The 71,555-nt window shown below is 48.3% G+C and overlaps 3 protein-coding genes across 3 annotated transcripts; all 3 read right to left on the bottom strand.

Annotated features, from left to right (window-relative positions):
• Positions 1 to 3,161: 3,161 nt before the first annotated feature.
• Positions 3,162 to 18,961, bottom strand: LOC311176623 (heterogeneous nuclear ribonucleoprotein A1-like; the record flags this gene model as incomplete). Its single annotated transcript, XM_084242276.1, has 2 exons — positions 3,162 to 3,174; positions 18,246 to 18,961. 2 exons carry the CDS (start codon positions 18,959 to 18,961, stop codon positions 3,162 to 3,164), a joined length of 729 nt encoding a protein of 242 aa, XP_084098402.1.
• A 288-nt stretch (positions 18,962 to 19,249) lies between these two features.
• Positions 19,250 to 26,692, bottom strand: LOC311176624 (heterogeneous nuclear ribonucleoprotein A1-like 3; the record flags this gene model as incomplete). Its single annotated transcript, XM_084242277.1, has 2 exons — positions 19,250 to 19,335; positions 26,017 to 26,692. The coding sequence occupies 2 exons, from the start codon at positions 26,690 to 26,692 to the stop codon at positions 19,250 to 19,252; spliced, it is 762 nt and encodes a 253-aa protein (XP_084098403.1).
• Positions 26,693 to 48,744: 22,052 nt separating this feature from the next.
• Positions 48,745 to 60,421, bottom strand: RIMS3 (regulating synaptic membrane exocytosis 3; the record flags this gene model as incomplete). The annotated part of the gene is made up of 6 exons (XM_084243584.1): positions 48,745 to 48,957; positions 50,429 to 50,568; positions 50,907 to 51,008; positions 53,018 to 53,130; positions 54,951 to 55,092; positions 60,205 to 60,421. The coding sequence occupies 6 exons, from the start codon at positions 60,419 to 60,421 to the stop codon at positions 48,745 to 48,747; spliced, it is 927 nt and encodes a 308-aa protein (XP_084099710.1).
• Positions 60,422 to 71,555: the final 11,134 nt, after the last annotated feature.

The following is a 71,555-nucleotide window of genomic DNA, read 5'->3' on the forward strand; positions in this document are numbered from 1 at the left end:
ATTAAGTCTTGTCTATTAACAAAGATTCTTTGCTTATCCAAACTTTGATCAGGTTCCTAAATCTTCTACACCTTTTGTACACTTGTAAAATGTTTCAGCAAGAACCCTGCCAATAGTTTAACCAAGCACCCCTACCTGTTACCTGATCACACTGGCCTGTCTTTAGCAAGGATCCTGTTAGGTCTATTTAGCCAGAATTCCGCTTGCCCACAACCTTTTGTTTTATTTAATTTTCCATCCATTGACTTGCCCTGCTCCTTGACTATAAATTCCCACTTGCCTATTCTGTATTCAGAGTTGAGCCCAATCTCTCCCCACACCCACATCAAAATTCCATTGCAGTGGTCCCTATACTTACTGTGATAGTCCTGAATAAAGTCTGCTTTGCTATCTATAATGACTGTCATTGAGTATCATCTTTAAATATCTTCTTTCTATAACATTTTCCAAGTTACTCTAGGAAGCCACATGCTAGTATCACTTTTGTAGTCATTCCAAACGTTCCCCGAACCTCCTTTCTTTTGGAATTGTCTTCAGGATCAGTTGGCTGCACACATTTCCTACTTAGGACTACAGGAAGAGGACACATTCTAGGAGTAGGGGCTCCACTGCTGTCAGCATGATGTGAGGAGAGCAACTATGAGGTCAAGGTGACAAGACATGCAATGCTGTGCTCTGGGAATAGGAAGGGGGAGGGGCTTTACTTGCTTTACAAGGTGCATGTAATCTGGGTTCCATAAATTCTTTTCCCTTAAGTAGAAGGAATACAGGGCCTCCCTGGTAGCATGAGGGGTTAAGTCTCAGAACTCTGAAGCCGTCAGCAGCCACTGCAGCAAGTTTGATTGCCAGCCAGGGAGCTACCCACATGGCGCAGCAGAACTCTCCTGTCTTGCCCGATGCTCCCCTCAGCAGCGTAATTCAGTAGATCTGCCTGTTTTTCTCCCCACTCTATCTCTGGTGAATCCACCCATTTCACTAGCCCCCCCCCTTACACCCCAGCTCTTGCATGCATAAATAAATGAAATAATTTTTTAAATTTATTTATACAAGCACTGGGTAAAATCAGAAGCATGGGAGGGTGAGAGAATTCACCAGAGCCAGAGCGGGGAACAGAACAGGCAGACTGTAGGGTAAGGAAAAATGTCAGGCTTTTCTGCCCTCCCGCCATCAGGATAGATGATGGATCCTTGTCCTGAATGCATGCCTGATGGCGGCCACCTGGAGTGGGGTGTGGGCATAGGTAGATGGGATTCACCTGGGCTGAGACTGGGCTTTTAAGCGCGGGGTGTGGGCATAGGTAGATGGGATTCACCTGGGCTGAGACTGGGCTTTTAAGCGCGGAGTCACGGGGACGCCAGCTGCAGCAGAAGCTGAAAGAGAAGCTGAAGAGAAGCCAAGAGAGAAGCAAAGAAGCAGAAGCAGAGAACGCCAGTGAGCCCAGATAGAATGAAGACTTGCTGGGGGCTGGGAGGCCTGCCAGCCTCCCGGCCCCCCAGCACCCCTGCCTGCCGTGTACCTGGTAATCCCAATAAAAACCTGCAAAACCACTGAGGACTCCGATTCCTCCTTTACCCGGTCTGCATGGGATCCTAGAAAACCTGCCCCGTGTCCAGTCCTGCCTCTACACTGATGAAGCACACTGCTGAGGGGAGCAGCAGGCGGCAGGAGAGGTCTGCCACTCCATGTGGGACCCTCGCCCGGTGGCCGGGGATTGAACCGGCGCTGCAGAGGCTGCGGACAGGTTTGCAACCCAGCGCTCAACCGCTGAGCCACAGGGAGGCCCTAAAATAATTTTTTTTTTTTAAACATTTTATTTTTTTTAATCTTTTTATTTATTTATTTATTTATACAAGCACTGGGTACAGTCAGAAGCAAGGGAGGGTGAGAGAATTCACCAGAGCCAGAGCAGAGAGCAGAACAGGCAGACTGACGAAGTACACTCCTGAGGGGAGCAGCAGGCGGCAGGAGAGGTCTGCGCGCCATGTGGGACCCTCGCCCAGCGCCAGGGATCGAACCAGTGCTGCAGAGGCTGTGGGCAGCTTCGCAACCCAGCGCTCAACCACTATGCCACCGGGGAGGCCCAATAATTTGCTTTTTAAAGTAGAAGGAATACAGTAGAATAAAATACATTTCCAGTACTGGTCAAATATGCTATCTATAGAGATTTTTGTCCTCTGGCATCCCTTTGGGGAAGAAACTATGCTCAACTCCGTCCAAATCTCTTGTATTCCCGTAACTCCCTACTTGTGTTCTGTGGCTGAAACAGCCACACACAATTTAAGTGAAAAATCCCTTGATTCCCCCCTCCCACCTTTCAGAGTTTGTCACCCCTTGATATAATCTCTTTTGTAACTCTACAAAAACAGACACCGGGCATCCCCGGTGGCGCAGCGGTTGAGCGCTGGGTTGCGAAGCTGCCGGCGACCTCTGCGGCGCCGGTTCGATCCCCGGCTGCTCCCCGGCCACCAGAGGAGGGTCCCACATGGCGCGCAGACCTCTCCTGCCGCCCGCTGCTCCCCTCAGCAGTGGACTTCGGTCCTTCTGCCTGCTCTGCTCCCCGCTCTGGCTCTGGTGAATTCTCTCACCCTCCCGCGCTTCTGACTGTACCCAGTGCTTGTATAAACAAAAACAAATAAATAAAACATGCCTCTATAAAAAAAAAAAAGCAGACGCCTATCTCTTTCATTTTGTACATAAGTGGTAGATGGGCGTTTTCTCCCAAAGAAACGTCATTTCCCCCCCTTGATTACATCATATATGCTAATTCTGAAGAATCATACACGAAAAGTACAATGAAAAGAAAAAACAAAGTGGAAAAGCGAGGTCAGAGGGGCATCGGCTCTCCCACGCGGCAGCCCTGACCCTCAGGGGCGCCGGGGCAGGGTCCGCGGGCGGCTGGCACCACGGAGGGCGCGCGAGACAGACTCCTGCCCAGACCCCTGCGCATCCCCCGTGCAGCCAACACCCAAGCAGCCTGGCCTGGAGGAGCTCGGCCTGGCCTGACCGCACGCCTTGGGCGCGCACGGAGGGAGGCGTCAGGACTCCCGGCACAGGGTTGCAGAAACTAAATTTTAGTGAGCGCAGTCAGGGCGGCTTCGTCCAGGTTCGGGCCGTGGGGCAGGTGAGCCCGGGCAGCTTCACTGCGCCTCGGCTGACTTGTGTCAGTACTCGGGCCTGGAAGGGGACCAGAGTCAGTGGGAGGATGGAGATCAGGGGGCCAGAGTGAGAGTGGGATTGAGGGACTTGAAGCCCCAGGAGCGATGGTCCCCACAAAAGTGGCGACCGAGATTTGGCTGTCGATCCTTTCGGCGTCCCCGAAGGGGTCACTTCACCCAGCTGTGAGCACTTCAGACCCGAGAATCTGCTACCCAAACGACTCCAGGATCCTTGTCTCCTTCAGATTTCATCCTTCGCTCAGACATCTTGCATCCCTCTGCACCCAGCTGTGAGCACCCCAGCTTGGGGCCATGGTCCCCGGATAGCGGTAGTAATCTGTGGCGCGTCTCCCCGTACATAGCAGTTGGTGTGAGCAGGGGGCTTGTAGGGTTAGGGAGAAAGTATCAGGCTTGTCTGCCCTCCCGCCACTAGGATAGATGAGGGAACCCTACGGTCCTGAATGCAGGTGTAGGGTAAAGAAAATGTCAGGCTTTTCTGCCCTTCCGCCATCAGGATAGATGATGGATCCTTGTCCTGAATGCATGCCTGATGGCGGGCACCTGGAGTGGGGTGTGGGCATAGGTAGATGGGATTCAGCTGAGCTAAGACTGTGCTTTTAAGGGCAGCGTCACGGGGACGCCAGCAGCAGCAGTAGAAGCCGCAGTAGAAGCCGAAGCAGAAGCCGAGAAGCAGCAGAACGAACGCCAGAGAGCCCAGATAGAGTGAAGACTTGCTGGGGGCTGGGAGGCCTGCCAGCCTCCCAGCCCCCCAGCCAGCACCCCTGCCTGCCATATGCCTGGTGAACCCCCAATAAAAAACCTGCAAAACTACTGAGGACTCTGAGTCCTCCTTTACCCGGTCTGCATGGGATCAGAAAACCTGCCCCGTGTCCAGTCCTGCCTTTACAGCATGCCTGATGGCGGGCACCTGGAGTGGGCACACCTGGGCTGAGAGACTGAGTTTATAAGGGCAGCATCACGGGGACGCCAGCAGAAGCCAAGAATGAACGGAAGCGAAGAGAAGAAGAGAAGCAGAGAGAAGGCCAGAGAGCCCAGATAGAGTGAGGATTTGCCAGGGACTGGGAGGCCTGCCAGCCTCCCGGCCCCCCAGCACCCCTGCCTGCCATGTGCCTGGTAAATCTAAATAAAAACCTGCAAAAGCCACTGAGGGTTCGAAGGATTCCTCCTTTACCCGGTCTGCTGGATGACCTGCTCGGTGTCATTCCTGCCCCTATATATAGTGCTTCATCTTTGGCGCCTCAGTTTTCTCTCGGAATTTTCCATCATGGATTTTACAGTACCAGTATCAGAAGCCCCTAACTTGAGTGTCTCCAGATGGTATTCTTGGAGGCTCTTAGTGTAACACTGAGCTCAGCTGGGTTTCCAACTGTGGGGCTCTCGCTGAGGGTACTGAGATTTGCAGCCTAGCAGAAAGATGCCAGCCAAGGAAAAGCTATTCGTGAGCCCTTAGAAGCAAGTCGTGCTCTAAGGAATGAAGGCTGCAGCTCTACAGGCAGCTGGAACCAATAATGAGGGGATACGTAGGTGATGAGAGGAGTTCAGGAGGAAAGAGCTGCTGGGCTGCAGGGGTTACTTAGCAAGACTTGGGTCAAGTGACCACTTGCAGAGGACAAGTAGAGACCATGGAGGTTTTGTCTCAGAACAAAGAGGCAACAGCTCAGCTGAGGTAGTGAAGTATCTGTTGTGTGGAAAAGAGAAAGCATCCTAGGGCAGGATGGTGGAAGGAAGGGTTCACGCGAGGCAAATGCCACTCTGGTTGCTAGAGGGTAAGCTTGGTCTCTCGTGGTTTCTTGCTCCATCTCTGCCTCCTTAACACCCTGACGTTGCCCAAGAGGAAGAAGCAGCCAATTCCCAGGTGAGATGAAGTTTTCTGTTGTCCAGAAAATATCTACCCTTGAAGATAAAGATGAATTCTTCTTTGGGTGTATCTCTTGTTAACAGCTTATTTATTTATACAAGAATATGATCATCTCTGCCTTTTTAATTGGCAACTTGTAGGGTAAGATAAAAAGTATCAGGCTTTTCTGCCCTCCCCCCATCAGGATAAATGACGGACCCCTGCGGTCCTGAATGCATGCCTGAGGGCGGGCACCTGGAGTAGGGTGTGGGCATAGGTAGATGGGATTCACCTGGGCTAAGACTGGGCTTATAAGGGTGGTGTCACAGAGACACCAGCAGAAGCGTTGAGAACGAGAGCTAAAGAGAGAAGGCTGGAGAGCCCAGAGAGAATGAAGACCTGCTGGGGGCTGGGAGGCCTGCCAGCCTCCCGGCCCCCCAGCACCCCTGCCTGCCCTGTACCTGGTAAATCCCAATAATAAGCCTGAAAAGCCACCGAGGGCTCCAGGACACTCTCTCCTCCTTACCCCATCTGCTCAGATCATAGAACCTGCTCTGGCCCTTCCTGCCCCTTACACAACTTTAGTCTGTTTGCATTTAATGTAGTTACTAATGTATGTGATGAATACTATTGTACATTTTAATTTTATTTGTCCATTTAAAATGTTTTAAAAAACCTTTTATTACATGGTCTTTTCATGGCACCACAGGAGTAACAGAAAATGTTAGTCCCAGTTCTTAAACACATTCTGAAAAATATATTTCTGGTCATTGGTGTTTTAGGAACCTGTTACATTCAAAGATGAAACCATGGACTTCACGAAGGAGGAGTGAAGGCAACTAGACCATGCACCAAAATCTTTGTACCAAGAGATGATGCGGGAGGTCTACAGCAACCTGGTCTTAATAGGTGAGGACAACTGCTCTTTGGAGAATTTTGGTTTACTTGGTTGTTAAAAGCTGTGGACTCTTACTGTTTAGCTAAGGGGTCTGTTTAGAACACAGCTCTCTCTCTGAGTTTACACAGGAGGAAGGCCTTCTATTTCAGTACAGACAGCATGCTCACTGGCGTCCACTCAGGATAGATATCCTCTGCAGGACAAAAGTGAGTTTAAATTTTTACATCCATCAGATTTCAAAATGAAAAAAAAAATCCTGCAAGTGTGGGGAGCATAGCAAGAACTTATGCTAGAGTGCATGTCGCCCCTTTACCAGTCTCTCTCCCACAGCTCTCAGAGCTCTGCAGCTGTACGTGCGTTGCTCACATTGTGTCCCCAGCATGGAGGACAGTGCCTGGCATGAGTGGATACTCAGTAAATAATTACTGAGTGAAAATACATGTGGAAGAGGACCCCTGTTTATGCGGTGTCTGTGGGAAGGGCATCAAGGTCCACATGTAAAACCTTTCCAAAACTATATTGTGGGTAAAGATTGCAGTCAGATCACAAGTTTGTTTCATTAAGAGTTAATCCCTGCAGGAGAGGAATCCTGTTAACCCAATGAATATAGTAATGGACTTAATCAGAATTAAGTATTCAAATTATTAAACTGGTGTAGAAAATTCTAAAACATATCTTCAACACAAGAATCCTCAGCCCCAGAATGTATCCATTGTAACTAATACTCATATTAAAATGTGTGTCTATTTTTGATTCCTGTGAATGCCCTAAATGAAATTATGTGTCAAGCTCTGGACTGATCACCTACCAGAATCTGGTGGCAGTAGCTAATTTTCTTTTATATTTAAATTCAAAGAAGGGTTTTATGAGACATAACCAATGAATTGTCCAGTACCAGTGGCTACAAGGTCTTCTATCTGGCAAAGTGCCCTTCTAGCCTGCAAGCCTCCTGGACTGACTTGGGAGCCTCGTCATTCATCATGTCCCCAGGCTGCTGGATGCCTCACCCCAGGACTGTAGAAATCGGATGAGGCATCTTCAGGGTCACTGTTTATAGAAGAGACACTGTTTAAAGAAAGGGGCAGGGCTAATGTAAGGGGGTTGGAGGAAGGAAAGGAAAGCAAGTATGAAAGGTTTGGGTTAGAAGGAAAAGGACAGTGTCTAGGAAGTAGGTTGTAGGATAGTGGGGTGGGCTTGTCTGGCAAGTGCATTGACTCCCAGCCCAGGGCTCTTCTTGGAGGTCTGTGCTGTCTAGAGAGTAGGCTGTAGCAGGTAGAGATGGACCTCATTAGCATCAGCCAGAGAAGCTGCTGTGAAGGGCCTGGAATTGCAACTCTGTGCCTCATTGTTTCCCCAAGAGACCCAAAGCAGGTGGGTTGTTATCCCTCCAGTGGAACGAAGGATATGAAGGAATGATAAGGCTGATCTCCCTCAGGAAGCATTACATGGTCAGAGGACAGAGCTTGGGGTCCTGGTAATGAAGAGGGGAGACCTGGGCCAGTAAAAGTTAGGAAGAGGTCGGTGACCCATTTCATCACTAAATCTGGGTGGGGAAGAAAGTGTCAACATTTCCATTAAATCCTTCGCCTAAGACAAGTGTGCTTTACCACGTCCCCACTAAGCAGCTCTTCCATGGGGGAAGGATGTCCATGATAGATAGGCTATGGGGCTCTTTAATATTGCCAGTTGGGCTGGCAGGGACCAGGGGCCATTGGCTCAAGAGGACTATAATGGTAAAAGGCACATGGGAGGCACTCACATGTTTTCATAAAATTGGGTTTCCTTATTTCTTTTCCTTCTTTCTCTGATTTTCCTCTTTCTCTTCCCTCATTATTTTCTGATTTTAGATCTAAAAACATTTTAAGTAAAAGATATTTCAGACATACAGAGATGTTCAGAAAATATAGCAACTCGGGCCTCCCCGGTGGTGCAGCAGATTGAGCGCAGCGCTGTGAATCAGCCTCTGCAGCGCGTGTTCAATTCCCGGCCGGCCAGGGAGATTCCCACATGGCATAGCAGACCTCTCCTGTCTTGCCTGCTGCTCCCCTCAGCAGTGCTTTCAGTCTGTCTGCCTGTTCTCCCCTCTGTCTCTGGTGAATCCTCTCACCCTCCCACACCTCTGGCCTGTACCCCAGCTATTATATAAATAAAAAAATCTTAAAAAAAAAAAAAGAAAATATAGCAACTCTGTTCTCACCTCTGAAATGTTAAAAATTATACCTTCTTAGCTTCAGATCATGGTTTGTTAATGAAAAAACTAAGTTGTCAGCCAAGCTGCATTCCTTCTAGAGGTTCCAGGGAGAATTGATTGCCTTTTCCAGGTTTTGAAACCCCTGACTTTCCTTATCTCATGCCCCCTGTGTACAGTTTTAATTTTTAAATGTTTTTAACATACTTCCAGATCTACCACTATTGTCTTCATCATCATCATCATTACTGCAAATAACCAATGCAAATTTGAATTAATCTGCACGTTTGCCAATTTCTTACTACTGATTCTGCATTCCCTCCTTCCTTGTGAGTTCTATTTCCTCAGCCTCCAAGAATAAGCAGCAAGTTGTATAATGGTTACAAGCACCAACTCTGCAGTCAAACCGAGTTTGATATATAGCTCTATTGATCTCTAGCTATGTAGCCTTAAGCAGATTGCTTAATTTCTTTGACCTTCAAAGAAGGCCTGTAAAATGGAGCTGGTAATACTGTTTCCTTCATGATGTTGTAATTAGGATCAAATGAGTTCATATTTGTAGAATGATTAAAATAATGCCCGACACATACTGTGTCTTATAACAGGCTTTCTTATTGAAATAAACAATAATCTTTTATTTCTCCCTTATGAATTACAGCATAGCTGGGTATAGAATCCTAAGTTCACATTTCCTTTTTCTCAGCGATTCTTAGCTTCTGACATTGCTATTGAAAATCTGTTCTCATTCTAATTTTATTTCCTTTGAGACAGTCTGTTTTTGACTTTTCTCTCTGGTGCTTTAAAGATTTAAGATTATCTCTTTGGGACCTCCCTGGTGGTGCAGGTGGTTGAGCGCCTCACTGTGAAGCTGTCCGCAGCCTCTGTAGAACGAGTTCAATCCTGGTCTGCTGGGGAGAAACCCATATGGCACGGTGGACTCTCCTGTTTCGCCTGCTGCTCCCCTCAGCAGTGTGTTTCTGTCAGTCTGCCCGTTCTGTTCCCTGTTCTGTCTCTGGTGAATCCTCTCAATCTCCTGCACATCTGGCCTGTGCCCTGGTTCTTGTATAAATAAATCTTTTAAAAAAAAAAAGATTATGTCTTTGTTTACTTATTTTTTTTAAAGATTTATCTCTTTATTTAAAGATACTTTATAAAATCCTGGAATGCAGAAAAGTGTTCTGCCCTTTGACTAATTGTATTTAGGTGTGGATTTGTTTATAATAAGGACACATTGTGTTTCTGATTGCTATTTTCTGATTTGTTAGTTTTCTTACATTTTCTACTTCTTTTAGGGTTATCTTTTCCCCCGTAATTTCTTGAGTTATGTGGTTAGAGAATATTTATGTTTAGCCTTTCTTGTTTTCTAATAAATGCATCTGAGTGAATTAAATTTCTCTAAATACTTTGTTAGCATCTCTTCCAGAACCACAGTTTGGCAATATATGAGTCAAATGTTTATGCCATTTGGCTCAGAACTTTCACGTCTAAGAATCTATGTTAAGGAAATAGTCAGATAAATTATGTGTAAAAGGTGTATGTTACCATGTTATTTCTACTGTTTTTTTTTTAAGATTAAAATTTTTTATTTATGCATACAAGAACTGGGGTGTGGGCCAGAGGTGAGGGCGGAGAGAATTCACTAGAGACAGAGTGGGGAGCAGGACAGGCAGATGTACTGAAATACACTGCTCTGGGGAGTAGTAGGTGAGACAGGAGAGGTCTGCTGTACTGTGTGGGTCACCTCCCTGGCTGGGAGTTGAACTCATGTTGCAGTGGCTGCTGATAGTCTGATAGTGCTGAGACTTAACCCTTTGTGCCACCAGGGAGGCCCCTCTACTGTTTTTAAAAAGATTAATATTTTAAAAATTAATGTTTTTTTCTAAATCATAATATATTTGCATAATTATTTTCCAGCAAGAAAAATTATGTGTTGGGATCTAGTAATTTAGGAAAATGTATAATGTAGTAGATGTAATGGCACATACACAGAGGAAAATAACTGGAAAGAAATACACTAATAATAATGTCAAAGGATGACTTTATTTTCCTATTTTATGAAACTGCCTGGGAGAGAAATCATGTCTATGTGATGAGTGTAGTAAGGGTCCCATTCTTCATTATACTCTCCAGTCAATTCAGAAAGAATACCAATATGTTAAGTGTGGCAGGAATTTTTCTGAGCACAAAACTTGGAATTCATCAGACAGTCTAAAAGGGAGCAAGACCTTTATAGATGCAATAAATGTAGTAAGTGCTCATTAACTTCAGGCTTCAGAACTTCACAGCCATCAGAGAATCCACACAAGATAAAACTGCTATTTATGGGTGATGTGGACTTCAGTTAGAAAGGGAGCACTCACCTTGGAGGAATCTACACAGAAGAGAATCCTATATCATTGTAATAATGAGGACTGTCAAAACTGCAGGTTACAAGCCAAAGGGATAAATGTTTTCCAAAAATATTTTAACAAAGAGTTTACTGAGAATCTTTAAAATCCAAAAAAAAAAAAAAAAAAATCTTTAAAATCCATAATAGGACTACACATAGGGAATAAACCATACCAATAGCCTAAGAGAAATTTGAATGAATATATTATTTGTCAGGTATTTTAATGTTAAAAAATGTAGGAGTTACTGAAAGTTTCCATTTGTGAGGAAGCAATAAAAGGAATTGAAAAGAATGATCACTGTGGGGACTCTCTGGTGGCACAGGCAATTGAGCCCAGTGCTGTGAATTTGCAGCCTCTGCAGTGCCTGTTCAATCCCTGCCAGCCGCAGAGCAACCCACATAGCGCAGCAGACTTCTCCTGTCTCTCCTTCTGCTCCCCTCAGCAGTGTATTTCGGTCATTCTGCCCGTTCTGCTCCCCTCTCTGTTTCTGGTGAATCCTCTTGTCCTCCCGTGCATCTAGCCTGTACCCCAGTTCTTGTATAAATAAATCTTTAAAAAATCAAAAAAAAATCACTGTGGGACATCCTGGACCCATAATGAGACTATGAGACTTTGAAAATATCACGGTTCATACCATGACTCATCTAGGGATATGAGATACTGCCAAGAACTCAAGTGATCTGGAGTAGGTCCACAGAACCACTTTTCCTGGGTAAGGTGTTCTGTGCATTGTGCGACGTTTATCTTGAGAAGTCTGAAAGTTTCTACTTTGTCATCTCTTACATGAGTAGTCTTAGTTCTCAGAGTCTGGTCTGAGAACACAGGAATTACTCCAAGAGAGTGTTAGGATGTAAATAATACTTGGGTATTTAGTATACAAAAACTTCAATATTCGCAATTGTCTGGGGGGACTTATAAAAAAATGCAGGTTCCCGAGCCTCTTCCCATATCTACTTAATCAGTCTGTAGTTGTGGGGACCTAGAATTTGTATTTGTAAAAGCTCTTCCTCCCCCATAGGTGGTTATTATGTACATTAAAGCCAGAGAACTACTGCTGAATGGGATGCTTGCAAAAGAAAAGGAAATAAAATCTTAGTTTGCACTTTTGCTGGTGTGATGAATCCATTGAATGTAGACATCACTGGCTCAAGGAAACGTCAACTAATAGCCCTCTGACGTCACCCTCTCTATGGGTGATGACTGCAAACTAAAGGGGACAAGTGGCCACAATTCAGCATCTACGTAATGTTACTTCTAAAGCCTCTAAATAACATTAAACTCGTATAGGACTTGGTGTAGGAATACAGAACTTGATAAGGGGAATTTGGTACGTGTCTATTACATATGAAAAATAAAAACCAGACTCAAAGTCCTATATTAGAGTAGAATAATAGTTAAATCATCCCCAGTTTAAAAAAAAAAATCAATCATCCTCAGTGCTATGATTAAATTAGAAACATCTCCATCAATTCAATCTGTCACTGAAATAATCTTGGTTGTCTTTGGCAATAAACTGATGTGTCGCATGTGGAATGGTATCAGCATGTAATTTACACCCTAATCTGTGTGAGTGCTTTCCTAATGTGGCTGGCCATCAGAATCAACCCCACAATTTGTTAAAAATATAGTTATCTTGGGTTCTACCCAGCGGGCTGTGATTCAGCATTTCTGTGAAAAGACCCGACCTAGCATTTCTATTCTAGGTTTGGGAACTACTACTTTATTTTCCAATACTAAATGGAAGCTAGACTTCCTAGAGGCTGGTGAATTCAGTATCTTGGTCACGCAATTAAAGCCTGGAACGTGCGATTCAAGTGCTGATGCTTACAGAGTTTCCTGGGGTAGTCATTAAGGGAAGTAAAGGAACCAGGCTAGAAGAGGGCTTCCCCTTGAGAGAATGGTCAGGCAATGAAAAGTTGAGTTGTTAATGCAATCTCTGATCACTCTGCCTGAGGGCTGAATAAAATGTTCCACAAGTACTGCTTAAAGAATATAAAAATAATTTTGCACTTGTCAGCAGTTCCTCACTGAAAAATGTTTCTGGTGCTGGAACATTTTGTTCTATAACTAAAAGCTGTTGGTCCTGTGATAACTAAGTCCCCCCTGCTTTTGCCAACATGTTACCATAGGAATGAGGGAGTCAACAGAGCCAGAGCACCAACTTCCAGCTTCTCTGGAAGAACCCCAATCTTCAAATGGGGTTCTGATACTTTTTCAAGGATATTCATAAGCATTCAATAAGGAGCAGGTGTCTGATTCTGCAAACAGCTGAGGAGAAGCAAGAGACTAAAAATATCGAGCAGTTGTCAAGGGCAGGGCTACTGTGTCCATTCTGTTTTGATGATATTTCAAGACATCTAACACCATGATTTTGCTGAAACCAGGGTCCATTGCATCCCAACAAATAAGACTTTATTTTAATAATTTATTAAGCAACTAATTTTTTCAGTCCACATGGGTAGGCTATAGAGCATAAACCATTATTACCTTTACCCTCTTCCGATTTCCCCTCCTAATATGGACCCTCTGGAACCCCAAAGCACATTCAGCAGATTCACCCATCAGCAGCTCAAGCAATTTTGTAAATCAAACCTTTCTCCCAACTTAAACTTTCTTATTGTTACAGGGCAGAGAGAGGGGCAGCCCAAACCCTGCAAACCTGCCTATTCTAAATGGGTTCTGCCATCCGCTGCATCAACACAAAACATGAGACTTTAATGGGAAGGAACTTTAATAAAACTAGGAAACAATACAGGTAAAGGCAAAGAGTCTAGTTTCTAAATGAAGCACCCAAAGTTACCCGTCTCCTCGTGGGTAAAACTCCATCCAAATGGGATTGGCCCAGAGCAAGGCCCCAAAGCCTGCCACAAGTCTAAAGCGTCTTCCAGTGGGGACCCACAGAAAAGGGTCAGAAACAACCAGACAAGCCCGGAAGGAAAAGAGCAAAATCAAAATCAAGATAAAAGCCACCATGGTCATCTCCCCTCGGGTCTCTCACCCACATCTGTGTCACCCAGTCCACGACCAAAAGACAAGCTCAGTTTCTTCATGTGTCTCTAGGCTCCACGCGCCTCCTCCAGGTCTCCTTCTGGATCTCCATCCTGCTTCCTACCTTCCTCAGACTCCTCTGCAGCTTCTCTCTCTGCTCAGCTCTACCCTCCATTTGGGTGGGGCAGGGAACCTGGAACCTCCCCCTTTCCTGGGGACCACCCTGTTACACTATGAAATAGGAAATAGTTATTTTTGTTATTTTAAATTTTTTAATTTGTGTTAAACCTTGTCAAATTAACGCCTAAGTCCTGGAATGACTATCTGGTTTACTTTTCTCCCACCGTCCCTCTTACCCTAATACTGAAAATGTTACCTTCAAGTGACTGAGATTGTTGTCTTTCCTTTTGATATATTTCCCTTCTATCCTTTGCCTGCATCCTCATCCTCAGAACTGGATTGATTAATCTCTCTAGGACCTGGGCTGCCCTGCTCCTGACCTCTCTAGGACCTGGGCTGTCCTGCTCACATAGAAGGTGGCTTTGATACTATCAGTTTGCTGGCACTCAGCTTTTCGATCCCAATTTTATTTTTTTAAAGATCTATTTTTATACAAGAACTGAGGTACAGGCTAGAGGTGCAGGAGGGTGAGAGGATTCACCAGAGACAGAGCAGGGAGCAGAACAGGCAGAAGTACACTGCTGAGGGGAGCAGCAGACGAGGCAGGAGAGGTCTGCTGTGCCATGTGGGACTCTCCTGGCCGGCTGGGAATCGAACCGGTGCTGCAGAGGCTGCAGACAGCTTCACAGTGCTGCACTCAACCCACTGCACCACCGGGAAGGACCTTCAATCCCAATTTTAGCCCCTCTATACCTTTGGGATACAGAGCCAAGTTTAGCTTAATTTAGTTATATTGTTCTTGTTTAATCAATTGTGAACTTCAAAATGAATCTGTATAGTCCTGATACTCATTTCATTCAAAATATTGTTAACCTTCCAGCCATAGTCTTTAGAACCAATTTACTCATCTCCTTTAAATTTCCAGAGCTTCACTTACCCATTAAAATCGACTTAAATTCAACCACAGATTGTCCTTGACATTCTAATTGGATGACTGTCCCTGCACTGAAAGTCATTCATCCATTTCAGAAGCAATCATTGAGTGCCGGTCCTGTGCCAGGCAACCCGATGGACTACCCATTCCTCCTCTGTGTGCCCCTCTCTGTGGACTGGAAATACTTGCCCTCTGAATTTGCCAGAATTGGCCAGTACTATACGTCACTCAGAGCACTCTGGAATGTCAATAAGAATTGATGTTTTGGGGAAGTCCAGCAAGGTGGTAGTGAGTGGAGATGTTCGGCTTGCCTCCTCCAGACACTAACAAAAATGAACCAAAACAAAACCAAAAGCCCTGAGGGAAAAACTGATTATCGGTGTCTGTAAGAGGAGCATAAGACCTACTAAAAGGGGTAGGAAAACTCTAAGTGGACTTTGTTCAAAGTAAAACCGGAGCACTTTTTCCCCCCCAAAAAGGGAAGATCCCCCTACAGCTATGGCTTGGGCATATGCCAGCATCAGGCTTCTTATCAGGCACTACATTGGATAAGGAGGTACACCCATGATGGAGGCTGTATTGCCAGAGAATTGTGGGCATGAGGGCACAGAGCTAGACTACTGGCTTGAAGGTGAGCCTCATAACATGGCTGAGGCATCTGAAACAGCCCAGGCTGAGAGATCTGTAACACTTGCCACCCCCACCTACCACCCTGCAAAGAAACACTTTACAACAGGAATTTCAAATTCCTGATCTGCGCGAGGTGGTCCTTTCATGCCCGTTGGCCTAGTCCTTTTTTAAACCCACTACCCCTCTCACTGGTAACTACAAAAAGTTGAGAATTTATCCTTACTTTAATACACATACAAAATTAATGATAGGAGACAGAACAAAGAAAAATCCTGAAAGGAACCCCAACTCAGAGTTGCAGAGCATGACAGAAGAGAAATTCAGAGCAAAACACTGGACATTCACATAACAGACACTTCAACCATGCAAAACACTTCAAAAACTACTGGACATCAATATTTTGATGGCTCAGGAAAATTTTGGTGATACATTTCACAAATAATAAATATATTGAGTAAGGGAATCAAAGGGAAGGAAGTTAAAAACAATCCTAAGGGATAGGGAAGAAAAAAAAATGGTATTTTTGAGGACGTTGTTGAGATGATTTAGAGCGTGATTCCCTTTATCCCTCTTCCATGAGTAAGTGGAACTCAGATTTTATGGAAGGCACTTAGGAATATCAGGATAAAGTACAGATGGCCTAGAAAATTAGGTTGAAATCTATGACTCAAAGCAGTGACTGTTTTGTACCAGGCATGGAATAAACACAATCGGATGTTTCAGGTACAAAATTTGGCAGAGATGGAAGTATTTAGAAAGTGTGTGACCATAGTAAATGCTAAGTAAGAGTTTAATAATTTATTCATGGAGTGACGGGGATCTAGCTCAGCAGTGCACAGTGGGAAGGGAAAATATGGTAGGCATGAGAGCTATTTCCCTAGAAAGCATGGGGCAAATTGGTGGCATCTCATCTCACTCTGATTTGATGTTGCCTCATATTTTGAGAGAATTTAAGGCAACCAGGAAGAGAAGTCTTTCTGCCACCAAATGTACCTGTGTGCTAGCAGCTATACTAATATTCTTCCTCTGCTCATTAAAATATCCTTGCCAGACCTCTCTGGTGGCACAAGGGGTTAAGTCAGCACCATCAAGCTATCAGCAGCCACTACAGCAGGAGTTCCATCTGATTCCCAAGCAGGGAGCTAACCCACCTGGCACAGCAGACCTGTCTTACCCGCTGCTCCCCTCAGCAGTGTATTTCAGTCAGTCTGCCTGTTCTGCTCCCCGCTGCCTCTGGTGAATCCTTTCACCCCTCCCCAACTCTGGCCTACACCCCAGCTCTTGTATGCATAAATAAATAAAATAAATCTTCCAAAAATAGCCTTGTCAACTCCCCATCCCAAGACTTCAAAACCTCATTTACCTTCTGGGATTTCTTAGCCTTCCGCCTCTTTCCAGAATCATTGACACCCCCATTTGAAAGTATGCAGATGTTTTATAACAATAAAAAGAAACCAAACACTTGCTCAACCCAGAACCCCTTGGCAGTCTTTGAAAGATGGAGAGGGAGAAAAAGAGACTCCACATCTCCCTTGTGGGACTGCTGAGAGAAAAAAACTTAATGTCAAGCCCTAAGCACAGCATCTCACTTATAACTGCACATGAATGTTAGCCATTATTGTTGCTATTATTGTAAACTCATTTCAGTGCTTGCTGGCATAGAAAGGAATCTCTTTAAAAGGATTATTTTACAGGGCCTCCCCGGTGGCCCAGCAGTTGAGCACTGGGTTGCTAAGCTGCCCACGGCCTCTGCAGCACCAGTTCGATTCCCGGCTGCTCCCCGGCCACCGGAGGAGGGTCCCACATGGCGCGCAGACCTCTCCTGCCGCCAGCTGCTCCCCTCAGTGTACTTCGGTCCTTCTGCCTGCTCTGCTCCCCACTCTGGCTCTGGTGAATTCTCTCACCCTCCCGCGCTTCTGACTGTACCCAGTGCATGTACAAACAAAACAAACAAATAAATAAATAAAACATGCCTCTATTAAAAAAAAGGGATTATTTTACAATTCAAATAACTCACTTGAATTAAGGAAAAGGTCTCTAATATAGCCTGGTCCCACTTGATCACTTGGACACCATCCTCCCCTGGCTGCCAGCTGGCAAGTTTTCATAATTTCACTCTTAGTATTTTTCACTACTATGTCTGCATATGAAAGGACCACAGGTTTATCAAACATTTCAAGGACAACTTTATTCTTTAGGAATTTTAGAAGGTACAACTTTGGTTCCCCCACACCACCCCTAAGTCCAGGGTTTCTGGTGTCACCTCTCCAGAGGTAGATTATTGGACTCTTCAGGGATACAGCGAGAAAGACAAGCAGTCTTCCAAAAACATTTTACTTTATTTTCTTGTTTTGCAATCTGTTCAGAATTGTGGTCAGACTATTTAGCAATCAACAGCATGGATGCAAAAGAAAACAAAAAGAAAACCACATTAAATCCCATTAGAAAGCTTTACACTTTCCACATATAACAGAAACTAAAATAACCTGTTAACACAACTAGTCAAATACACTGAGTTTTTTGCCCATGCACATGAGTACTGTGTAAAACATTCTCTTTGGAGCAGCAGGATCCTGCCATCCCCATTCTTGGCTGGGCCAAGAACAAATACAACAAACCTATTATAACCTGTAGCTTCCCCTTGCTTCTCTGGCTCGCCTCCCCTGCTGAGTTTCCTGGCAGTTGATTAAACTTCTACCACTTCCATAACTACTGCTGCCACAGGAAGCTCCATAGCCACCTTGATTTCCTGGTCTGGTAAAGTATTGGCCCTCAACACCATAGAGGTCAGAGCTTCTGCCTCCAAAATTTCCTCCTTTCATCTTGAGTCCAGAAGCTGAAGATTGATTGTATCGATAGTAATCGCCAATTTCACTGCAGCTTCCACCACCTCCCAAATTGCTTTCATCAGTAACAAATACACCACACAAATAACCATATTCCCCATACGCCCCATAACCCCCATACCCCCCATACCCGCTATACCCCCCATACCCGCTATACCCCCCATACCCGCTACACCCCCCATACCCGCTACACCCCCCATACCCGCTACACCCCCCATACCCGCTACACCTGCCATACCCGCTACACCCCCCATACCCGCTACACGCCCCATACCCACCTCGACCACTAAACTGTCCTCCACGACCACAGTTGTCATTCCTACCAAAACCACCTCCACGACGACCGGCACCATCTCCAGGACCAGCCCCGCCCCTCTGGCTGGGGGGAGCCCCGGCCAGCCCTTGCTTAGGTAGGGCTTTCCGTACTGTGCACTTGTGGCCGTTCACAATGTGTTGTTGCTGAGCGAGAATCTTGTTTACAGAAGTAAGGTCGTCAAAGCTGACAAAAGCAAAGCCTCTCCTCCTGCCAGTGCCTGGATCAGTCATGATTGTAATTCTTTGAATTTCCCCATACTGCTGAAAATAATCCCATAAGTGATGTTCATCAGTGTTTCCTCTGATGCCACCAATGAATATCTTTTTCACAGTCGCGGGAGCACTGGGTCTTTGATACTCTTCTTTTGGCACCGCCTTCTTTGGCTCCACAACTCTGCCATCCACCTTGTGTGGTTTTGCCTTCATGGCTTCATCCATCTCCTCCACCGTGGCATAAGTGATAAACCCAAAGCCTCTGGACCGCTGGGTGTTGGGATCTCTTATTACCACACAGTCTATGACCTTTCCCCATTTCGCAAAATGGCTTCGCAGACTCTTATCTGTTGTTTCTAAGCTCAGACCTCCAACGAAGAGCTTCCGCTGCTGTTCTGGCACCTTAGGAGATCCTGACTTGGACATGTTGACTATCCTGTGTCTTACGCCGGTGTCCACAGCAGAAAACCAATACTTCTTTCTGTTTTGAAGAAAGGAAAGGTCCTATTAGTTTGTTTGCCTAGAATAAATTGAGGTGGGGGTGATGGATGGAGAATGTGGGCAAGAGGACAAGGTGGGGTTCTCACGCCTCTCCACCCACACCTGGTCTGCTATTCGGGTATCTAGCCTGGCACTCTTAGCCCTGGGACCTTGAATCTTGGGGAAACCGCACAAAACAAACAAGAGGCATGGTGAAGAGAGACTTGGGAACATCTACCCGCGCTGCCACCCCGGCCTCAGCTCAGGGATGGTGCTGAGATCCGGATGCCTTGCCCTCTCTACCTGAGCTGTTGGCAGAGCTACCAAAAACACCAGAGGTTAGCGGGTTCCAGGCCTATATTTTGGGTTACACACCAGGGGTGTCTGCAAGTTGCAAAGCAGATGAGAAACGCCTTGTGGCTCCTGAGGTCCCTGGTGGAGCAAACACCCCCCACGCCCCTTGCCCCCGGACTTCAGATACCTCTGCCCTGCTATATTCTCTTCACACCACCCAAATAAAGAAACCTCCCACTTCAGTACAGGAAACTCACGCGACCCAGAAGTTAAGATAACCATGAAAGGGCCTCCCCGGTGGCGCAGCGGTTGAGCGCTGGGTTGTGAAGCTGCCCGCAGCCTCTGCAGCCCCGGTTGGATCCGCGGCTGCTCCCCGGCCACCGGAGGAGGGTCCCGCATGGCGCGCAGACCTCTCCTGCCGCCCGCTGCTCCCCTCAGCAGTGTACTTCGGTCCTTCTGCCTGCTCTGCTCCCCGCTCTGGCTCTGGGGAATTCTCTCACCCTCCCGCGCTTCTGACTGTACCCAGTGCTTGTATAAATAAATAAACAAATCTAAAAAAAATAATAATAACCATGAAAGATAAAGATACCTCATGCTTAAAGCAGAGAGAGCAAAGATGTGCGGAGTTAGCATAATTTTATAAGGGGAAGCCGGGGAGGAAAGGCCCTTCCTCCAGGCTGAGACTCACCGGAGCAGGGTGAGGGCACGAGGGCTGTGCAGGGCAAGGCTTGCAGAGATGGTGGTCGGTCCCAGGGCTGTCTCCTCTGACAGTAAGACTGTGCTGGGCTCTGCTCTATTTATGTGCCACCGCTAGGGAGTTCCTAGATTGGGTTACACCCTGATCATCCAATCAGCTTGATTCCATTATGGGTTTCTTCCAAATCTCCAAGCATGCCCGGGAGGGTGGGTAGCTCAATGGATTATTTCTTCTCCGCACTGATTTCCTTTAATCCCCCTAGGTAGGGTGGGTTCCGGTAGAAGGGAACAAGTCTCGGCTCCTTAGCAAGGCTACAAGATGGCAGGTACTCTGGAGCGTTATTAGACATGTCATCCAGCCCCTGACCAGAACGTTTCCACCATCATCTTTAATTTCACTCACCACCCTTTAGTTAAATGCAAAAACTTGTCTTTTTTAAAAAAAAAAAAAAACACAAAAACCATTCTGATTGCTTGCCTCATCTTCAAACACTCTTGCCTTGGATTCCATGACACCCAGACTCCTGGATATGCTCCGCCTCCTAGTTGCTCAGTTCCGGTCTTCTTTGTGGGTCTTCAGTCTGTATTAGGCCATCATGCTGCTCCGTGGTCCTAGGTGCTGTCCCTTCTCACTCCCTGCGGCTTTTATTTTTCTCATTTTTTTTTTAGAGGCATGCTTTATTTATTTATTTGTTTGTTTGTTTGTTTGTTTGGTTATACAAGCACTGGGTACAGTCAGAAGCACGGGAGGGTGAGAGAATTCACCAGAGCCAGAGCGGGGAGCAGAGCAGGCAGAAGGACCGAAGTACACGGCTGAGGGGAGCAGCGGGCGGCAGGAGAGGTCTGCACGCCATGTGGGACCCTCCTCCCGTGGCCGGGGAGCAGCCGGGGATCGAACCGGCGCCGCAGAGGCCGCGGGCAGCTTCGCAACCCAGCGCTCAACCGCTGCGCCACCGGGGAGGCCCGAGTCTAGTTTCTAATGAAGCACCCAAAGTTACCCGTCTCCTCGTGGGTAAAACTCCATCCAAATGGGATTGGCCCAGAGCAAGGCCCCAAAGCCTGCCACAAGTCTAAAGCGTCTTCCAGTGGGGACCCACAGAAAAGGGTCAGAAACAACCAGACAAGCCCGGAAGGAAAAGAGCAAAATCAAAATCAAGATAAAAGCCACCATGGTCATCTCCCCTCGGGTCTCTCACCCACATCTGTGTCACCCAGTCCACGACCAAAAGACAAGCTCAGTTTCTTCATGTGTCTCTAGGCTCCACGCGCCTCCTCCAGGTCTCCTTCTGGATCTCCATCCTGCTTCCTTCCTTCCTCAGACTCCTCTGCAGCTTCTCTCTCTGCTCAGCTCTACCCTCCATTTGGGTGGGGCAGGGAACCTGGAACCTCCCCCTTTCCTGGGGACCACCCTGTTACACTATGAAATAGGAAATAGTTATTTTTGTTATTTTAAATTTTTTAATTTGTGTTAAACCTTGTCAAATTAACGCCTAAGTCCTGGAATGACTATCTGGTTTACTTTTCTCCCACCGTCCCTCTTACCCTAATACTGAAAATGTTACCTTCAAGTGACTGAGATTGTTGTCTTTCCTTTTGATATATTTCCCTTCTATCCTTTGCCTGCATCCTCATCCTCAGAACTGGATTGATTAATCTCTCTAGGACCTGGGCTGCCCTGCTCCTGACCTCTCTAGGACCTGGGCTGTCCTGCTCACATAGAAGGTGGCTTTGATACTATCAGTTTGCTGGCACTCAGCTTTTCGATCCCAATTTTATTTTTTTAAAGATCTATTTTTATACAAGAACTGAGGTACAGGCTAGAGGTGCAGGAGGGTGAGAGGATTCACCAGAGACAGAGCAGGGAGCAGAACAGGCAGAAGTACACTGCTGAGGGGAGCAGCAGACGAGGCAGGAGAGGTCTGCTGTGCCATGTGGGACTCTCCTGGCCGGCTGGGAATCGAACCGGTGCTGCAGAGGCTGCAGACAGCTTCACAGTGCTGCACTCAACCCACTGCACCACCGGGAAGGACCTTCAATCCCAATTTTAGCCCCTCTATACCTTTGGGATACAGAGCCAAGTTTAGCTTAATTTAGTTATATTGTTCTTGTTTAATCAATTGTGAACTTCAAAATGAATCTGTATAGTCCTGATACTCATTTCATTCAAAATATTGTTAACCTTCCAGCCATAGTCTTTAGAACCACTTTACTCATCTCCTTTAAATTTCCAGAGCTTCACTTACCCATTAAAATCGACTTAAATTCAACCACAGATTGTCCTTGACATTCTAATTGGATGACTGTCCCTGCACTGAAAGTCATTCATCCATTTCAGAAGCAATCATTGAGTGCCGGTCCTGTGCCAGGCAACCCGATGGACTACCCATTCCTCCTCTGTGTGCCCCTCTCTGTGGACTGGAAATACTTGCCCTCTGAGTTTGCCAGAATTGGCCAGTACTATACGTCACTCAGAGCACTCTGGAATGTCAATAAGAATTGATGTTTTGGGGAAGTCCAGCAAGGTGGTAGTGAGTGGAGATGTTCGGCTTGCCTCCTCCAGACACTAACAAAAAGAACCAAAACAAAACCAAAAGCCCTGAGGGAAAAACTGATTATCGGTGTCTGTAAGAGGAGCATAAGACCTACTAAAAGGGGTAGGAAAACTCTAAGTGGACTTTGTTCAAAGTAAAACCGGAGCACTTTTTCCCCCCCAAAAAGGGAAGATCCCCCTACAGCTATGGCTTGGGCATATGCCAGCATCAGGCTTCTTATCAGGCACTACATTGGATAAGGAGGTACACCCATGATGGAGGCTGTATTGCCAGAGAATTGTGGGCATGAGGGCACAGAGCTAGACTACTGGCTTGAAGGTGAGCCTCATAACATGGCTGAGGCATCTGAAACAGCCCAGGCTGAGAGATCTGTAACACTTGCCACCCCCACCTACCACCCTGCAAAGAAACACTTTACAACAGGAATTTCAAATTCCTGATCTGCGCGAGGTGGTCCTTTCATGCCCGTTGGCCTAGTCCTTTTTTAAACCCACTACCCCTCTCACTGGTAACTACAAAAAGTTGAGAATTTATCCTTACTTTAATACACATACAAAATTAATGATAGGAGACAGAACAAAGAAAAATCCTGAAAGGAACCCCAACTCAGAGTTGCAGAGCATGACAGAAGAGAAATTCAGAGCAAAACACTGGACATTCACATAACAGACACTTCAACCATGCAAAACACTTCAAAAACTACTGGACATCAATATTTTGATGGCTCAGGAAAATTTTGGTGATACATTTCACAAATAATAAATATATTGAGTAAGGGAATCAAAGGGAAGGAAGTTAAAAACAATCCTAAGGGATAGGGAAGAAAAAAAAATGGTATTTTTGAGGACGTTGTTGAGATGATTTAGAGCGTGATTCCCTTTATCCCTCTTCCATGAGTAAGTGGAACTCAGATTTTATGGAAGGCACTTAGGAATATCAGGATAAAGTACAGATGGCCTAGAAAATTAGGTTGAAATCTATGACTCAAAGCAGTGACTGTTTTGTACCAGGCATGGAATAAACACAATCGGATGTTTCAGGTACAAAATTTGGCAGAGATGGAAGTATTTAGAAAGTGTGTGACCATAGTAAATGCTAAGTAAGAGTTTAATAATTTATTCATGGAGTGACGGGGATCTAGCTCAGCAGTGCACAGTGGGAAGGGAAAATATGGTAGGCATGAGAGCTATTTCCCTAGAAAGCATGGGGCAAATTGGTGGCATCTCATCTCACTCTGATTTGATGTTGCCTCATATTTTGAGAGAATTTAAGGCAACCAGGAAGAGAAGTCTTTCTGCCACCAAATGTACCTGTGTGCTAGCAGCTATACTAATATTCTTCCTCTGCTCATTAAAATATCCTTGCCAGACCTCTCTGGTGGCACAAGGGGTTAAGTCAGCACCATCAAGCTATCAGCAGCCACTACAGCAGGAGTTCCATCTGATTCCCAAGCAGGGAGCTAACCCACCTGGCACAGCAGACCTGTCTTACCCGCTGCTCCCCTCAGCAGTGTATTTCAGTCAGTCTGCCTGTTCTGCTCCCCGCTGCCTCTGGTGAATCCTTTCACCCCTCCCCAACTCTGGCCTACACCCCAGCTCTTGTATGCATAAATAAATAAAATAAATCTTCCAAAAATAGCCTTGTCAACTCCCCATCCCAAGACTTCAAAACCTCATTTACCTTCTGGGATTTCTTAGCCTTCCGCCTCTTTCCAGAATCATTGACACCCCCATTTGAAAGTATGCAGATGTTTTATAACAATAAAAAGAAACCAAACACTTGCTCAACCCAGAACCCCTTGGCAGTCTTTGAAAGATGGAGAGGGAGAAAAAGAGACTCCACATCTCCCTTGTGGGACTGCTGAGAGAAAAAAACTTAATGTCAAGCCCTAAGCACAGCATCTCACTTATAACTGCACATGAATGTTAGCCATTATTGTTGCTATTATTGTAAACTCATTTCAGTGCTTGCTGGCATAGAAAGGAATCTCTTTAAAAGGATTATTTTACAGGGCCTCCCCGGTGGCCCAGCAGTTGAGCACTGGGTTGCTAAGCTGCCCACGGCCTCTGCAGCACCAGTTCGATTCCCGGCTGCTCCCCGGCCACCGGAGGAGGGTCCCACATGGCGCGCAGACCTCTCCTGCCGCCAGCTGCTCCCCTCAGTGTACTTCGGTCCTTCTGCCTGCTCTGCTCCCCACTCTGGCTCTGGTGAATTCTCTCACCCTCCCGCGCTTCTGACTGTACCCAGTGCATGTACAAACAAAACAAACAAATAAATAAATAAAACATGCCTCTATTAAAAAAAAGGGATTATTTTACAATTCAAATAACTCACTTGAATTAAGGAAAAGGTCTCTAATATAGCCTGGTCCCACTTGATCACTTGGACACCATCCTCCCCTGGCTGCCAGCTGGCAAGTTTTCATAATTTCACTCTTAGTATTTTTCACTACTATGTCTGCATATGAAAGGACCACAGGTTTATCAAACATTTCAAGGACAACTTTATTCTTTAGGAATTTTAGAAGGTACAACTTTGGTTCCCCCACACCACCCCTAAGTCCAGGGTTTCTGGTGTCACCTCTCCAGAGGTAGATTATTGGACTCTTCAGGGATACAGCGAGAAAGACAAGCAGTCTTCCAAAAACATTTTACTTTATTTTCTTGTTTTGCAATCTGTTCAGAATTGTGGTCAGACTATTTAGCAATCAACAGCATGGATGCAAAAGAAAACAAAAAGAAAACCACATTAAATCCCATTAGAAAGCTTTACACTTTCCACATATAACAGAAACTAAAATAACCTGTTAACACAACTAGTCAAATACACTGAGATTTTTGCCCATGCACATGAGTACTGTGTAAAACATTCTCTTTGGAGCAGCAGGATCCTGCCATCCCCATTCTTGGCTGGGCCAAGAACAAATACAACAAACCTATTATAACCTGTAGCTTCCCCTTGCTTCTCTGGCTCGCCTCCCCTGCTGAGTTTCCTGGCAGTTGATTAAACTTCTACCACTTCCATAACTACTGCTGCCACAGGAAGCTCCATAGCCACCTTGATTTCCTGGTCTGGTAAAGTATTGGCCCTCAACACCATAGAGGTCAGAGCTTCTGCCTCCAAAATTTCCTCCTTTCATCTTGAGTCCAGAAGCTGAAGATTGATTGTATCGATAGTAATCGCCAATTTCACTGCAGCTTCCACCACCTCCCAAATTGCTTTCATCAGTAACAAATACACCACACAAATAACCATATTCCCCATACGCCTCATAACCCCCATACCCCCCATACCCGCTATACCCCCCATACCCGCTATACCCCCCATACCCGCTACACCCCCCATACCCGCTACACCCCCCATACCCGCTACACCCCCCATACCCGCTACACCCCCCATACCCGCTACACCCCCCATACCCGCTACACCCCCCATACCCGCTACACGCCCCATACCCACCTCGACCACTAAACTGTCCTCCACGACCACAGTTGTCATTCCTACCAAAACCACCTCCACGACGACCGGCACCATCTCCAGGACCAGCCCCACCCCTCTGGCTGGGGGGAGCCCCGGCCAGCCCTTGCTTAGGTAGGGCTTTCCGTACTGTGCACTTGTGGCCGTTCACAATGTGTTGTTGCTGAGCGAGAATCTTGTTTACAGAAGTAAGGTCGTCAAAGCTGACAAAAGCAAAGCCTCTCCTCCTGCCAGTGCCTGGATCAGTCATGATTGTAATTCTTTGAATTTCCCCATACTGCTGAAAATAATCCCATAAGTGATGTTCATCAGTGTTTCCTCTGATGCCACCAATGAATATCTTTTTCACAGTCGCGGGAGCACTGGGTCTTTGATACTCTTCTTTTGGCACCGCCTTCTTTGGCTCCACAACTCTGCCATCCACCTTGTGTGGTTTTGCCTTCATGGCTTCATCCATCTCCTCCATCGTGGCATAAGTGATAAACCCAAAGCCTCTGGACCGCTGGGTGTTGGGATCTCTTATTACCACACAGTCTATGACCTTTCCCCATTTCGCAAAATGGCTTCGCAGACTCTTATCTGTTGTTTCTAAGCTCAGACCTCCAACGAAGAGCTTCCGCTGCTGTTCTGGCACCTTAGGAGATCCTGACTTGGACATGTTGACTATCCTGTGTCTTACGCCGGTGTCCACAGCAGAAAACCAATACTTCTTTCTGTTTTGAAGAAAGGAAAGGTCCTATTAGTTTGTTTGCCTAGAATAAATTGAGGTGGGGGTGATGGATGGAGAATGTGGGCAAGAGGACAAGGTGGGGTTCTCACGCCTCTCCACCCACACCTGGTCTGCTATTCGGGTATCTAGCCTGGCACTCTTAGCCCTGGGACCTTGAATCTTGGGGAAACCGCACAAAACAAACAAGAGGCATGGTGAAGAGAGACTTGGGAACATCTACCCGCGCTGCCACCCCGGCCTCAGCTCAGGGATGGTGCTGAGATCCGGATGCCTTGCCCTCTCTACCTGAGCTGTTGGCAGAGCTACCAAAAACACCAGAGGTTAGCGGGTTCCAGGCCTATATTTTGGGTTACACACCAGGGGTGTCTGCAAGTTGCAAAGCAGATGAGAAACGCCTTGTGGCTCCTGAGGTCCCTGGTGGAGCAAACACCCCCCACGCCCCTTGCCCCCGGACTTCAGATACCTCTGCCCTGCTATATTCTCTTCACACCACCCAAATAAAGAAACCTCCCACTTCAGTACAGGAAACTCACGCGACCCAGAAGTTAAGATAACCATGAAAGGGCCTCCCCGGTGGCGCAGCGGTTGAGCGCTGGGTTGTGAAGCTGCCCGCAGCCTCTGCAGCCCCGGTTGGATCCGCGGCTGCTCCCCGGCCACCGGAGGAGGGTCCCGCATGGCGCGCAGACCTCTCCTGCCGCCCGCTGCTCCCCTCAGCAGTGTACTTCGGTCCTTCTGCCTGCTCTGCTCCCCGCTCTGGCTCTGGGGAATTCTCTCACCCTCCCGCGCTTCTGACTGTACCCAGTGCTTGTATAAATAAATAAACAAATCTAAAAAAAATAATAATAACCATGAAAGATAAAGATACCTCATGCTTAAAGCAGAGAGAGCAAAGATGTGCGGAGTTAGCATAATTTTATAAGGGGAAGCCGGGGAGGAAAGGCCCTTCCTCCAGGCTGAGACTCACCGGAGCAGGGTGAGGGCACGAGGGCTGTGCAGGGCAAGGCTTGCAGAGATGGTGGTCGGTCCCAGGGCTGTCTCCTCTGACAGTAAGACTGTGCTGGGCTCTGCTCTATTTATGTGCCACCGCTAGGGAGTTCCTAGATTGGGTTACACCCTGATCATCCAATCAGCTTGATTCCATTATGGGTTTCTTCCAAATCTCCAAGCATGCCCGGGAGGGTGGGTAGCTCAATGGATTATTTCTTCTCCGCACTGATTTCCTTTAATCCCCCTAGGTAGGGTGGGTTCCGGTAGAAGGGAACAAGTCTCGGCTCCTTAGCAAGGCTACAAGATGGCAGGTACTCTGGAGCGTTATTAGACATGTCATCCAGCCCCTGACCAGAACGTTTCCACCATCATCTTTAATTTCACTCACCACCCTTTAGTTAAATGCAAAAACTTGTCTTTTTTAAAAAAAAAAAAAAACACAAAAACCATTCTGATTGCTTGCCTCATCTTCAAACACTCTTGCCTTGGATTCCATGACACCCAGACTCCTGGATATGCTCCGCCTCCTAGTTGCTCAGTTCCGGTCTTCTTTGTGGGTCTTCAGTCTGTATTAGGCCATCATGCTGCTCCGTGGTCCTAGGTGCTGTCCCTTCTCACTCCCTGCGGCTTTTATTTTTCTCATTTTTTTTTTTAGAGGCATGCTTTATTTATTTATTTGTTTGTTTGGTTGTTTATACAAGCACTGGGTACAGTCAGAAGTCCGGGAGGGTGAGAGAATTCACCAGAGCCAGAGCGGGGAGCAGAGCAGGCAGAAGGACCGAAGTACACTGCTGAGGGGAGCAGAGGGCGGCAGGAGAGGTCTGCGCGCCATGTGGGACCCTCCTCTGGTGGCCGGGGAGCAGCCGGGGATCGAACCTGCGCTGCAGAGGCCGCGGGCAGCTTCGCAACCCAGCGCTCAACCGCTGCGCCACCGGGGAGGCCCCCTCGCGGCTTTTAAATATTGTATTTCTGTGTATGTCTCAATCAACATTCATGTTTCATAGCTCCTGATATTCTTTTTTAAAAGATTATTTATACAAATGAGAGCTGGGGTGCAGGTAAGAGGATCCACCAGAGACAGAGTGGGGAACAGAACAGGCAGATCTACTGAAATACACTGAGGGGAGCAGCCGGCAAGACAGGCAAGGTCTGCTGTGCCGCGTGTGTCATCTCCCTGGTGGGTATCGAACTCCTGCTGAAGTGGCTGAGGATAGCTTCATAGTGCTGCGACTTAACCCCTTGTGCCACCAGGGAGGCCCCTCTCCTGAGATCCTGGCAGGCCTAATGCTCTTGATTTTTTAATAGGTCAAAACCAGGACCCCACCACTGTCTTGTTCCTCCTCACCTCAGACAAGCCTGCTCTCCTAGTCTCCCCCACCCACAGTTTCCTAAACCAGAAACTTGAGTGTTAAGCTCAACTTTACCCTTTATGTCCATCCGCTCCCACATCAACAAGCCAACAGGTTCTACCCAGTCTGCCTCTTTTTTTTAAGTTTTATTTTTTTAATATTTTATATAATTCTTACATCATTTTTCATCTTTGTATGCATTTTCATTATGGTTATATTGCATGCATTTTCATTATGGTATGCATTTTCATGCATGCATTTTCATGGTGGTTATATTCCCCATACAATTGCACTGCCCCCCTTATTTTGACTCTAGTCCTTCCTGTCCCTGCCCTTCCCTCCCCACCCTTCCACCATGTGTCTCTGGTTTAGGTTGCTTGTTGATTTTAATTTTTACTTTGTATTGCCTCTTGAGTGCCTCCCAGCCCTCGCAGCTGAGGCCTTTCTGCAGCGTCTCCCTGCTCATTCAGGGCAGCAGCTCCTCGTTGAACTTCCTTCATGACTCCCACAAGGGGTCAGGACAGTGTTTCTATAACATGATCCTAAACATGTTTTTCCCCATCTTAAAAGTTTTCACATTTCTCCACCTTTTACAGAATAAAGCCCATACTCTTCGGGGGGGGCTTAGAAAAGCCTGTCAGGGAAAGACAGCTGCTCAGCTCCCCAGCAGCACGTCCTGCAGGAACTCCCGAAAACTCAGTTATTATGAGTTGTGAACGCACTGCTCATTGTGCTGGGGTCTCCCTGGTGGCACAGGGGCTAAACACAGTGCTATCAAGCTATCCCCAGCCACTGCACCACGACCAGGAGTTCGATCCTGGCCAGCCAGGGAGCAATCCACATGGCACAGCAGAACTCTCCTGTCTCGCCCGCTGCTCCCCTCAGCAGTGTATTTTCAGTAGACTTGCTTGTTCTGTTCCCCACTCTCTCTGGTGACTCCTCTCACCCTCCCCACCTCTGGTCTACACCCCAGTTCTTGCATGCATGCATGCATGCATAAATGTTAAAAACAAAACAAAACAAAAAAAACCATAGCTCTCTGGCTACCAGGTCTTCTTTGGGGTTCTTTCTTTTCTGTGCTCTACTTCAGCTAGCCTCTCTCTCTTCCCTCTGTGCCCTTGCCTTCTTTTTCTTTTAAAGTTTTCAGAGCTATAATTGTAGAATTTCCTATAAATACTGTGTATTTATAAAAAGAAAAACCACACAAGTTAAAAGTTTATTGATGGAATAGTAATGTGTATCCACTGCAAAAATTCACTAAATTATCATGCAAAAGAACAAACAGAAAAAAAAAAAAAAAACCTGTTTGGGTAGAAAATCCCAATGACCTACCTATTTTAATCCTTTCATGTTACATTTGCCTTCTCTAAAATCTCATCAACTGCTAGTAAATGTCTTGATTTAAAAAAAAAGAAAAAAACAAGTGTAATCTGTGGATAAAGTGGTCAGTGTGTGGCAAGCAGGAAGCAGCAGGCAGGGCACGAGAGTGGGATTGTATGTTCTGCCAGCCCTGCAGCTCAGCTCCTGTGGCCCCACACCCACACCCACACCCACACCCCGAGAGCAGTGAGTGAAGGGAATTTAATGTTGCTTTTAAAATATTAGGTTAAAGGTGCTTTGTTAGAGATCAAAGTTTATTTGTCCATTTATTCATTTTATACTTAAAACAACTCCTAATATGTAGTAGTGAGACAGCTGTATTTTTAATGTCTTTTTTTCTTTGTATTTTTTAAAAGATTATTTTATTTATTCATGCATACAAGAGCTGGGGTATAGGCTGGAGGTGCGGAGGTGGGGAGGGTGAGAGGATTCACCAGAGACAGAGTGGGGAGCAAACAGGAGGATCGACTGAATGAAATACGCTGCTGAGGGGAGCAGAGGGTGAGACTCGGGAGGTCTGCTCTGTCATGTGGGTCAGTTCCCGGGCCAGGGATAGTGCCAGGGAGACCCTTTCTTTGTGTTTTTAAGGTCTAACAAGTGAAAGCAATATAGTTTTGGCATCTGATCTGGATTTAAGTCTCGATTCTGCCACTTTGTAACTACAACTACTTCAAATGACTGTTGGAAAAATTTAATGCTCAGTGCCTGATATATTTAAGTTAATGATTTAAGTTAACACATGTTTATCCTGATAAGTTAATTGATGGAAAACTTTCAGGCCTGGGTGCTATGGCCAGCCCCATTCAGCTTCTGTCCTGAGTCATGGAACCAGCTCACTACCGATTCTTATTATAGGTGTGCCCTGAGAAGTTTCTTCCCTTCCTGAACCACCAAGCCTGCCATGGGCACCCTTCTGTATGCTTCCATGGCACCAATGCCTACCTGGTCAGCACTGGTCACATGGTCTCTAATGACAGCTTGCTTATTTGTGTTCCCATTATGTTAGGGGGAAACAATGTCCTGAGTTAATCCCATACAGGCTTTGTGGACCCCACCCCCACTCCAGACTAAAGCCATCAAGACTCTGGGAAAGACAAATCCCATCACCACCAAGGGAGGGTGGCTGGGACCTGAGGGTGGAGTTGGGCAACCAAGTTAAATATAAAACCAAACACGTGGGCCTTGGTGGGGGTCGCTATCGCTAGCCTCCTGGCTTCACCGCTCCTGGCTGGCGGCCAACTCTCAAAGTGCCTTTTTGGGATTCCTGATCTGCGGATCAAGTAAAACTCATTAAAAACTTTGTCTCCCACTTTTCTCCCTGAGCTGTACATTTCCTCATTTCCCCTTCCCTTGTAAATAAACCTTTTATTAACCTTTTCGCGTGTGCCTGCAGTAGAACACTAATAAGTCCTTTTAAGCGCGTGGGTGAGGACCCACAGTCAGGCACCCCGTTTTGTACCGGGGTTAGTCTACAACAATTAGACGATAATCACTTTGTAACAAAGGACTCTGTCTACCTTGTCTCCTGCTGGATTTCCAGCACATAGAAGAGGCTAACGAGAAATTGGAAGTGTGACCCTACAACGCCTTTGGAAAACTATTTGACCATATGAAACAAGAGCCTGTCCCTCAAAGATGGTACCTCGGGTAAACCAGGGGTATGCTCTGAGGGCCTGGAGCTTCCCCTCTGGAATTGTACTGGCTAAGTTCAAACCCTGCCTCTGCCACTCACTCCTATGTGACCTTTTGGAGTAGAGTTCAGGTCACTTCACTTCTCCATGTCTCCTTTCCCTCATCGGTAAAGTGGGAGTAATAATAGTACCTGCCTTTACATGCAGCTGTCATGATCCCCTAAAATGTCAGTTCTGTAATGGTGAGGCTCGTAGTCTATTTTGTCTACTGCTGTATCACTTATGTATAGAACTGTGCCTGGCACCAAACACATGATTTAAAAAATTCATATACAATAATTTCAGTAAACTTATAATTAGAAAATATGAGAAAAGCCCTAAATGTCCAACAATATAGACATGAATATGATAGTAGATGTTCTTGGAAAGGACTATTATCCGAAACTTAAAATGTTTCTTTAAAAGCTATCGAGATAGTGGTACATTACATATTGTTTTACCAGTTGAGTTTTTGTAATAATAGTATTAACATAGAGCTTATTATATGCCAGGTACTGTGCTAAGTGCTTTATATGCATTAATTCCTCTAATCCTTATAATGATCCTATTAGATAAGATCCTATTATAATGGTGGAATCTTGATAAAAATGGGAGGTTCTGCGTCCTCTGCCCCACCTAAGGGAGGGTGGAGCTGAGTGGCAGGGACCTTAGAGAACATACTTGAATGATTTTATCTTCTTTTCCCCCTTAATCCTTTGTTTCTGAAATTTCACTAAAATATTCCTCTTACATACATTTTGCTAAATCCTGGGTGAGGTCTTTTTGTCTGATGGTTTCATCAAAACTAGGAAGATCCTTTGAGAATTACTTTGAGTAGTCTCTCTTCTCCAGTTTCTTCTGGAACTTCTGCCTGGTGGATGTTGGAATTTCTCGACCCCTTACCTTTCCTATGAAACTTGTGTGTATATTTTTGTGTTTGGGGGATACATTTTGAAAATTTCCTTGGCTTAATTTTCCAGCTCAATGATTTCATTTTCACCTGCATTCATGCTGCTATTATTTCAGATTGTTTTAATATTCTTAAAAAATTTTTAATATGAGCTCTTTAGCTGATTCCTTATGAGTGGCATATGTATAAGTTTGACCTCAGAGTTTTTATCTGCAACACTGTTGCAAAAATACAGTGAAACTAATATATATTAGTTGAATATATGTATATTCACTCATATATATATTCACTCATATATCCCATCACTGCAACAACATAAATGAAATAGATGAACCTAGAGGGAATTATGCTTACTGAAATAAGTCAGAAAAAGATAAACACTATGCTTTCACTCACATGTGGTATATAGAGAAAACAAACAGATGAACTAAAAAAAAAAAACAACCTTTTGGACTATAAGACCAATTTGTGGCTACCAGAAGGGAAGGCCTAGGGGTTGGTTTATCGGAGAGAAAAGAGACTATGATATGGTGAGGATAAAACGACTCAGTGGTGAGCTTAAATATTGTCTGTTGTTTCTCAACAATGAACACCTGAAACTTAAAGAAATAATGCTTACTTATAATGAAAGTTTTTTATAATGAAACTTATAAAAAGCTAGACTGCAATGTTACTACAATTTAAAAATACAGTGAAGCTATATCTTCAAGTTTCTGAGAGAAAATAATGTTGAATCTAAAACCCTATACTCAACCAAACTCTCATTCTAGTATGGAGACACAAATATTTTCACCCACAGACCCTTCCTGAATAAATTATTAGGGAGTGTAGAAGATTAAGAGGGAGAAATTGGATACCAAAAACAGTAATAAACAAAGAAAAAATAAAATTTATGGATAAGTTCAAATGCCTGTTGATTAGAAAATATTTTAGAAGAACACTTAGAAGAATAAAGTCTCAGATGATGCCCTCCAGCTGTTTCTTTCCCTTATCAGTGACATTGGGGGCTGTGTGTCCCTTAGGGCATAGGTACAATATGTCTTTATATCACTGCTTGGAGGACAGATGCCTGCGAAAGTGGGCTCACCGTCCTTGGAAGATGAAACGAAGGAGAAATAAACCTTTATTGTACTAAGCCACTGAGATGCCAGTGTTTTCTGTAGCTACCATAACCTGCCCAGTCTGATGACTGTTCCGTCTACTTCAGGCCCAGCTATTGGAGGACTTCAGGGCAAGTGCCTGAGGCGGAAAGCCAAGAGACAATGGGATCAGGACTGGGAAGGTGGAGGTTGGGGATGAGATGCTCTTTGAGTCAGTTGGAGGGGTGATGGTGGCTGCTGTCGTTTACATCTTTACATTTCCCAACATAATCATTTAATGGAAAGAGCACACAACCAGGTGCCAGGAATTCTGGTCCTGTGTGGCCTGGGCAAATGTCTACTCCTCCCTGTAGTTTCCTAATAAAGGAAATACCATCCCTTTCCTGTGAACTTCTAATGAGAGGAACCATGAGAATGGTCAGTGTCTAATGCAGTGGCTGCCACTCCTGAGCCCTCCCCCTGCTCCAGGGCCTTCTCCCCCATGTCCCCACCCCCAGGCCTGGATTTGAGCAGTTCAGTGTTGGTGTTTGTTTTGGCCATACACAGTGAGCTTTCTCTTGGTGAGAGAAAAGGGACTTACGCAGGTTCCTCCAATGGCTAGACAGGGCTAGAAGGTGCCATTCAAAGCTTCTTACAGGACAGGGCATGGCCACCTCCATGGCTTCTATCTGGGGTCAACCCTAATGGCCAGATGAGCCGTGTCTACTCTGGAGGGCCATGCATCTTCACCCACGCCCAGTCAGCCTGGAATTGTTTTTATAAGCTCTGGATTGGGTATTGTCCCCTAATACCTATTGGGTGGCCTTGGCCAGCCCTCTGGGAGAAGAAAGAATCTCTAAGATAACTTCCAAGTCCAAATGTTATAGAATCTTGGACTGTCTCTGAGTAGAATCTGAGTCATAATAAAAATGAGCAAAGAAAGAATGCAGAACGCTGACCCCATTACAAAGGCCCTCATTTCTCCACTGAGGGCCATGCAGAGGAAGCTGCCTTGTCTCGTTCCTGCTCAAACACCTCTCCAGGCTTCCTCGTCCCCGCCTGGACTTTCCTCTCCTTCCCTGCCCCCTGTCCTGCCTCTTGTCCCTATGACTTCCCTGTCTCTTCGCCCTGTGCCTGCCTCAGCCACTCGTTACTCAGACCAACCTGGTCTTCTTCCTACCCCATGCCCAGGCCACCTTCCCCCCCTTACCAGTTTCGGCCCTTCCCATCTCCCTGCCTGGCTCACCTCTACCCTGGCCTGTCCCCCTGCTCCTCTTACCGGCTGCCGCCCTCCTCTCCCTCTCCCTTCTATTCGCCGCCCCTTCCGGCTGGCTCCCCTCTTCTCTCACACCCCTCCCCTTACCCCAGCCCTCCCCCCTCACCCTTCTTCCCCCACCTGCATGGGTCGTGGGCCCAGATAGGACTTCTCGGCTCCTGCTTGGACATCCGCCCCAGCCAGCCCTGATGATTCCCACACTCCATCACGGGGGCCTTTTGTCCCTAGCAGAAGACACCTGGCCCAACCCAGAACTCGTGGGACTGTACACCCAGCATCCTCCTGACCTGGTAGACATGGGGACACTAGAAGATGACTGGCAGGCATCGAGCTAGAGTGTCACCTCCCTCGGGTAAGGGCCTCTTTTCCAGAATGGGGTTCTCAGCAACTGCCTGCACCCCCTCACCCCCATCCCAGCCCATGTCCTGGTTACCTTGCTGCCTAAGGTTCCTGTATGCCTCCTTTCTCATTCCTTACAAAGATAAAGATCTTATTCAAGATCTTATTCTTTTCACATAAGAAACTCTATAGGGAGTCAACCTTAGTGCAAATTGCAAGTGGACTTTGAATTCTGATTATCCCTATTAATCTCAACACTGAAGTCCTGGACACACTGATACCCGCACGCCATCCCGCCTGGCGGTTCCCGGTCACCAGAACCCTGCAGAGAGGTCAGCACCAAAGCGCCAGGCACAGAAGTGGTGTGAATGGAGCACTCCTGAGACCTGTCTTCCCAGTCCTCTTATGTAATTGGAAAACTTTGGTTTAGAGCTCTCGGTTTCTTTTTTCTTTGTTTTAGAGATTTATTTACTTATGCATACAAGAACTGGGGTGTAGGCCAGAGGTACAGGGTGTGAGATGATTCACCAGAGAGAGTGGGGAGTAGAACAGGCAGATCTATTGAAGTACACTGCTGAGGGGAGCAGAGGGTGAGTCAGGAGAGGTCTGCTGCGCCATGTGGGTAACTCCCTGGCTGGCCTGGGATCTAACTCTTGCTGCAGAGGCTGGTGATATCTTGATAGTGCTGTCTTTAACCCCTGTACCACCAGGGAGACCCTAGAGCTCTCTGTTTCTTGTATTTTTTTAATTATTATTAAAATCATTTTTATTGAAGTAACATTGCATTTTAATATTGTATAAATTTCCAGTTGCGCATCATTGAAAATTGTTGTCGGTATATACTACTTCAGGGTTACCGCTACAGGTCCTGCTCTGTCCTTCACCATTCAGTGGGCCTCTCCTGCCCAATTTCCTCATCTCTTCCCCCTTCTTCTGGTAACCACCAGTTTGGTCTTATAGTTTAAAAGTTTGTTTTTGGTTTTATTTTGTGTATTTATTTGTTTTGTTTCTTTGTGTAGCACATCTGAGTGAAATCAGACTGTGTCTTTCCCATCTGGTTTATTTAACTAAGCAGAATTCCCTCTAGGTTCACCCATATTGTTGCAAACGGCAGGATCTCATCTGTTTTTTGTTTTGTTTTTGTTTTTATAGGTGAGTAGTATTCAATTTTGTACATATCCCACATCTTCTTATCTACTCATGTGTTGATGGGCACGTAAGCTGTTTCTACCCCTTGGTCTTTTAGCTGTAGAGATGTCATTCATGTCGGATGAGAAGTCAGTGATTTTTTTTTTAAAGATTTATTTATTTATACAAGAACTGGGGTACAGGCCAGATGCGTGGGAGGGTGAGAGGATTCACCAGAGACAGAGCGGGGAACAGAACAGGTAGACTGATGAAATACACTGCTGAGGGGAGCAGCGGGCGAGACAGGAGAGGTCCGCTGCGCCATGTGGGATTCTTGCCGGCTGGCTGGGATTGAACCCATGCTGCAGAGGTTGAGGATAGCTTCACAGAGCAGCGCTAACTGCCTGCACCACCAGGGAGGCCCTCAGTGATTTTTTTTATATAGTGTTTCCCTTGTGGGTCAGTTTGCATCTACATTGTGTTGATCAGTTGAGATCCACTTGGCCATAGAATACAGGTGTCTTGGGATGAGGAAATTTTTTTTTAACCTCAATTGTTGAAGGCTGCATTACTCATTCTAAGTTCATAACATGCTTTTGTCATTTGGCAAGCATGAGGTCCTATTCTCATTTTATTGGGTTGTTGGAAAAATCATGATGCATTTTTTCTGTGTTGTGACAACCCAATATTTATTTACTTACTACATGCTCGTTTCTCATATATATCCTAACATTTAAAAAACTCTCAAAATATTTTTATAGGTATGTATTTTGCAAAATATGTGATGTTATTTTGTGGGCTGCATTTTAAATTTCAAACATATTATGCTCTAGACTTCAATCGTCCCTGCACATCACCTGGACCTGTGGCCAAATCACAAAATCACTGGTCCTGTGGCAGGACCAGTGGTGATTGAGTTTGAGGAGAATGCAAGGAACTACCCTCTGAGAGATCCCGACTGATGTTTCCTGGGTAACTTCCTTCCAAGTGCACCATTTCATCTGTGCCCCAGGAATAATTCAGAATAATCTAGGATATCACTTTGTTGCCTCTCACCTCTAACTCTATCCCTCATTACCTGCTCTGCAATAGCGGGATGGCCCCTTTAACCACTTTCCCTTTGCAGTGAGAACAATATTGAACTTTGACAGTAGATGGTGCTGGAGAGACACTACAGGAGGAAGAAACGCCTCCTTGGGGAACTGAGTATTTCTTGGGCTTAGCTTCCTCGGACTGCACTGCTGCCAGGGACTTGTGGGTAGGGATATCCATTACCACCCTAGCCCCGCATGTGCATCCAGAGCACACAGTGCTTATGGGTTCACATCCCCAGGCCTAGCCCAGTGTGCCCCTCACTATGCCGTCCCGCGGTGAACTCCACACACCTTAGGACTTGCCTAGTGCGCGGGGGTTCCTGACACCCTGGCTCCCTTGTGTATCAGCCTGCCAGCCTCTGCCCATAGGAGGGGCACTTCCAGTGGCCCACCAGGCATGGGCATATGTATCCCAGGCCTTCACCACTCTGCCAGCAAGTGGATTCGTGATTAGGACTCTCCCAGGGGCACTCCACACCCCAGCCGCCAGTCTCCAGGGGGTGTTTTCTGCTGCCTGGGAGACTATTGGCCAGGTCTGGCCTGGGGTCCCATCAGCACACATCACATATTAGATGTTTTTCAATAAGGTTTGAATCCCAGCTTGAGGGAGCCCCCCTTCAGTTTGTTTCTTTTTTGGTTACTCTGACAGCCTTAGAATTTTCTGTAGAAAATTCTACCTTCACGGTTATATCCCTGCTGGAGTTGTTCATCCTTAACATTAGAATGTCCTGTTCTGTCATCTGACTGAACCCTGATGTGTTCATTAGACATATGCACTATTTCCAGTTGGGGGCTGTAATGAATACAGCGGCCATGAGCATTCTTGTCTTGGGGTGAACCAGTTTTCATTTTTTCCTGATAAACACAGAGGAGTAGACTTGCTGGACCAAGAAATTGCCAAAATGGTGATACCACTTTATATTTCCATCAAAAATGCTGCTCCATACCCCCTTAATACTTGATATTGCCAGGCTTTCATTGTAAGCATTCAGCTCCCTGCCCAGTTATGGTCAGGAGTAGTTTTTCATGTGCTTATTGCAATGTACACGTTGTGACATGTCTGTTCAAGTTTTCTGTCCATTTTACTTGGGTCACCTTACTGAGTTGTCATTATGAGTCTTAATGGTGTCTTTCAAAGAGAAGACATTTTAATGTTGATGAAATCCAATTAATATTTTTATTTGGGGGTTAGTATTTTGTATGTTCTAAGAAACCATTACTTACCATAAGGTTGTAAGGATTTTTCCCTTTATTTTTTAGAAGCTTTACAATTTTAACTTATGTCTAGGTCTATTATCTATTTTGAGTTAATTTTTACGGATATAATGTGAAGGGTCAAGGTTTACATTTTTCTATTTAAATGTCTAGTTGTCACAGCATGATTTATTGAAAAGTTTTCTTGAATTCCTTCAGCAGCTTTGTGAAAAGTTGGTTGGCCATGTGTAAGTCTTCCTGCATCTGTTCTGTTCCATGAAGCTATACAACAGGTCCTTGAATATCTCACTATGTCAAGAAAACAATCCCCCTGCCATGTTGAATGAAACATTATTCAAGGACCTGCTTTCATTATATGTCCCCTTGCTCAAAGTTAGTTTTCAAGAACCTGTCAGTGACCTACCGTGAGGGTTCACTGTATGTCCATCCTCAAACCCACACCATGTTACCCTTATAGAAAGTCTTGTAATCAGGTAACATGTCTTCCAACTTGGTTCTTTTTTGAAATTGCTTCAGTGAGTCAAGGTACTTTTCATTTCCAAATAAATTTTAGTATCAGCATGTCAATTTCTACAAGAATCCTGCTAAGATTTTCATTGAAAGTTCATTGACTCTGGAGATAAATGTAGGAGAATTGACATCTTAGCAATATTGTGTCTTTTAATCCATGAAAGTGACATGACAAACTCTCCATCTGATTTAATTTCTCTCACTCTCTAATTAGCTTCCACAATCACATCTTACTCTGTACAGTCAGAAAGTTTTCCACCTTTAAAGACCTGTGTGATTAGATTGGACCTACCCAGATCATCCAGGATAATCTCCCTTTCTCAAAATCCTTAATCATAGCTATAAAACCCCTTTTGCCATGTGAGTGAACATATTCAAGGTTCTGGGGGTTAGGATGTGGGCTTTATTCTCCGACCACCCGCCAGCGCTGAGTTTGAGGACACATCTGTACATGTCCCTTTAATGGATCCATGATGTAGTAATTTACTGATTATAGGATCTGCATGTAGTTGGGCCAGGTAGTGTCAAAATATCTGCACCAACTATATCTCCATGTCCCTGCCATCATTTGGCATTATTTAGTTTTATGATTTTTGCCAGGCTGTTATAATAAGTATAAAGTGATATCTCACTGTTTTAACTTGCATTTCTGAATATAATCATCCCCAGGCTATTTTCATACGGCTATTCACTTTTGGTGTTTGCCTGTTCATTTCCGTCGCCCACTTGTTCTTTGAAGTTGTTGTCTTTTTCTTGTTGATATGCAAGACTTCCTTGTATATTCTTGCTGTTAATGCCTTGCCATTTTGGACATTGTAGATGACCATTCTGTAATCTGTTTATGATTTTTTGTCCATGATGTCATTCATTAAATAGACATCCTTACTTTTAATATAATCATATTACAGTTTTTAATGTATGATCTGTGCTTTTGAAATATTAAAAGTTCTTCTTTCCCCCTAGTTCACAAAGATGTTTCCATTTTTTTTTTTTTAAAAATTACATTTAACTTTCAATCTGGGGTCTATTAAGCTATGTAGGGCTTATCTTTGCCTCTTGGCTTCCGTAGTGATACTTTTTTTAAAATTTTGTCTAGACAGTGAACTAGATATTTTAAACAATCCATTTCCCATTGTTTTAAGGTGCCCTCTTGTCATAGATTCATTTTCCAGATATACATGTGTCAATCGTTGAGTTTTCTTTAAACAGTTGATTTAACCATTCATGGACTTACAGCCATATACATTGTAGAGTAAGTTTCATAGAGTATGTAGCTCTTATCATGCCAATTGAAACTATTAGACTGCATTGAATTTATATATTAAGAGGGGGGAGTTAATATCTTGATGTTAAACACTCTCATCCAGAAACAGAATGTCTCTTCACTTATTTTGGTCAACTCTCTTGTTAGAGTTTGAAAATTCTCTCCATAGAGGTTTTATATATTCTTATATAATCCCTAATTTTAGTTGCTACTATAGATAATATTTCATTTGCTTATTGGCTTTACTTTTAGAGAGAAATAAAGTTGATTTTTGTAAGGGATCTTTCATCTAGAAACCTGCTGAATGCTCTTATTAGTTCTAATTGTCTTTTAAAAATTAGGTTGTGATCAAATTATCTCTAATGATAGTTGTATCTCTTCTCTTTTGATCCCTATACTTTTCCCTTCATGGCACTATGCAGGATTTCTAGAACTGTGTTAACTGGCAGCAATGATAGTGGGTCTCTTTATATTTATCTTAAAGGGAATGTATCCAAAGTGTTTCTATTAATAATAACATTTGCTGTAAGTTTTTTGGTATATAACTTTTATCAAATTAAGAAAGTTATGTATGATTCACAAGTTTTTAATTATGAATGGGTTAAATCTTACAAAATGTTTTTCTATATTAGGGTCATTGCTTGGTTTTTCTACTTTAGTCAGTGTGTTGAGTTACACTGATGAATCTTTCTAATAGTGAACTATTCTTGCATTCCTGGAATAAGCATCATTTGATTATGATGTATGAGTTTTTAATATATAGTTGTATTTTACTATTTGTATTTAGGATTTTTACAACGACTGGATTCCATTTTCTTACTGTTTACTCTAGATTTGAGGATACTTAAGGAAGAATGATGTTCATCAATACCTTTAGCCTCCACAAGAACATTCCAGGGACCAACTTACATTCTATCATTGTCCTGTATTTAGTTTGCGCTTTTATTTCTTAATTTTACAAATAGAATATTATTATAGTTTTATGTGTATGTGAACACTTAACAATTTTTACATCTTTTTGGCACATTTGGCCTTCTTGCATCTCAACCCTTTTATCTAGGATCATTTTCCTTAGTGACAACAAACAATATTTACTATGTGCCAGACACTGTTCTGAGCACTTTGAACATATTACCTCATTTTAATCCCCCAATAACCCTTATATTCCTTCTGTCTTAAATATATCCTGTAGAACTTCTTTCTTTAGACCTCAGTTCTTATATCTGTCCCTTGTGTGGGGGAAGGTTAGCTGTCTAGAGTCATGAGACTGTATGGGATGTCTCAGAAAGAAGAGAGGCGGAAGAGGGAAAAAAAGCACAGACCCCGGGGCGATACCAGACTGCATATATTGGTCTCATGAGCCTTCTCTCAAGAGATGGGGGACACTGGGCCACCAAGGCAGTGGAAGGAGGCCAGCCTTTCTCCTGGGGTGAAGGAGGCCAGCCTATCTCCTGGCAAACATGTGTGCCATGACTGCTACATTCCTATATCCACATCTCAGACCCAGCCTAGGAAGGCAATGACTCTGCACAGAAGTCACGGAACATGCATACACCTCTTGGCCCCTTGCTGAGCAGGGAGGGGCAGGGATGTTCCAAGGGTCAATGAGTCTGTCAGGTGAGGCTGAAATAATAAGATTGCCCAGCCATTGCCTGAGCAGAGCTGCTGCACCCAAGAACTTAGAAAGAAATGGACAGTGGTTGAAATCAGTAGCCCTAGCTCATGTTAGTTACATTCCCCTCTTTTTGACTCCTGTGGAGTGTGGAGAACAGAAGGCTTTGAGGACCTGTAAGTGAAGACCCTGGGAGAAAGCTGCCTAGAAAAGTCAGATACCAAAGACCTACTGGAACAGAGTTCCCAAACAGGAGTCAGAGGCCCAGGTCAGATCTTGCAGGCCTTTTTCTGAGATACACCATTTCTTCCTACCTTCAGCCAAGCATCCTTTAGTCACCTGGAACCCTGTTTTCTCTCTCCTAGAATTAAGAGCTATCTTCAGAAAGCAACGCATGAAACCATTTTCGAACTGACTTTAATCATTTTTTTGCTGCCCAAATACTGTACATGCAGAAGCCATGTGAAGAATTTTCTCCTCAAGGGAATTGGCAAGAATTGTATGAAACAGCCGGCAGTCCTTCCCAGCTGTCCACCTGCCACCCAGGAGCCACGAGAAGTTTGGAAAGATGCTGCACATAGAAAATGTATAGAGCACAGATATAAAAGGCTAATTGCTTCTTATCTAAACAGTGTGCTTGTCAGTCCCTGTCAGCTATCTCTTTCTTTGCAGGATGCATTTGGAAAGTCTAAAAAAGGGGCTCCTGCCTCCTGTGAATTTACATTCTAAAGGAGTCGATGGAACCATCAGGCCAAGTTTTCCTAAGGAGGCAGCCACTGCCTTCTGAGATGATGTCTGGTAAAAGACATTCTGGGGAGAGGAGTGGTTTTATGAGAAGTAGAATACTTTGAAGGGAAATAAGTCCCCTTTCCTCCCGTCAGAGAGCATCGCCTCTAAAATTCTCAGATGTTCAACCCTCCCATGCATGTCATTCCAGAAGCAGAAATGAAGAAGGACCCAGCCTCATCTGCTGGTGGGGACACTGACTTACTCAGGATGCAGCTGAGATTGTGACATCACACCAGCACCTTGAACATTGTCCACTGTAGACAACCCTTAATTATTTCTCATCATTATGCAAGAATAAAAGAGGGAGAATCAACCATGAGGAGGTGAAAGCAGAGTATGTGAGGATTCCCAGAGTTCTTGTCAGAAGCAGCATCAGGGCGTGGGCCGGACGAGGACCTACACCCAGTGTAGGCACCCAAGGCTGGAAGAAACCAGCCTGTGGGACAGGTGCCAGGTACACCAGGTTCTCCATCCTCATCGGCTCCAGATCAGACTTTAAAAACCTGGAGGAACTAAAGAGCAACCAGCAAAAAGCTCTGACTTTGCGGATCAGGATGCTCAGGCCCAGCCAATTGAGGAGTCTTGCGTGAGGTCACAGTCTCTGGCAAAACTGTATAAAACAGCCTTTGATTCTCTGTAGCCAGCTGTCCAGGCCACTGGCCAACGGGGCAGATGCTCTGTGGCTCCTGGAATTCCCAGGCCCATTCTGTTAGCCAAGCTCTCTGGATGCCTGTCCCAGGGACACTTTCTGGCCGCATTGGAAACACCTTGACAGGCACAAGGCCCCTGTTCTCACTGGCTGAGTTTCCAGCCAGAGCCTTGGAAAGTTTTCCCAAAGCAGTAACACTCATGCATTTCAATGAGCACTTGCCCCAAGCCAGTCTAGGCTGCTGAGAGAACACAAGTTTCTCTCACTGGTGTGATTTCCCTCACAGGCACAGCCATGCTGGGCCCACAAAAGCCCAAGCTGGGGGGGGGGGTGCGTTGGGGGGGAGGGGGAGTTGCTTTGCTACATGGAAAGATTAAGCCCTTTGTCAGAGAACAAGGTCCCACCATGGGGCGTGCCAACACCTGAACCACATTCATGGCTCCACCGGCAGAGTTGGTGCCCAAGGAGGCCAAGTTGCTCTCTTTGGCATCACTGACATTGCTCTGAGATGCTCAGGCACACTTTCAAAATTACCCTTTCCCGGCCAGTCCAGCTCCCATCAGGCCTCACCTGATTGGGCGGGGCTCCCCTGCCCTTCAGTCATGGTGGTTTTGTTCAGTCCAGTCTCTTCTGGGAGAAAGCAGGGGACATTCCCATCTCCTTCCTGACCGCTCAGTGAAAGGTAATCCAGTACAGGAAGCAGCATTTTAAAGAACCCCTTCACGTGTCAGGATATTGGAGAGGAAACCGCCGAGGAGAGGGAAGGGAAAGGCAGGAATCAGCAGGGAAGAAGGCCTCTTCTTTTCCGTCTCCTTGCAGTCACTGCAGATCACCGCTGCTCAGCCTCCTGGCCCTGAAGGAGGGGCCTCTCTCTCCACTCAGGTGGACAGCTTGTCTACCAGGTGAAGCAAAGGCAGAGATTTCTTGCATGGAGTTTGCACAGTGCAGGAAGCAATCAAAGAGCAGCCTTGCTGAGGCCCTGCTGCTTCCTGGGTGGAGGAAGGTGGGGAACTGAAGGTACTGGAGGCTCTGGAGCCCCAGACGAGGAGGAGCGCAGCGACTCCTGGGCAGCAGGATATGCAGCAAGAACCCTGGGTGCATGTCAGGGCTCCTGAGAAAGCAGTCTGGGATTGTGCTACATTTCATTTCTAAAGTACCCTTGGAGGTCTCTATTGTCTTTAAGTGGGAGGGGCGGGGGGATCCCGTTCTCTTCGAGGTTGGCAGTAGAGAAGAGCTCAGGCATCCTAGGTCCAGCGTGTGTCACGCCCTTGGGAGAACAGGCTTGTCCCCAGTGCTCCAACTGGCAGTGATCTCACAAGTAATGAGCTACGGGGGTGCCCTCGCACTGGAGCGCCTGGGTTCTGCCTCAGCCCCATGCAAGGAAAGCATTCATCACCTGGGACTGGCTGGACCCTGATTGCCTCTCAAGTGCTCCTTTCCTGGGAGAGCTGGGTGGCAGAAGAGACTAGACTAGGGCGTAATTTTGGAGATGGTTCTTCCCCGAAGGATCGAATTTTCCTCGTCAGACCAAGACTTGGCCTGTAGTACTGATGCCTCGTTCATACCAGCGGCCCATCCCAGCCCTCCACGTAGGGAAGCAGTCTAGGCGGAAGTGGGACACACTGAAGAGAGCAGGACCACGCAGGCACATGCTGAGTCACCCATCACGGCCCCTGCTTACAGCCTGCCTCACTGCAGGTCACATTTTACACAAATCCTTGCTGAGCAGAGGAAGGTAGAATGACAGAGTCCCGTCCTGTCATCAGCCTGCATTTCACCTGGGGCTGGGGGGCATTTGGAGCCAAGAGAGTGTTGGCTTCAAGTTAGGGGGAATTCTAGAGGGAGAATTCACATTCCTTCTCCGCACCCCCCACCACCTTTCCTCAAAGCACAGACACTCCCCATCCAGGGAAGGTCAGGAGTGACTGGTGCTCCTTCCTCTCCTGGGAAAGGCTAGTTCCAGAAGCCCTCTCAGACAAGTCCTTGCATCCAAGATGCTCACAAATAGACCCTCAAATCCAGCCATTATACATACACATCAGCCTCAAGACTTCACCCTCGTGGGGGGAATTCCAGGTGAGGATTAGTAACTTATTTGGTGCAGAGCCTCAAAAACAATAATTCCGCAAGGTGAGCTTAGGGAGGTAGAAGAGTGGCCTAATTCATGGGAAGTTCTGGAGTTGCTGAGTGCAGGCAGCTCAGCCCAGGTTCCCAACACCTCACTAGAACCTCCCCTGTGCTCACTAACCCAGCCTGAAGGCAAGGGGTATCAGCGCCTACAGCCTGCGCTACACCCAGCAGCAGCCTCTGCTGGCAGCTTCTTACCATCTCTCACTGTCTTGGGGACCCCTAGAGAAGCAAGGGTAAGATCCTCATTGATAAGCCCCCATTCATCAGAGTCTGACTGCATGGTCTGAGTATCTCTGCTCGGTGCCACATCAGCAAACGTTTCCACTCGCTAATAATCACACCCCTCCAAAGGTGCATTTCACACCACCCTAGGGTGACTGCTCTAGAGGTGAAGACATCACAGACAGGACATAAAAATACCCTCTTGCAAGAGTTTCCTAGCCCTCTCCCCTGGAGTCAGAGTAGAGAGCCCTTTGCTTCATTTTTAGAAACATGAGAAATGCACGCATTCCCCAGTTCAACGATGGGAGAGAATTTCTGCATAACAAGAAAACTCAACCCAGCTGCCTCCTCCCTCTCCACGCATGTGACAGTTCTTGTCTGTGGTGACACATGCACAGAGCTCAGGCCGGAGATGCGGCCAGGTGCTCATTCTGGTCCTAGGATGCCTTCTTCACTGTCCTTGTCCACTTTTTGTCTGTGGGCAGCACCGCTGGGGTCCTGGCTTCTTCCCCTGGTTTTCTTTGGGGGGAGGGGGGTAGAGGGCTCTGACTTCCTAGTGGAGAGCCCTCCAGGAAAGGAGGCCTTTTGGGTAGAGATGGCTTTATCTCGAGACAGCTACTACCTCAGAACCCACTTCCACACTCATCAGCTTTGGTTGGGAATGGCGTCCAAGCGCTCAGCCCTGAGACCTCGTCACTGCCACCCTGGGTAGTGGGCCCCTGCCTCGAGCATGTGGGTTAGAGCATTTCCACAAAAGGCAAACAGAGATCTATGTCCATACCTTGACCCCACCTGCTGCTACTTTCTTCCCCACAGACCCAGACCCAAGGGCTGCTGTGTTCAACAGGGCAACCTCTTGCCTTTCACCCCAGACCCGAGGAGAGAGAGACAGAGTTGAACATTCCTGAGCCCGCCTTCAGAATTCCCAGCAGAGGTCCTAGCAAGATCCAGTCCAGGCACTGGTCCCACCAACAGGGCCCAGCTGTCAAATCACGTCAGGGTTTTACGTGGCTTTTGGAAGCTCCAACCAGACAAGGGTAGAAAGAAGCAGAGGCAGGTGAGGTGGCTGGAGCAGGCCAGGCCACTTCCAGAGGGCAGCGGTGGAATACAAGAAGGCAGGGAGGCGAGGGGGTAAGTATTGCTTGTACAGAGCTGGTGACGCTGGCAGTCTAGAGCGGGGCTGTCCACGGAGCCAAGAGGCCAGAGCCCAGGCCTAAGCTCCCGGACAAGAGGCCTGGTCTGGAAATGAGCAAAACAACAGAGCCCCAAACGACAGATGTCATGCAGCTAATCCCCAGAGGTCAGACTGGAGTCTCCACTTCTCTGCTTATCTAGCAAACTGCCCTGGCCCTCAGCAGTCCTCAGCCCAGACTCCCCCAGGACAAGCCTGGAAGGGGACAGGGCCACCTTCAGTGCGTAGGGAGGACACACGTGCCTCCAGGGACGGGCTGCTTGGGCAGATATCCCCTCTGAGGCCAGCCTCCAGGATGTCAAGACCTCCAGTCTATTGGGAGAGCTCCTTTGGCAGGTGGGAGGCTCCGAGGCCCGGAGAGAACAGGAGGTGAAGAACAATAGTAAGGGAGGCACCGGCACTTCCCTCTAAGCTTTCAGGCCAGCAGTCCCGGGAATTAAGACTGGTGTGTTTTCCTTGTAGGGAGGAGTGGCTCTAAGCCCAGGGAGAAAGTACTCTCCAAGCCTCAGCTCTCCGGGCATCTGCTGCTCCCGGGGCCCTGGCCAGGGCACTAGAGGTGCATGCTACATGCTGCAGATGTATCCAGTGAGAAGAGCAGTCACAGCATTCAGGTGGGGAGGAGGGGTGTTGGGGTTCCCAGAGGGGCCTCAGAGGGGCCAGCTGCAGTGGACGCTACATTCCTCCAAAAGAGCAGCAGTGCTGGGAGAGGCAAAGGGCGGAACGAAGGACAACACAGAAGACTAAGCAGAGACTGCCAAGAGGAGGCGGGGGGCGAGGGGGGCGGACTGGGGGCCTCTGCCCTGGGCATAGGACCAGGCAGGATGAACCCATGGCCACGTCCCCACTTCCACCCCTGGACTTGGGGAGTCGTGTCTACACAACACTCCTTTGGGTTTCTTTTCAATGAGACATAGACATAAATTTCAGCCCATGTAGTCACCAAGACTGACTATACCCAGACAAACGAACGGCTAGAACGCGGGCACACGGAGACACATACAAACATACGCACACACACACATACACACACTACAGTCTCCACTGCCAACTGGGACGGGCCCAGTAGCCAACAGGCATGCAGCAGGGCAAGGGGTTCAGAAAGACATTTAGACTATGTACAGGGGAAGAGGTGGGGTGCCTGCAGGTACCCCTTCCCACACCACATCCCTCCTCTTCCTGAGGTCCTTAGGAGCATGAGGGGCTGGTGGCACTCTCCAGGGAGGACTGCGACAGGCGCCTGGTGAGGGATCCGAGGGTAGAGTCTGCCACTGAGGACGTGGGGAAGAGTTTGTACCAGCCGGCAACTGCGGCGCTCAGGTCCAGCTCATCCAGCATGATCTGGGCCATGCCCATGAAGCACTTGTGGTCCATGCGGCCGTAGTCTCCCCAGACGATCACCTGCGGAGGGTGGGGGAGATGAGCTGAGCCACTCCCTGGCTTCAGGGCTGGGCAGTGGTCCAAGGACCTACAGGTTTCACCAGGGCACAGATGGGACGGAGGGAGCCAAAATCCAGTCTGAATTTAGGCAACAACTGACTGGGCACTTGAGATGTGCCAGGCTCTGTCCTGTGGACATTGGATACATTATCCCAACTCTTACAGCCTCCTTGGCAGGCCCTCCGTACTGCTGTCTCCACAAAGGAAAACTATAGCTCAGATAGGGGAACTAGCCCAAAGGCACAGTAATTAATTGGTGACAGAGCCAGGGTTAGAACCTGGGTCTGACTCCCAGAGCCGCCCAGCACCTCCAACAGCCTTTCTCAAGAAGGGCTGGTCACTGCTGCGCTGGCCCACTGGGGAGGTTGGGCCGGGGCCTCACTGGGCTTCACTGTTCCCATCCAATAAAACTGGGAACTCAGTAGTTTTTAAACTTGTTTCTATCAGTGAATCCTTTTTTGAAATGATTTGTTTCAAAAAACAAATCGTATGTTTCATATATACATATGAAGAGACACCCTAGATCACCCCTGATCCCACAGAACCCTAAGGTTCGGTGGGTCTTTCAATTTGCAACCCCAAGGGAAGGGTCCCTGCCACAGCACCAGCTCAACCTAGAGCAAAGCTCTAGATGGAGGTCACACAGCAGGGCTGGCCCAGGGCTCAAGGGTCTCTGCCACCTCGTGACCCCCCACTAGGCCAATCCCAGCACCACTGCTCTTGCGGAGTAGCTGGCTGTGTGCAGGCACCAAGCGTGGCCCTCTCACACGCCCAGCACGTACTCTTTGCAACATACTACTCACCGTAGTGACTGAGCTGGAACTCGAACTCAGGACTGAACCCAGAGCCCAGTCACCACTGTGCTCTGTCCATATTTAACCTTTCGCGGGCCTAAGTCCTTTATCTAAGTAGATGGCATCATGATCTCTCCCTCCAGCACAGTTGTGAAGGGCGGTGTCATCACCCTCCAGGACAGGTGAGAGACCCCTGGCCTGGGCTCAACTCAGCAAGTGGCTAGCAGAGACCTCCACCAAGTCATTTCATCCTTCTGAGACCCCAGCCCCTCATTTGTAAAGTGGGGAGAATCATCCTTATGTCACAGGAGAAACGAGATCGGACTGAAAAGCACCTAACGTGGAGCCTGGCGGATCCAACACACAAGACACAGCACCAGGTGGAAGGAAGAGGAGGCAAAACAAGCCCTGCTTCTTCCTGCCAGGTATGCAAACCAGGGTGCAGTTGAGTTACCCCCTGGATCTGGCCTCCTTGTGAGTCAACTAGGGGCAGTAACACCTCACTGGGTTGTGAAAATAAATAGGTAAGGCATATTAATGGGTCTGGCATGGGATAAATCATAAATACAAAAAAATATGTAAATTACAACTTGATGCCTTGGAGAGTCTGCCCTGCCTCCTGCCCCCAGAACACTCACCTGCAGCACCTTGCCCTGGGGCCCCTCGTCAAAGAGCAGAGCCTGCTGGTATAGGGGATCGCAGGTCTTCTTGGCCACCTTTGTCTTCTTCTTGGCCAAGCAGACCCCATTCTCAAGCAGGTAAACCTTGATATAAGTGGCTGAGAGAGGGGAGAAAGCAGGATGGAAAGATGTTCAGGAGAGACTGCTTTGGCCTACCCCACCTCCTAACCACCAGGTGGTCCTAGAGGTGAGCAGGGTGGCCAGCATGAGCTGAACAGGGGACAGCAGGTGGGAGGAACTGTCTCTAACCCTGACCCTCGCACCCTCCTCTGCCCCCAGCCCTGTTCATGGGCCTTCCAGGTCACGGGGCCTCCAAGGCTGAGAATACTGACTTAGGCCGAAGGGGAACTAAAGACTCCACAGACCCAGCTCAGCTGTGTACCCTTTCCTGACAGGACCCCATTTCCAAACCCCTCTTCCAGCTGCTCTGCCTCACCTGGGAGGGATTTGGAGCCTGGCTTGGAGGTCAGGCCCCGAGCTTCAATCACTTCCACTTCCAGCTGGCCGCTCCGGTCCATGATGGCGATGTGCACGTCCCCTGGAGGGGCGAGGGGGAGAGTCCAGGAGTCAGACCAAGGGGCTGCACAACCCAGTCTGCAGAGGATGCTCCAGCACCAGAAAGGGTACAAGATGGAGAAAACTGTCTGCAGCAGAACTTGGAGACCACTTTAAAGCAGCTGAGAAATGTTTTGACAGGTCCCTTGGAGTGAGGTGAGAGGATCCCCCAATAGACAGGCTTGAGAAATAACTAATGGCTGCCAGACTGCCATCTAAGTCAGTTTAAGTAGGGGGCCTGTTTTACTGAGCAGAATAGGCAAGTTTGGAGATAGAGCTTCCCACATTGTGGGCTCAGTGGTTCTTCACCTTCCCCTGTACAGCAGCCTGCAGCCACTCCCCTAAACATATGTCAAACAAGTATTTAAAGAACAGCAGTTTGAAGAGATGCAGATAGGAGTCTGCAGAGAACACGAGGCACTAACTCCCAGGCAATGAGGCCATGCTTGTACCTGCGCCAAAGTATGGAGGGAGGGCTGGCAGAATTTCTGGGAGTAGAACAAAGAACCCCTCGCTATGCTCCCATGAAATGGATTTTCCCACTGGGCAAGGTGTGTGTGTAGAGGCATGTCACTTATCTGATTTCTAGAACTCTTAGCTTTTTTCAAAATGGGTTAGCAGAATTTGAAACGACGCATTAGTCACTTGGAACATCCTTTAGAGCAGTACAGTCAGAAGCCTGATGCAGAAAAATTAAAATGGGCCAGACTTTGGGTTCAGCTACCCAGTTCATATTCTCTGTGCCACTGTGCAGTTGTTTGTATTTGCACACTTGGAAAGATGGGATTTATTACTTTCAGGAGTCATCCTGGAATTCAGCCTCCTCCCTCCAGCTATTCCTGTCCTCCCCATGGGGGAGGGAGTGGGAAGCAAATGCAAAACTGTCCGTCTGAGTTTGGACAGCAGGGGGCACTACATACAAAAGTTCTAGGCTGTGATGGCACATTAGCCTTGAGGAAGTGGCTGGGCTCAGCCTAGGGCTGGGAAAAGCAGACTCACCAGGCCCATAAGAGCCTGAAAACAAGGTCTTGGAATTAGCCAAATCTAACCCAAGAGCCAGATAGGAGCTGATGCTCACCCTTTGAGGGTCCCAGCAGACCCCTCTTCCATCAGACAGAGGCTCCTATGTGAGGACTTTTGAGGAAGTCAGGGCAGTGCAGTGGGAAGAGTTCCTGCCTGGAGTCCACTGCATGGCTTGCAGCAGGGCACTCTCTGTACCCAGAATCTCTGCCCAGATGAGGGCTGAGTGCAGATGTCTGGGTCAGACACTGCTTAGATCAGAATGATGGGGAAGGGGTTGGAGGTGAGGAGGCATCATCTCTAGTGAAGCTAGGTCTTGGATGGGGGGAGGGGAAGCTGCTTGAAGCCAACACAGCCAGTATCTAAGGGAGAGACAGGGCGGGTGGGAGGGAGCCAAAACAGCAGCTAAGAGGACTAGATAAGTACTCCTTATGTGCAGGGGAGAGGCATGAGAAAATTACTGAAAGGCTTCCAGTACCCAGGCACTGTTAGAAGTATCAAGTCAAATGAGACAGTTTCTAAGCATGGAACAGGAATTCCAATCGTTGTTAGATTGCAGAAGTAAGGTGGGTGTTACTCCCATTATACCCACTGAGGCTCACTAGAGGGAAAGGACTTGCCCAAGGTCACAGAGAATTGGTGATAGCACGGACTCCATGAAAGTCAACGCTGTGATGTTTTTTGTTCACCATTTTAAGCTGGGCAGTTAGAACTGCTGGGCACACAGTAGGTGGGTGAGTGGGTGGTGAAGTGAGGGAGGGAGCCACTATGAAAGCTGCTGCAGGGCAGTTGGCAAAGAAGGGCTGGTCCCCCTCCGTCTCTGAGGAGGGAAGGACTGAAGAGTGCTATGCTAATTCCTTGTTGGCACAAAAGTCTACGGAAGGGCTCCTTTCTGCTTCTTGAACTGCAACACTTGCCCTTTCCGCTGCTTGCCCGTCACGACTCCACCCACCTGCCCTCAAGAAGACTCACCCATAGGTGGTGTGGCCAGTGTCTGTCGGCCCACAATCTGGGCTGGTCCCAGCCCATCCAGGAAATCACTGAACTGGCTTTCGGCCCCCAGCCGGGTGGTGGGAAAGATGAACCTGGAGAAGGAGGCAGAGTGGCAAGTGAGGGTGTCTGGATGGTGTCGGAATCAGTGGTTCTGCCCTGGGACACTGGACATTCCTCTGTGCCTCAGTTTCCCCTCTTGTTAGAGTGAATGCGCTGCTTTGGCTGGAGGCTGACAACTGTTTATCTCTGCACATTAAAGAAAATACTTTGCTGTCACTTAAGGGACAAACATAAAGTTGAAGATTTAATCCTCAAGCACTAAGGGATTTCCAAGGTGATCCTTAAAAGGCAGGACTGGCTGGATACCTGTGATCTCAACAGGGGATGCTAATGCCAAGAACTAGAGAGAGAGGCTGGAAATTCTGATACCTGGAGCAAATTCCAAAAACTAAGGTTGAGTTCACCCTAAGTTTGAAATCCAAATCCATAATGTGAGGTTGTGCCCCAAACAGCAACAGAGACCAAAATAGGACACCCACAGGATCGGGATTAATGGCGAAGCAAGGTGGGAGGTCTGTGGCTGTGGGGGTCTGGGAATAGTAACAAGAAAAACTGACAGTGACGGGGAGTTGGCCAGGCACCAACAGGGCACTGAGCCTTCCATGTGCATTAACCATTTCATCCTGACTACCACTCTGTGGCAGGCACTATTGCCCAATTTTACAGATGAGAACACAGAGGCTACAGGAGGTAAGAGACCTGCCTCTCCTGCAACAGAGATGATGCCCGCCTCGGGGTCATGGTGAAGATTAGAGTAGACGTGCAGAGAAGTTCCAGACAACAGAAACGGTGAGTGGCAGTCGGCACTGCTGTTGTAGTTATTGTGCAGGGGAGACACGACCAGCCTAGATGTTCGGGTGGGATCAGCGGGGAAAGAACACAGGGGAGGGCTGATCCGGGTGGGCTCAGCAGCTATGACAGACCAAGTCAGTTAGATTTCCTCGACTAGCCCAGGCTCCTGAGCAAAGGGATCAAAGGCTTTCCAAGAACAAATCCCTGTTGGACAGTTTGGCCTTGAGTCCCCTTGGCCAGTGACAGGCCAGGAGGGGAGAACAGCTACATGAGCATGTTGGGAGGGCCTGTGTGTCTCCCCCAGAAGCGTCAGCCTCACTCCCCATGAAGGGGCTTTGAGGCCCAGCTGTCCTTACTGGCAACAGGCAGCAACTGCCTAGTACTGTCTTCTTACAAGAACGGGGTCTGAAAGGTTAAGGAAGAAACACAGACTCTCTGAGGTCACCAAGTTTGGGGAGCTTGGCATAGAGTGTGGAGGTTGTGAACAAAGGTTATACAGTCAAATGGCCTTAATTCAAATGCTGACTCCACCACCGCAGCCTCTTGGTGCGACCTTGGGTAAACTACCTCACCTTCTTCCCATGCTCAGTTTCTACACTTGTGAAGCGGCGATGATGGCAGTACCAACATCCCTTGGGGCTGCTGAGGGTTAAATAAGACATTGGTTTTGGTCTGACGGTGGCTGGTGGACCCCAGAGTGAGAGGCACTGATCGGGAGTGTCCAGGGAGGCCCCGCACAGGGTCAGATGCCATGAACACCAGGGTCTCCTCACACTCCTGCACGGACCCTTAAACAACAGAGCCACAGAAGCCTGAAACCACCGGACCTTGTGGAAGCCAAAGCAGAACATCTTAGCCTCTAACTGCAATGTCATAGATTTAGAAGAGCTCCAGGGGCAGGAGGAAGGCTGGGGCCCAGGCACCGGATGTCCAGGGGATGGGCTGGGGAGGCAGAGGCACAGAGGAACCCAGACACGAGCTGGAAGCCAAAAGGGGAGCCCCGCCCCCAGACCCCTGTCTCGGACACTAGCCGGCTGGGGAGAGGCGGCCCCGCACGCACGTGCCCTCGGAGCTGTTGCTGTTGGTGCTGCCGTCGGTGGACTCCCGGCTGCCCTGGCGCGTGACGCGGCTCCGCATCTCCACGGCGATGCCAGTCTCTGTGCTCCTCCGGATGTTGCTGCGTAGCTTCTTGGTGGCCCCTTCTGTGACCCGCGCCCCCCGGAAAGCACAGAGAAGGAACAAGGTTAGATCAGGCTTGAGGCTTCTCTGAGAGCGCTGCCAAATTCACTCTGACGGGGCTCTGGCTGGAGGCAGGGCTGAGATGACTCTAGAGCCGATATGCGGCGTGACCCCTGGTCCTACGAGCACGGGCACATAAAGCAGGCTAGAAAGATGGCTGCAGGCAGTCAGGATGATGGAGACCCCAGTGGGGGCAGTCGCCAGGCACAGCCCTGCAGCCCTCCAGCTGCCCACTCAATTTCAGCTTACTCCACGGTCCAGGGTTCCCGCCTCTCCTACAGTGTGCCCTCTCTGGCGTGCCCACACTTGCCTTCCCTCTTCCAGGTATCCTCACCAGCCCTGTCACACACGGACCTCACAACCTGCCAGCCTGAGGCCTCCGCAGGATCCGGCCAGCTCAAAATAGCAAGCATTCTCAAGGTGGGTCTGAGCATGGAGAGGGAGTTGCGTGAAGAGGCCTCTGGAGAAGCAAAACTGAGAGCAGAACTGCGAGGGGGATCTGAGTTAACTTTGACCGACTTTGGCTTGGACAGAGACGTCTGCAGGAGAACCCTGGAAGCTGAGCGAGGGCTCACCCTGTGTCTCTGGACCTCCTGCTCAGTGGGCTCTCTACCCCCCACTCCTCCCCAAGCCTACCATGGGGCACTTTCCCTCTCCTAGCAGCACACCATCCTGCTTGGGTTTCCATGGCAACCTCCTCAGACTTGCAGCGTGGTCCTCTCCTCCTGGGATGGAAGGGGGGAGCCGAACAGGTTGAGCATTTAGAGGGACGTCCCTGCTGAAGCTGGGCTGCCCGTGGAGCTTGATGGGAGGCAGGTGGTGTTCCATTTGGGACTGTACCAAAGGAGTCATTTCGGTCACAGGTTAGGGGACCAGAAAATTAAGAATGGAGTTGCCTATGGGGATATGAAGAGGCTGGGGTGGGGCAGGAACACAGCCCCCAAAAGCAGTGGGGAGGGGGAGCTTGTAATCACTCTGGCAATTCCCTCTCCCATCTAGACCATATGGAGGGTCAGGAAGGGGATGTTAAGACCCCAGGCTGGGAAAAGGGAATTTTATTATTCCTTTTTCACCCTACTTATCTTTCAGAAGTCCCACTGGAGGGGGGAAGGCTGACAGGGCTAGCTAGCCTTAATGGGGTGGGTGAGGGGGAGGTTGTTGAGGAAGAATTGTCTTTTCTGAAACCATCCCAGCTTCTGGGATATTGGAATAGCTAGCTTTCCAGGAATCAATGAGACCATCAATACATCTGCCTGTCTCTCTCACACACAGTCACGTTGGCTGATACATATTTCTTTTGCATAGACAGGCACAAGCAGACACACTCAAGTGCTGTCAGTCACATATGGTCCCACCAGGTCTCAGTCATACATGCACATGGCATCCTCTGTCACATAGATGAGACCTTCACCCCTAATACTTGGAGTTGAACCTATCCATTCCATCACAAATGTAGATGCAAACCTACAGATGGTGTGTGACCCACCTCACAGAGAGGACTGGGCAGCATGGGAGAGGGGAGGTTGTCCTGTCCTGGCTCCTGCCTGTCACATCCTGTAACCCAGTGAGAAGACAGATGGGTCTGTGGGGCTTGTACTTTACACTCCCTCCCCTGAAGTACCCCCACAACACACACCCTGAGGTGAGTCTCACTACCACATGATCCCAAACCCCTCCCCAACCTTTCTAGACCTTGGGAAAGCTTGACCAACTTGGAAGGAAATTTACCTTTGATCAGGACCTGCCCAGGCCACTCTAAGTCCCTGGGCTGGGGAGCCACAGAATCTTGAAATGCTAGATACTGCAGCTAGCCCCCAGCCCCTGATATTTCACAATTGGGGAGCTTGAAGTCCAGGCCCCTATAGAATTGGGACTAGACCCCAGAACCCTAGCCTTTCAGGCTACTGAGGGTCTTCCTTCCACCAACTCTACATTGGCTTGAAGTGTGGTTCAGCAGAGTTTAATTCCATTTCTTCTAGGCAGGAAGAAAGGTCTTGCAATCTCATAGAAAACTCCTCTACTGGTTTAATACCTGTCCAGTCTCTGAAATCTGTTGATCTAGGGAGTGACTTTATGTAACCTCTCTCTAGAAACTGGGCCAACTTGCTTGCAATAATTCTGTGATCCCTAGAGACTGAAAGACTCCAGGGACCATATCATCTGTCCCATCACACAAGGGAGAGGCAGTCACAGCCTCCAGCTGCACTCCCCAGGGCATCTCCTGGATTGGTCCTGTGCCCTTCATAACCCTGACCCACAGCCAGAGCCCAAGAGGGAAGAGATGCTGTCCCTGGTGCTGAAAACAAGGAGAGCCATTTGGGCAGGATGGTCCTATGTGAACCCAGCTAAGCTCAGGCCAGAACCCACCCCGGTCCTGGGATCCCAAAACTCTGACCCCACCCTCCTCACAGCTCCCAAAGCTTAGAGAATGCTGTATCTAGAAGGAAGCTAGTCTATTTTACAGAAGAGAAAACTGAAGCCCAGGGAGAAAGTCACTTTCCCAAGGTCCTGTGGAGAGTTACGGAGCCAGGACTAGTCTTCTAAAGTTTTAGGGTGGGATCTGGAAGGCCATGCTAGGGCAATGTAAGGACTAAAGTAGATGGGGTGAGACAGGAGGCAGGGCATCAAGATAGGCGGCTAGTGCAGTGTCCAAACTATATATTCTGGGGCCTGGACTAGGGCAGAGGTTTTAAAACAGATGAAGGATTTGCACCAATGGAGGGCACAGATAAACTACGAGCAAGGAGGCACCTGGGAAGGGGAAACCCAGAGCCCAGAAGACTTCACACAGCCCAGCCCTAGCTGGGCAGCAGGGACACCCTGCTAGCATCTTCCCCAGGACAGAATTTCCAGGGCCACTGCCCACTGTGAGTCAGCCCCACACATCCCTCTAAGGCCTGGCTCTCCCACCCAGGATGGGGCTCCTCCAGGTCAGAAGAAAAAGCCAGAAGGAATTAGAGATAAAGAGTATGCCACAAGCAAGGGGCAGAGATGTATAACCCAGAGAATTCACTTCTCTTTGTAGTCCTACTGTGTGTGACCATGGGTAGTAGCACCAGCAGTTCACCAAGTGTTTACTTTGTGACAGGCATGAGGCTGGGTGCCTTTGCACAGCCGATCTCATTTAGTCCCCAAGATAAATATGCAGGCATGTTTATTGCCACAGACAAGGAAGCAGGCTCAGAGAATTGAAGAAGCTTGCCCTGAGTCACCAGTTGGTGAATGACAGGGTGTGGCCACTGAAGAACAACTTAGTTTTTCTCCAGGAAAGTGCCTTCTCTTCAGGCTCCAGATGCCTTGTGGGTAAAACAAGTACCTCAGACTAGAAGGTCTCAAGGGGCCCTTCCTGGTCTGACATTCCGTGATTCACTGTTTCACAGAGACCTTTGATTAGAAGGACATGTAGGAGATTCTTCTGGCTCAGGCTCCAGGGCTTCAGCCACACCCTTGCAGACCATAGACATGAGAGGTCCAGGAGCCCCATCCTTACTCATCACTCATCAAGGCAGGAAGGTCTTTCTGGTGTCTGCACCATTCCCTGCTGACTGCAGAGTCAGGTAGGTGGACAGTCCCAGGAAGATCAATGGAATGTCTCCCAGTGACTCAAGACTCTACTGTGCTCTTGGAAAACTGTCCCTCCAAGTCACTTGGGCATGAAGAAGCCTTTGGGTCTGATTCTGAATCAGCCTGATGTCTTGATCAGACTCCCAAGGCCCAGCTTCTCCTCAACCTAATCTTAATCCCTGACTCTTAATGCCATTGCTTAGTTCTGTAGCTGCCCCCTAGGATCCCCAGAGCCCCATCTCCTTGACTCACTAGTGCCAGGTCTACACTGCCCACCCCATGGTACTGACAACCTGAAGCCCAGTCCCAATCTAACATTTCCGAGCCAGATACCACATCATAGCCTGAATACTGGAAAAGACCATCCTACATGCTCCTGTGGAGGGCTTTGTAAAAATCTATTTTAAGGCCTGGAAAAGTCCCCCACCCCCAGCCCCCAACTGGAAGTCTTGATGAGCATTCTCCCTGGATCCTCCGGTGCCCCCGCCCCCTCACCACCCCCATCCAGCTGCCTATTTGAAGGTTTCTTGGGGGAAGTTGTTACTCTGAGCAAAATAAGCAGGAAGAGATTTTAAAACAAAACCAGCTGGTGTCTGGACTGATGCCACAAAGTGAGGAGGGCTGGCTCCTTTGTGAACTGGGGTCCGGGTGTGACTGTGACTAGGTGGGTCACTGCCCATCTGACTGGGGCTCCATATAACTAGATGTCTAGAAGTGTCACACACTGATCAGGATGAAGCAACTCAAGGTACATGTGACAGTGTGGCTCTATGGGGTACGTGCATATATGTGTGCCACGTGCTTCTGTGACCGCAGGTATCAGAGTGTGTGTGTATGCACACATGTGTATGTGCACAAGTACGTGCACATTCGCTGACCTAGGTCTGTGCATCGGACTCAGGGGGCTGTGTCTGTGTTATTTGCTTTATTTGTGGCCATGCACAGCATTAATATCTGCCTTGTACTTCCTGGCAGTGGGAGGCTTACCCGAGGGGCGGAGCTTGCGGTGTATGTGATCACACAAGGCATGTATCTCTGTAACGTGTGTGTGACTGTGGGTACATTTGTGTGGCTGTTTGTTCTTAGGAAACTCAGAGACAACAGGTGAGACTAAACCATGCAGGTGTATCTGTGAATTGGTGGTGTCACCTAGCATCCTACGAGGAACACAGTGGCTGTTTAATAAATAATTGCTGATTATTGTGTAAGTCTGTGCATGGAGGTGGCAGAGTGTAAAGGTGAGGAGCATGAGCTGAGAAGCAGCTGCCAGGATCTGAATCCAGCCTCTAGCGCCCACTAGCTACATAGCCAGGGGCCTCCTCCTTCTCTCCTCTGTGCTTCCCAAAGGCCTCCTAGAGTTCTGTGCAGACTCAGTGAGCCAGGACTTGCACTGGGCCCAAACCACACCTGGTATGTGGTAAGTGCCACCTCAGTGGTTGTGGGTGTGGGGTGCCATGAGGAGAGTCCTGGGTTCCCTGTCGTTTCAAGGTGCCCCCCTCGCGTTGCCTCACCAGGCTGGGGAAGCTGGAGCGAGCTCTTGCTCCACTGCGTCAGGCCCACGATGGCCACCATCTTGGCCCCGAGGCTGCTGCGGCGCTTCTTGGCTGTGGTGGTCCCAGTCCCGCCCCCAGACTGCTGGGATCCGCAGATCTCCCCGCTGATGCTGGAGCTCCTCACCACATTCCTGGAGGCCGCAGCCGAGGCCGGACCTGGCTCCCCGTTAAACATGGTCTGTGGGGTGGCAGGATCTCAGGCAACTCTGTGGGGGGGGGAGAGACAAAGGGAGCCCACATCAGAGCCAGGGACACTCGCTGCAGATGCCACTTCCTAGCTGTGTGGCCTTAGGCAAGGCGCTCAGCCTCTCTGAGGTGGTGAGGACTAACTGGACAAGTAAACCCAAAGGGTATACAGATTCTCATTCAGTAAATGGGGCTATTCTTGTTGGCACACAGCTGCCCAGACAAGTAGCTGGTCTGGTGGTGAAGACAGAGGCTGAGTCATAAGGGCCACTCTTGAATTCCAAGGGGTTCCGCACACCAGCTACATGACCTTGGCTGAACAGCTTGCAATTTCAGTGACTATCTCAGCAAAACGAAAAATAAAAGCACTAAACTCACAGGATTGTTGTAAGGATTAAGTTAGAAAGTGTGTGTAAAAGTGCCCAGAACAGCGTCAGGCATAGAGTAAATATTCAGTAAGTGTGATTGCTATTTTCACAGCCAATAATGAGAACAGGCAGGAAAAAACTGGCTCCAGCCCACTCGGCTATGCAAGAAGTCGTGCTTGAAAACATAGAGAAGCCAGCAAAAATCACCCTAATCACACCACTGAGAGGCGGCCTCTATAGACATTTTAAACTATTTCCTCCCCGTCTCTTTGCTGTGCACGTAAAAAAATAATTGAAGTCATACTGCAAATACAATTTCACATCCTAGTATTTTTTCATTTAATTTATTACAAGCATTTCCCGATGTAATCAACACTTTGTATAAATGTTTTAATGCCACCCTAATAGTCCCTTGCATGCAGGTAGCATAATTGACTTAAATATTTCAATACCATTACCTCTTAGATCAGGTCTAACTTTTTTCTCTCTCCCTCTGACTCTGCTTCTCTGTCTCCTGTCATTTAAACAACATTGCAATAACCATGTTTCTACATTGATCTTATCTGTTTATTTCCTCACAATTCCCAGAAATGGAGGGAGTGAGCCAGGGGGTATGGACACTTTTGGTGGCTTCTCCAACATCCATTCTCCCTTCCTGCTTTCTGTCAGAGCAGTGGTTTCATCCAGGTAGCACCCCAGCCCTTGTTTTAGAGGCAGATCTGGAGTGGTTTAAGCTAGTTGGTGAGGGGCATTTACCTTGCTACTGATGGGCATGTGACTGAGGTGGCCTGATTCTACTTAAGGGGAAGATCTGGATTCCATGCTTACAAAAGAGATAGTCTCTCTGTCTTTGGTGTTCCTCTCTCTCTCTCTCTTTCTCCACCCCCCCTCACCCCCCCCCCCCGCTTTCCCTCACTACCCTCCCCAAGAGAGGGCCCAGCCCTAGGAGGAAGCCAGTGTTGCTGAGGGCTGTACAACCCAGACACAGAAAGAACCTCAGGCCACAGCTGGAGCCTGCCTTTTTCTGGTCTTCAAGCTACGTGAGATAATGTGTTTTCCATTCCTTAAGCCAGTCTGAATCAGAGTTTTGTTACACCCAAGAGTATCCTACCTGATATTGAGGGCATAAACATTTTTTTTTTTTGATTCTTGGAATAATATTGATTGCCAAATTCCTTTCAAAGCAGCAATCAACAAACATTTAAGCCCTTAAAATTCCAAGGTCTATGCTGAAAACCAAGGATATGGCAGTGAGCTGGGCCAGCTTGGTCCTGCCCTCCCAAAGCCTCCACTCCAGGAGGAGAGGGAGACAGTAAATAACTAATTATGCAATTAATATTTAATGATCCTTCCAATGAGTCTAGGGAAGAGGACAGAGGGTGCCGGAAGCCACTCTTGAGGAGGGAGACAGCGGCATCTTCGGCTGTGGCTTGTACCAGGCGGGCCCCCTGCTGTCGGCCTCCAGACTTGGCCCAAGGCTCAGCACTGCAGCCCATCTCTGCTCGGCCTTTACAGGAAAGATGGCTGCCCCAGCAGGTAGTGCACCCAGCCGGTTCAGCCTGGCTCTGTCCCGGCCCACAGTGCACATCCCATCCCAGGGCACAGGGCACTTTGCTGGGACCTGGGGAATCCGACTTTGCAAGAGGACTCAGAAAGGGAAGAAAAACAGGGGTGGCAAAAGGGAAGGCCCCATGCCAGCTCAGCTCACGAGGAGGACGGTCGCGGGCAGTTCAGTGGCTGGTTGCCTTGTCTCCAGGTCAGCGTGGCTCCTGCCAGCCTAGCAAATTATGGCTGGCAGTGGGGATGAGTCAAAGCTGTGTTTTGCCTTCTCTGTGGCTGTCTGGACTGTTCTTGCTCACCCTGTGACGTGTGCAGAGCCCCGGATTATATTTCTCCATCCATCCCCCATCAACCTTGTAGCTAATGGAAAGTCCCCCTGGACTTGGGCCTGTGATGATCTCGTCTCTTTAGTTTCCACCTCCAGTGCCAGTTTGTGTAGTTTTGGGGGGTATCTGCCTGGTGTTTTGGTGAATGGTGGGACAGGGCTCATCTTACTCTGAATCAGCTACTATAGAAGCCTAATTTACTCTTCAAAGTATTTCTGTTACATGTATAAATGTCTCTGTCTGGCAGATGAGAAAATTGAGTCTCAGAGAATCAAAGGCCTTGCCCATACCACTCAGTTAAGAAGTGGCAAGTGGAGGACCTCCCTGGTGGTGCAGGCGGTTGAGCACAGCACTGTGAAGCTGTCTGCAGCCTCTGCAGTGCCGGTTCAATTCCCATTGGCCTCAGAGGAACCCACATGGCGAGCAGACCTCTCCTGTCTTGCCCGCTGCTCCCCTCAGCAATGTATTTTGTCAGTCTGCCTGTTCTGTTCCCTGCTCTGTCTCTGTTGAATCCTCTCACCCTCCCGCGCATCTGGCCTGTACCCCGGTTCTTGTATAAATAAATAAATCTTTAAAAAAAAAAAGAAGTGGCAAGTGGACTCAAACCCACATCTCCTGTTTCCACAAAGAGACAGACGCTCAGCAGCTCCAACTCCTTCAACCCAGAGCTCAGCTGGAGGAGGGCACATCCCTGCTGCTCAGGCCCATCCCTACTGCCCTGGGTCTCTGGGCTCTTCGAGAAAACAGAAAAGGGCAAGGAGACTAACCGCTCCCCCTCCCCCCTACCAGGTTCCTGCAACTGGTGTGCATATCTCAGGGGCAGTGCAGACCAGAGAGCACAGCTGGAGAAGCTGTTTTCCCAGTGCAACCTACAGGAAGCTCTAAAACACCACTCCCAGGGGTGAGTAGATGGGAACAGGGTAAGGGACAAAATTCCTGACCCTGGCAACCCAGGGGCTCATGTTTCCTCATGAATAATGAAGGGAGCCTGACAAGCAGATCATCTGAAATCCAGGGCTGTGTGCCGGAGCCACGCTCCACCTCTGACCGTGCAGATCGCTCGTGTCACCGCCTCTGGGCCCTGGTCTCCTCATGTCTGTGTGAAACAAAGGGGTCAGATGAGGTGACTGGGAAATGTCCTGTGAACTGGGAGAGTGGACTGTAAGCACATACTGCAGCATCAGACTCAGACTGGGGGTTCTAGCTGCTTCTCTGGTGGCCAGTCTAGCCCGAGGATGAGACAGCAAGACAGAGTTGACCACCTGCCGCTAAGAGGAGGGCAGTCCAGCAACCACCGAGCCAGCAGCCCACGGGCACGGAAGAGAGCATCCCACAGAGACAGGGACAGAGGGGCGAGGGGCAGCAGGACACAGAACACAGCACCTCACACGCTGGTTGTTCTAAAACAGTGCTACACGAGCCACATCCTTTGCACGAAAGTCATTTCAATAATTCCTTGCCTCCAAACAGGACTCTTTCCCAGCCTAGTTCATGGCACCCCAAGGAAGGAAACCTGCCTGATCTCGCTGGTTCAGGCCCCTCGCTCTGAAGTTCTCCCTGCAGACACCCCTCACGAGGGATGGAGGGCTCCCGCCCCGCCACTACCCCACCTTCCAAGCTTCCCAGGGATAAGCCTCGTGCTTTCTTGTAGCCCTCAATGTTTGGCTTGCATTCTGGGGCTAATATCCTAAGGGCCTGCCAAACCTCCTGAGTCATGAGAGCAGCAGGAGTCTGGTCCAGGGCCCCTCTGGGCCTCCTTGGTGCCTTTGGCCAGGGGTTTCACCAGATGAGGACCCTTTTATGAGAGTGTGTGAGGCCAAGATGAGCCTAACTGCTTTTCAACTGGAAAAAACAAGGTTTCTGTCACACAGTAAGAACTGCTAGGCTGGAAGGGATGGCAAATGACCTCTTCCAGCCACCACCCACAGCAGATATCACCAGTCTGTCCATCTTTCCCACTGAAGGCAGATCTAACCTCAGAATTCTCCACGTGCTGCCCCAGCACTAACGGATGAGAGCCAGCTCAAGAGTTAAAACCAGGCCGCTCTCCTGCCCACCTGTGACTATGCAGGTGCTTCTCTTTTTCTTTCTCCTTTTCCTAATAAACCCATCATTTTAAAATGCAATAAAACAAAAACAGAGTTAAAACCAACTTGTGTCCCTATTCCAGCCTGAGTCTTTGATTTTGCAGAGTAGGAAATCAAGGTCCAGAATGGGCAAAAGACACCTGGGGTCACATAGAAAGATGGTGACAAACCCAAGTTCCAACCCAAATCTAACTTCCAGGTCCCACAACACCTGTCTCACCTCAAGAAAACTCCCCATGTCTCACCTCAGGAAAACCCAAACTCACCGAACTGATGAATCTGAGTGTGGTGTTCCGCATCCCAGGGGGCTTGCCCCTCTTAGCAGCAGGCCACGAGGGTACTTACTCAAGGTGTCAGTCACCTTCTGCTGAGATCCCAGTTTTCAAGAATGGAGGTGAAGGCAATCAGGGTAGCTGCCAGGAGGAGGTGATGTGATAAGAGTCTGGAAGGAAAGAGGGGGGCTGAGAAGAGCTAGTGAAGACATCTGTCCTCACAACTCCCAGAAGCTCATGGAATAATTTTTTAGAATTATTTGTTTCCTCCTGTGTCCAACTGTCCTAACTCCTGGGCCCCCTAATCAGCGTGTAGGATTCTTAATGTCAAACTGTTAGTGCTGAAGCCTGACTCACAACTTTAAGAATTTTCACACAAGGGACTTACCCAGGTGCAGTTGCTAAGGAGCTCTAGATCCTGTTCTTCCTCTATCCTTCCCCTGATTAAAAGGGTCTGTGTCCCTCTCCAGACACAACGGTGACATGCCCAGCAGCCAGGAGAACAGGAGGGGGACACCCCTGGCTCCACTCCCTGCATGGGACCCCAAGTATCTCTGAACCTGTCTCCTCTTCCATAAAATCTTCTATCTGCTACCTGAATCCAGCCTGACTCTCCAGTTGAGAAAACAAGGGGCAGGAAAGCACAATGATTAGCAGCACGGATTTTGGAGGTAGACAGTCTTGGCTCAACACCTAGATCTGCCACTTACGAGCCTCATGATGCAGAACAATTTCTTTCACAAGCCCCTCCCGCACCCTGAGTCTACCACTCCTCATCTCTAAAGTGGGATAACAATGCCTGCCTTAGGGTTCCGAGATGAACTATTACAAAAGAATGTGTATGTATTAAGCATATCCGTGCTAAATGCACACAGCTGGGTGCCATTCTGGACAATTACTACTACGCATTCTGCCCCTTTACTTTGGAAAGGAGCAAGGACCGCACAGGTGTTAGTGCTTAGTGGGCGGCTCACACACCAGGTGCAGGCACTTCTCAGGCGGGCTCCGGCTCCACAGCGTCACCTCCCGCTCCAGCCCTGTGGCTTCGGACTGAGCCAGGTAAGTGACTCTGGGTCCCTGCACCTCTCAGTGGGGAAGGGAGCTGGCATGTGAGGCTGTGCTATGTCCTGTCAGCCTCTCAGCTCCTGGCCCCACTCTGGATGCTGGGTCTGGCCTTTGAGACCCCTGCTCCTACCCCCATCCAGTGCCAGGGCTGCCTGCCACATTGTTGATGCCAATCTGTGCCATGGGAGAGGCCAAAGCCTGCATCACGGGATAGGGGAAGGTCCTCTTGCCTCTACCTTTCCTTTTTCCAGTAAAGGAGAAATGAGTGGGTTCCAGGGCGGGTACGCGGCAAGGGAGGTAGGCAGGGCCCGGAGCACACCCAGCCCAAGTGGGAGCACTATGCCTGCTCCTCTCCTGCTCCTCTCCCGCTCATGCCACCTTTATCTCCCCCAAACCTGGCTCAGATGAACATTATACATACAAGGGAAAGACAAAGGATACAGAATTACAGAGTTGCCACTGTCATCACAAACATACAGACCCATCAGATGATACACCACTAAAGACATGTGCCTGGAGGTACACGTACCCCCCAGATGCTCATCCACACAAAGCACACAGAAGCTGTACTGATAGCCACAGGCATTCACACACTCAACCTGTGCACAGGCACTTGCACACACTCTCTCTCTCTCTCTTTCTCCCCCAACCCCACACCCCCCACCTCCGCCGGCCCATGCCTGACCCAGAGAGGCAGGAAGAGCCCCATCCCTTCAGAGGGCCAGGAAGTGGACAGGTGGACAGAATCTTACCCGCATCTGTGGGTTCCCTGTGCTCGGGGACACACACCAGCTCTGTGCAGGCACTTGGGTGTGCTTGAACACACGCGCGCACACACACGTGCGCATGCACACACACACTCAAACACACTCCAGCCCCCGATCTCACCCTCCCGGCCCCCATCCCCGCAGGCTGGACAAAGGAGCGCATCGGTGAGGTTTGTGGTGAGAGGAGAAGCTGGCAGGGAGCAGCCGCTGTCACCATGACTACGGAGCTGACCCACTTCTCCACCCAGCCCGGGCGAGGGGGGACAGGCAGCTTTGGGCAGGGGGCTCACGTTCCCGGCACAGAGTCAGACAGGCCTCTGAGCGCGTGGTAAGGGCTGGGCTGAGCCCCAGACAGGCCGGGTCCGGCACAGGAAAGCAACAGCCAGACATCCCTTGAGGGGAGCAGGATGCTGGGATGTGGCCCCTGCAAACCTAGTCTCCCCGGCATCAGGGCCTCTGGTCTCAGGGACACACGAAGGTCATGCATTTCCCCGGAGGCAGTGCTCAGTGCAGGGAAGGGAGTGGGGTAGCTGGCTCCAATCTGAGTCCCCCGGACTCTAAGGACTTGGGCCACCCAAGAGTAAGGGTGAGCTGGAGCTGGGTGAGCCCTGTCTGCTGTCAGAGCAAGGCTCTGAGGGCGGGGCTTGTCCTCACACTTGGACTCGAGGCTGCGGGGAGCACGGCCATGCCTTGCTTCCTTGGATGGGGCCATCGTGTGTCCTCTCTCAGCCGGGGGGCTCCTGAGGACACTGCCATGCATCCTCCCTCAGAACTGGGGACACGGAAGAGCAACGCAGCTTTCAGTCTGCTCTGTTTTGAGAGGAGACAGCTCACAAAGCAGAATGAATCACTCCTGCGTGACGGCCTCCCTTAGCTCTCCCTCTCCTCCGGAGACAGTAACCCCCCACCAAGGCCCTCAGTCAAGTGACCCCCCATCCTGTGCATGTGCCCAGTGCACTTGCCTTCTCCTCACTCCTCCAAACACCACTTCATCTGCCTGGAATGCTCTTCCGCAGCCCTTCCCCACGTCCTCTTCTGAGGCACCTTTGCCTGGGGAATCCCAACTCATTGCTCAGTACCAGCTTGAATGTGATTTCCTAGGAGAGTCTTCTCAGATGAGGTTAGCTCCCCACCCCACCCTGTGTGCTCCCCCTGACTCTGCACTGTCCCTGCCACTTACAGGTTGAGCTGTGTTCGCCCCAAAAGATATGTTGAGGGGGCCTCCCCGGTGGCACAGCGGTTGAGAGCTGGGTTGCGAAGCTGCCCGCAGCCTCTGCATCGCCGGTTCGATCCCCGGCTGCTCCCCGGCCACCAGAAGAGGGTCCCACATGGCGCGCAGACCTCTCCTGCCACCCGCTGCTCCCCTCAGCAGTGTACTTCGGTCCTTCTGTCTGTTCTGCTCCCCGCTCTGGCTCTGGTGAATTCTCTCACCCTCCCGCGCTTCTGACTGTACTCAGTGCTTGTATAAATAAATTAATAAATCTTTAAAAAACAAAAAGAATCTTTAAAAAAAAAAAGATATGTTGAGGTTCTAACCCATGGCACCTCAGAATATGACCTTGTTAGGCCACAGGGTCATTGCAGGTGAGTTGAGGTGGTACTAGAGTCGGATGGGTCCTAACAGGACTGGTGTCCTTGGAAGAAGATGGCCATGTGAAGACAGGGACACACAGGGAAAAGGCCATGTGACAGCAGAGGTAGAGACTGGAAAGATGCAGTGACAGGCCAAGGAACGCCCAGGATGGCCGGCTGCCACCAGGAGCTAGAAGAGGGTCATGGAACAGGCTCTCTCAAAAGGAACCGACCTGCCAGAACCTTGCTCTCAGACTTCTAGCCTCCAGAACCTGATACAATAAATTTCTTCTTTTTTTTAAATTAACCTAGCTCGTGGTACTTTGTTACAGCTACCCTGGGAAACTAATACACTGTCATTCCTAAGTTGTTCAGTGCCTGTCTCCCACACCCCACCCCCTGACTGTGAGCTGCTTAAAAATAGGAACCATGTCATCCTTCTTCACACTGAATCCTCAGTGCCTGGCACAGGTCTGGCATATAGTAGGGGTAGGCTCTGTAAATATTTGTTGAATAAATAAATGACAATTTAAATAAACATTAAACTTAACTATTTATAGCTGGATAGTAGAATTGTGAGTCATTTTTATTTTCTTCAAGTGACCTGCTGTGTTTTCTAAAATTAAGCACTTTAGAAACTGTTTTAATGTTATCATAAAGATAAAATTTTAAATATTTTTTCTTTTCAAAACATACAGCAAACAGATATTCTCACCAAAGGTATTTAGTGAAAAGGGAAAAGTTCTGTTTCATGCTGGGGTAACTACCTTTTTATTGATCAGTTCTGCCTCATGTCACAAGAGTGCTTTCCAGAGTCAGGTGTACAGACCTTGAGTTCTGGAACCTTGAGGGGCATGACTGCAGGCGGGAGGGACATGACCTCCCCGGCCATTGCTACTGCTCTCATAGTGCCTGGAATCTGGCTAGATGCAGCACCTGCCACTTGATGGGGCTGTTAGACCTGGAGCTTGAAAATTCCAGTCTGAGCCAAAGGTCGCACAAACAGAAGCAAGATCCTGCCCTCAATGAATGTAGTGTCCAGTGCTTCTCAGAATGTGCACACACGCCACCTAGATATCTTATTGAAATGTGAGTTCTGGGCCTCCCTGGTGGGGCAAGGGGTTAAGACGCAACCTATGAAGCAATCCACAGCCACCGCAGCCCGAGTTCGATCCCCGGCCAGGGAGTAACCCACATAGAGCAGCAGACCTCTCCTGACTCACCCACTGCTCCCTTCAGCAGTGTATTTCAGTCAATCTGCTTGTTCTGTTCCCCACTCTGTCTCTGTTGGATCCTCCCACCCCCACGCCTCTGGCCTGTACCCCAGTTCTTGTATGCATAAAAAATTAAATCTTAAAAAAAAAAAAGAAATGTGAGTTCTGATTCCATGGCTTGCAAGTGGGGCCTGAGAATCTGCATTTCTAACATCTCCCAGGAGATGCCCCTGCTGCGGACCACCCAGTGTGCTGAGGGGTGAACAGAAAAGGCTCTGGCTGTTCTACAGCAGGAATGAGCACTCGAGGCCAGGAAGACCAGAGAAGGCATTGCGGGGAAGGGTGCTGCAGAGCACCTCAGAAGACAGGTGAGATTTGGAGAGACAGAATGGCAGGAGAGAGGTGGAACCACCTGGGATGGCTCAGAAAGAAGACATACTGTTCAGAGCAAGGTGAGTAGGTGGTGGAGGAGAGGGCTGGAGAGGTTGTTTGGGAATAGCCATTGAAGGGCTGACTGCAGAGCTAAAACACTTGGCTTTAATCCTGTAGGGAGTGAAATGTGACGTGACTTAGATGTAATGTTTTACAGAGATCAATCTGACACTAAGTGCAGAATCAGAAGAAAGCTTGACAGCAGGAAGAGCAGTCAGGGGGCAGGTGAGAAAGACCGCACTGCTCCAGAGAGGAGGGCAGGGGAGAGGGAAGGGGTGGTCAGGAGTCACGGGAGGGCTCGGGAGCTGCTTAGAGTTAGTAGTGGGACACAGTTGGTGAGAGGAAAAAAGCAGAAGCCAGGGTGGTTTACAGGAAGGTTGGGGGCTGAGAGGTGCCATCAGAGTTTGAGGTCCCAGAGAAACAGTTGGCTGAAGGGAACTGGATCCCCATTTTAGATGTGATGAGTCTGAGATTATACCGCAACTCCCACATGTTGGCATTGGCCAGGAGAGCAGAGCACTGGAATTCAGGAGAGCAGTGTGAGTGGGTTTGGGTGTGTTCACCAGAGGCAAAAGTGGGATAGGGCCAGGGCAGAGTACAGGGATGAGGAAAGGGTGAGAGGGCTGAGGTTAGGGATAGGAGGAAATGGAACTCAGTGAAGGAGGGAGAATCAGTGGTGAGAAAGCAGAACTCAGAGATGTCGGGAGTACACAGATGACCAGTCTGGAGGCCCTACCCCTCCCTGACCACGGAGAGGCCTGCCTAGCCCAAAATAAGAGCACAGCCTGAATAGATAGCAGAACTGGTTGGATGGAGAAGAGGGCTGGATCCCTGGGTGGGTCTGGGCTGTGTCAGGACCCCAAGGGTCCCAGGCTCCCAAGCACTTACTCCAGCTCAGCCCTAAACCAGTTCCCACAAGTCCTTCACCCCCACACACTTGCACTTGCACACCCACAGGGTTATAGAACCCCCAGGGAAGTGGTCTTTGGAGCAAAGCCTTCTTGCTGGTAAGCACGTCATTTATCATACACCCGTGACACTTTTGAGAGTGAGCAGTGACACTACCAACAACTACACCAGGGAGGCAGGTATAAATTAGGACGGTCCCAAGGTAAACACAGATGATTAGTCACCCTGACCCAGGGACCTCTGGATCCCAACGAAATACTCATTTGACCTGTTACCCCTTCCCAGCTGGAGTGGGGGGTGGGGGTGCTGGCAGACAGGCAGTGGGACAGGCAAGCTCATCCTCGGATGCAGGGGCCCCACTAAGGGTGTGAGTGGATGCAGAAATCGCCACCGCCTCCCACCCTGCCCCAGCCGGAGCGCAGACGCCCCCGCCGGGAGAGACGCAGCAGCACCACGGACAGCGGCCAGCAGCGCCCGCTCCCTGCCCACCAGGCCGATCAATATTTCATGGGGGGAAGGGGCTCTGGTTACCAGCCTGCGCCAAGCCGGAA

Source organism: Talpa europaea (genome assembly GCF_964194135.1).
Source record: "Talpa europaea genome assembly, chromosome: 9".
NCBI lineage: Eukaryota > Metazoa > Chordata > Mammalia > Eulipotyphla > Talpidae > Talpa > Talpa europaea.